The sequence below is a fragment of the Arachis stenosperma genome, chromosome 9 (genome assembly GCF_014773155.1).
Source record: "Arachis stenosperma cultivar V10309 chromosome 9, arast.V10309.gnm1.PFL2, whole genome shotgun sequence".
Classification (NCBI taxonomy): Eukaryota; Viridiplantae; Streptophyta; class Magnoliopsida; order Fabales; family Fabaceae; genus Arachis; species Arachis stenosperma.
Genome location: NC_080385.1, coordinates 156631353 through 156702070, shown reverse-complemented (window position 1 = coordinate 156702070; position 70718 = coordinate 156631353). Strand labels below are relative to the sequence as shown.

At 35.4% G+C, this 70718-nt stretch overlaps 7 protein-coding genes and 1 non-coding gene across 9 annotated transcripts; 3 read left to right on the top strand and 5 right to left on the bottom strand.

Annotated features, from left to right (window-relative positions):
• The first annotated feature begins 314 nt into the window (after positions 1–314).
• LOC130951662 (reticulon-like protein B14) lies at positions 315–2187 on the top strand. Its single transcript, XM_057880359.1, has 5 exons — positions 315–493; positions 905–1085; positions 1178–1307; positions 1398–1467; positions 1551–2187. The coding sequence occupies exons 1-5, from the start codon at positions 403–405 to the stop codon at positions 1715–1717; spliced, it is 639 nt and encodes a 212-aa protein (XP_057736342.1). The 5' UTR covers positions 315–402; the 3' UTR covers positions 1718–2187.
• A 13276-nt stretch (positions 2188–15463) lies between these two features.
• LOC130948764 (alpha,alpha-trehalose-phosphate synthase [UDP-forming] 5-like) lies at positions 15464–19728 on the top strand. 2 transcript variants are annotated; one of them, XM_057877626.1, is made up of 4 exons: positions 15464–15722; positions 16270–18292; positions 18420–18693; positions 19059–19728. In XM_057877626.1, the coding sequence occupies exons 2-4, from the start codon at positions 16308–16310 to the stop codon at positions 19365–19367; spliced, it is 2568 nt and encodes an 855-aa protein (XP_057733609.1). In that variant the 5' UTR covers positions 15464–15722; positions 16270–16307; the 3' UTR covers positions 19368–19728. The 2 variants fall into 2 exon arrangements, with proteins under 2 accessions (XP_057733609.1, XP_057733610.1); XM_057877627.1 differs by lacking the exon at positions 15464–15722 and adding an exon at positions 15763–15948.
• Positions 19729–21972: 2244 nt separating this feature from the next.
• Positions 21973–25902, bottom strand: LOC130949245 (uncharacterized). Its single transcript, XM_057878019.1, has 11 exons — positions 25580–25902; positions 25396–25480; positions 25215–25284; positions 24716–24776; positions 24538–24591; positions 24196–24352; positions 24015–24102; positions 23798–23907; positions 23427–23533; positions 22530–22640; positions 21973–22443 (listed from the first exon to the last, which is right to left on the bottom strand). Exons 1-11 carry the CDS (start codon positions 25787–25789, stop codon positions 22327–22329), a joined length of 1170 nt encoding a protein of 389 aa, XP_057734002.1. The 5' UTR covers positions 25790–25902; the 3' UTR covers positions 21973–22326.
• A 2282-nt stretch (positions 25903–28184) lies between these two features.
• Positions 28185–30876, top strand: LOC130947833 (receptor protein kinase-like protein ZAR1). Its single transcript, XM_057876554.1, has 2 exons — positions 28185–29934; positions 30048–30876. Exons 1-2 carry the CDS (start codon positions 28455–28457, stop codon positions 30701–30703), a joined length of 2136 nt encoding a protein of 711 aa, XP_057732537.1. The 5' UTR covers positions 28185–28454; the 3' UTR covers positions 30704–30876.
• A 945-nt stretch (positions 30877–31821) lies between these two features.
• On the bottom strand, positions 31822–33108 carry LOC130947297 (auxin-responsive protein IAA32-like). Its single transcript, XM_057875959.1, has 4 exons — positions 32928–33108; positions 32544–32756; positions 32352–32460; positions 31822–32252 (listed from the first exon to the last, which is right to left on the bottom strand). The coding sequence occupies exons 1-4, from the start codon at positions 33070–33072 to the stop codon at positions 32171–32173; spliced, it is 549 nt and encodes a 182-aa protein (XP_057731942.1). The 5' UTR covers positions 33073–33108; the 3' UTR covers positions 31822–32170.
• A 1681-nt stretch (positions 33109–34789) lies between these two features.
• Positions 34790–39334, bottom strand: LOC130950615 (uncharacterized). The gene is made up of 9 exons (XM_057879168.1): positions 38779–39334; positions 38619–38696; positions 37191–37997; positions 36920–37022; positions 36629–36729; positions 36349–36523; positions 35788–35958; positions 35568–35668; positions 34790–35294 (listed from the first exon to the last, which is right to left on the bottom strand). The coding sequence occupies exons 1-9, from the start codon at positions 39061–39063 to the stop codon at positions 35238–35240; spliced, it is 1878 nt and encodes a 625-aa protein (XP_057735151.1). The 5' UTR covers positions 39064–39334; the 3' UTR covers positions 34790–35237.
• Positions 39335–42145: 2811 nt separating this feature from the next.
• LOC130950614 (leucine-rich repeat extensin-like protein 5) lies at positions 42146–45028 on the bottom strand. The gene is made up of 2 exons (XM_057879167.1): positions 43547–45028; positions 42146–43303 (listed from the first exon to the last, which is right to left on the bottom strand). Exons 1-2 carry the CDS (start codon positions 44881–44883, stop codon positions 42448–42450), a joined length of 2193 nt encoding a protein of 730 aa, XP_057735150.1. The 5' UTR covers positions 44884–45028; the 3' UTR covers positions 42146–42447.
• Positions 45029–69029: 24001 nt separating this feature from the next.
• On the bottom strand, positions 69030–69137 carry LOC130953017 (small nucleolar RNA R71). Its single transcript, XR_009075191.1, has one exon. It is a non-coding gene; the product is annotated as a small nucleolar RNA R71 (small nucleolar RNA).
• Positions 69138–70718: the final 1581 nt, after the last annotated feature.

Below are 70718 nucleotides of genomic sequence, written 5' to 3'. Positions count from 1 at the left end.
ATGAAAAACAATAAAAAAAAAGTTGGAAAAGCACGGTAGCCCTTCACTGGACTCTAGCAGAGTATATAGATGAGGGTAACCGGGAGACTCCAACAGAATACCTAGGTGGGCACGAGGAAATAAAATTAAACTTGGAGGCTATGCCAAAGCCATACCTTTCCTCCCATCCATGCATGCAAATTCATTGACTACTCTTCATTAATTTCTTCGTTACAAAGCTTAGAACCTTGTTAATTAATAATTAATTGGTCCATGCATTACATATAGTATATATGATCCTCACGGTGCATAAATCATAACAGTACTTGGAAATTGTTTCAAGTGAATACAATATAAACTACAAATAGAAATAATTCAATTCCATTCAATAGTTCAATTATATTGGAAATTATATTGGTAGCTATGCCAACCCATAAAACTCCACAAGCCTCAGGTTTCACTGGCCACCATGAAAGACCACTTCACGGCCACCCACTCCTTGGCAGAGGAAAGCGTAAGATATTTTTTATGTTTCATATATTCAAATATTTTATCAGCTAAATTTCAAAGGAAAAAGGGTTGAATAGCATTTCCGATTCGAGTATTTAGTTATTAGCAATGCTACATGACTAGCAAATAAATATTATTATTTTTTATTGATACTTGACCAACAATAATTTGTATTTATATTTATAGAAATTGTGCACATAAAAAAATTATATAATTTGCAATTATATTTAACAAAATTTTGTACATATGAATTAATACAGTTGCTACTTATATTCTTTTAGAGTTTACACATATAAATTAATAAATTTTATTTGCATAAAAATTTCTCATTTATTTTTCAATATGTATTTTAAGTGAATGATTTTTTTTATATTGATGTAGCATGGTTTTTTAATTCTTGCGTGCAATTTTACAGTTGCGGAAATATTGTTATGGAGAGACAAGAAACTGTCGGCAGCGATTGTGGGTGGTTTCTCGTTCATTTGGTTTCTGTTTGAAGTGGTGGAATACAATCTTGTTCCTCTGCTCTGTCACATTCTCATAGCCATTATGCTTATCCTCTTTGTTTGGTATAATGCTGCTGGACTAATCACTTGGTACGTACGTCATAATTCATCTAATTAAATACTTATTTATTAATTATTTTCATTTAACGCCTTTGTTTTCCGTGGCTAAATGTTTGCATCAGGAACATTCCCGAAATCTATTATTTTGAAATTCCAGAATCCACCTTTGCATACTTGTATAACAAACTCAACTGGTTCTTGATGAAGTTTTATGATATTTCAACCGGGAAAGACTTGACACTCTTCTTTCTGGTATATATATGCATGCATTTAATGAAGTATTGATTATTAAATTTTTGTTAGTTAATTAATTGACATAAAGTGGTTATTGGTGAATTTCAGACAATTTCCGGACTCTGGATCATTTCAGCAATTGGAAATCTTTTCAACACTTTGAATTTGATATACTTATGTGAGATCTCAAACCCAACAATTTTGGATGTAGATTTTATTTAAGGCTTAATATTAATTGTTGATTTTATAAATACTATGCAGTGTTTGTGTGCATGATGAGTCTTCCCGCTATGTATGAGAGATATGAAGAGGAAGTGAATTATCTTGCATTCAGAGGAAACCAAGATGTGAGAAGATTGTTCAGGACTTTAGATTCTAAATTCCTTAACAAAATTCCAAGAGGACCTGTCAAACCAAAGTACAAGTAATTTGGACCAGCCAAATGCGTTTTAAAAAAATAAACTGTATACTTAATTATTTACTGCTTTTACTATATGCGTTCTCTTAATGTTTTCATCAATGTGCTTCAACCATAATTTAATTCTCAATGTAAATGTAAGATCAAATTGAGTTTGATTTGAGCAAGTAGAGTTGAGTTTGCAACAGCAAATCTCTATGAAGATGATACATGGAGTAATTGAAGTTTCACATGATATACCATAAAAGAAAGATTCTTAAACTAGATTAGGCATGTTAAGTTACCTGGTTGGCGGTTGCCTGTATCTATTGTTCAAGTGAGTGAATGCCAAGAAGCAAAGCAAAAATAGATTCTGTATACCTTGCATGTAAACATTGTTGTTGTTGTTTTTTGTGGTAGTTGAATGTGACGTTTGTGGAGCATCTCCTTAGTAACCCATGTGAAGCTATTAATGCTCCTTGCAAATTGCAATTCAGCATTTGACTGCAACTATAACAAATTAATAATAGCTCAACCAAATATCTGATTCCTAGTTATTGTTTGGTTTTTCACGGTATTTTTTGGTTTGGCACACTAAAAATTAATATTTTACTGAGATCTGAGCTTTATTTAAGGGTGTTTTTTTTTTAATTTATGTCAATTTTGTGGGTAAATTACTCTTGCATATATGTCATTTTTTTTTTAAACCCATGTCAATTTTGTGGGTAAATTACCCTTGCATATATGTCATCATCTAAATTATTGATCAAAAAAATTTTCAACATACCTTATTTAAAATATTGGCTAATAAATTATTATGTGCATAACCTTTTAACACTTATTTAGATAAACTAATGAGTTATCTATTAGATCAACCCAATTTAATTTGCTGGACAACAATTTAGTGACAAAAGGAGAATAATACGGCCACTTATGACTTGTCACACCTACCTTTAATCCGGTTTGCTTTTTGGGAGGAGCAACTTTTTTTTCCCTCTTGTACGAAAAGGAAAACTTTTGAGGCCCCTTTTTTCGGGAAACAGCTTAAGAGAGAGAAAAGAGGCCCATGATGAGGCCCAATATCGAACATTGTTTTCGTGCAAAGGCAACCACCCGCATATCACACATTAAAATACTATGCTATATGCAAATAAATAATTAGTCATTAAACTAGTTATTTGTATGCAGCTGATACCTAACTCAAGTGATAAAATTATATGTCTCTTTTAATATACTGTATTCAAATTTAAATCTTGATGAGTGTGTGGTATTATAATATCTATAATTGGGAATTGTCTAATTCATCTTATCTAAAAAAAATAATTATTATTTATATAAAATATATATTAAAATTCATAATTGTTTATACCTTCACTCAAGAACATAAGCCAGGTTTAATAAAGCCAAAAGGCCCAATTAAAAGTGTGATCTTTACCGTACATTTGACCTTCTTGAGGAGGTCGGGTTCAACGTCAACAAGCAGTTTAAACTTATCTCCATAAGTAATTGTCTCCCTGAATCTCTTACCGTCTTTTAGAAAAGAGATCTCAAAAGTTCTAAGGAACGGTTATCTCCCATAAAATATGGAGCTATTTCAACGGTGGTTATTGGCTCATCACATATAAATACCCTGACACATTCAGGTATCTTTAAGTCTTAATAAACTTAAACCTGCTTAACCCCTTACTGACTTAGACATTGGAGTATCTTACAGGTACCACCCCCATCATTTTCAGCACAAACTTGGACAGTGGCTCTCTAACGTAGAACAAGTCGGAGATCAACCTCTTCAAGTGCTTGGGCCTCGTAAATAAGCCCAACCATCATCCGGTTTTAGGTGACCCTCAGAATATTGGCGCCGTTACTGGGGACCTGGGAATCAACGTTTCATGGTGGACGACCAATTTGAAGACGGACACATAGCGTCTGAATCAGACCAAGAATGCCAAGACGTGGCCAACAATGACCAAGTTCTAATAGTACCTCCCCCAAGGACAGAGGGGCCGCATGGCGAAGGCCCTTCAGGCGCTCAAAATCATAGGAGAATACCAAGTCCACCAACTGGAAAGAGAGGAACAACCCCACTCCACTGACTTCATGGGGTTACTACATAGTCACCAAGGTCGACTTGAACAACTAGATCAAGAGCTAGAGCGACAGCGCGAAGCGGAGAGGAGTTTAAGGAGAGAAGTCAGGCGATGAAGAGAGTTGGAGGACAAGCTCTTGAAGTTGGAATCCAATCTTCGGAATAAGGATTCCCACACAGCTCGGGAAGATACCCCCTTGGGGGGAGAAGATCCCTTCACAAAGGACATCATGCGGGCACGAATTTCTAGAAACTTTAAAAGCCAGACATGAACCTCTATGATAGGACCACTGACCCGAAACATCACCTCAACAATTTCAAAAGTCAGATGTACTTGGCTGACGCCTCAAATGCCACCCACTGTAAGGCCTTCCTGACGACCCTGACAAAGGCGGCCATGAAGTGGTTTGATAGCTTGCCCCCTAGGTCGATTACTAGTTTTGACGATCTCTCGCGCAAGTTTCTCACGCGATTATCAATTCAGAAAGACAAAGTCAAATACGCACCCAGTCTACTAGGAGTAAAATAGAAAGACGGAAAACCCTTGAGAGATTATATAGAAAGGTTCAACAAAGCATGTTTGGAAATCCAAGACCTGCCTACCGAGGAGTAATAATGGGACTGGTCAATTGGCTCTGAGAAGGACCTTTCTCCCAGTCTATATAAAAAAGACATCCGACTTCTCAGAATGATGTACAAGAACGAGCTAAAAAGTACATCAATATGGAAGAAAATGTCAGACTATGAGAACCGAGTTGGCAACTAAGGCACCCTCACCAACCAAAGAAAAAAGAGAGGGAGCCCAAGAGAAAAGAAGAAGTTGGACCTGAGAAGTTCAGAAGATACCACAATTATACCCATTACAAGTTTACCTCGTGGATGTTTATAGGAAAATTTGTCACACCGAGAAGCTTCCTCCCCCGCGTCCAATAAAAAACAGAAAGGGTGGAAGCCGTAATGAGTATTGTGAATATCATAAGCTGTACGGACATTCAACAAATGATTGCTACGACCTGAAAAATGTGATAGAAAAGCTGGCCAGGGAAGGTCAGCTGGACAAATATCTCATGGAAAGGTCGGACAATTACGAAAAAATGAAGAGAGACAATGAAAACCTAGAGCAAAGAGGTCCGTCTCCGCAGACTTCAGAACGACATGTTCACATGATATCAGGGGAATTCGTTGGAGGGGGGCTGACCAAGTCGTCTCGAAAGAGACATTTAAAAGAAGTCTATCAAATCAGGAATAATGGACAGGGCATCGTACCCGGGCACGATGACCCGGTAATAATTACCAGGATCCTCGCCAATGCTTAGCCGACATACTGTTCAAGTCGGCATTTGATAAGTTGGGATTGGAAGAGAAGGAACTAAAAGCCTATCCGGATACTCTCTTCGGATTGGGCAATGCTCCTATTAAGCCACTAGGCTTCATCCCTCTATATACAACCTTTGGAAAGGGATTAAGGTCCAAAGTTTTAAATATCAATTTCATTGTCATCGATGTGACGTCAGCTTATAACGCCCTGATTGAGAGGACGACCCTAAACTGATTAGGAGCAGTCGTCTCTACTCCTCATCTTTGCATGAAGTTCCCAACAGAAGAGGGAATTGCCACCATTAGAGGGAGGGGTGTTCAAAACCGATCCAGACCAAACTAAATCGACCAACCGAGCCGAAAAAACCAAAAACCGAATAAACTGAAAACCAAAAAAATCGAAAAAAATGTATTTTGCTGTTTTTGTTGCGGTTCGGTTCGGTTTTCGATTTTGACATTGAAAACCCCAACCGAACCGGGAAGATAAAAAACCCTAAAAAAAACCAAGCCCACCCCACCCCCAAATGCACGTAACCTAGCCTACCCCCCAGCAATCCCCAATCCACACCCCTAGACGAAGAACTAAACCTAGCCGCTCTCTCCCTAGGTCTCAGCACAACCTCGCTCTCTGCACCTCTCAGCGCCGGCGAGGGACCGTTCCTCCCACCACCTCGCCGCGCTGCCGACCTTCCTCGCATCGCCACCCTTCCACTGCTCCCAGGACCTCATCGCGAACAGAGCAGCCCAGCACACAGCCAGCCACAACCAGATCCCAGCGCCCAGATGCCCAGGACCTCCCTCGCATGTCGCAAGTCGCACCCAGTAGTCCAGTACTCTAGTAGCACAGAGAACCCGACACCCAGCAACATCCTCGCAAGTCGGACCCAGCACCACCCACTCACCCAGTGGACACAGAGCACTGTTTCAAGTCAGATATGGAGCCCGAGCCACCGAGTCAGGTATAACTTGACTGGAATTAATGTTCTATTTCTTGTTCATTACTTCATCTCCAATTGCTTCAACTACTTATGGTGTTTATTTTGTGCTGTTGAATTACTGAAACTGCCTCTGTTGTGTTTTGTTTTGCTGTTTTGTTGAGTGTTGAATTATCGAATTACTTTTGAAGTGATTTAGTATGTTTTGGAGCTTCTGGATCTTTATAGGGTTAGATTGAAATCAGTATGGTCAGCTAAATTTGAATAATAAGAACAGGATTTTGATTTTGTACGGTATGAATTACTTTTGTTGGTATTGTTGCTGGTTGTTTAATGAATTTCTAAATTTGTTTACCGTGGATAGATTGTGTGGAGAATAGCATTCTACTCCAAGTTATATGTGTTGTTAGAGTTTATTGTAATAAGTGTTAAGAGTTTTTCTAATAATATATCTATTTTTTCAACTTGGTGATGAGCAAGCTTTCCATGAATTAGTCATGTTGTTGCAGGCTGGTTCTTAAAACATTTTACATAAGTGTGTGTGTTTTATACAAGGCTAAAGAGTCAATGCAGATGTTAAGATTTACATGTATATATGAGAGATTTGATTCTTTATTTGTGCATGCCCTTAATTATTTGGTTGTTTATTTATATATCATGCTAATTATGAGTGTAGATTATGACATGTTAAGATCAACAGTATGTCACTATACTTTCAACTATAATGCAGAAAAATTCAGCTTAAAACATTAAAATACAAAAATTGAAACAGAAGTATTTAAGAAACGCATATTATAAAGCAAGATTTGTTACCTAAAGTTAACTCAAACTCATGCAGCCTATATCAGAAATATCCCTATAGACCCAGACTCTAAATCATCCAACTTGATATAAGGACAGAAAGTTTTATATGAGCTTGCTTGAATTTGATATTTTTTGTGTTGAGCACTTGAATCCTTTTCTGATTGAATGTGCTAACTAAATTTGAAGGTGCATTTGAATAGAGATATTATTAGTTTAAATTTATTCTGCATTATATTTTATCTGCATTATCACTATTAAAAATAATTGTCTTGTTAACAAAGGTACCATTGTAAAAGATAGCATCTCCTCAATCTGTATTAATCACTGGTGCTATATTATTATTATTTGCCTTTTGATTTTGGGTTGATTTGTTTAAAGATGTTTTGCAGTTTTACAGGAGAGAACACCAAAACATGATTGTCTTTTGCTGAAAATTTATTTTTATCTTTTATTGTATAGACTATTAAACTTTTAATAATTTTAATTGTGGTATTATAATTTCTTTTATCGTTGAATTTCATTGTATTAAGACTTTTTTTACTCTTGTGGATGTAGTTTTACTTTTATATATTATGGCTTTGTGAAATAGAATGACATTTTTTTAATCGATTGAAAAACCGAACAAACCGAACCAAATCAAACCGAATTTAATTGGTTTGGTTTGGTTCGGATGATCTCGATAAAAAAACCGAACCAAACCGAATCGCAGTTAAATTAAACGATTGGATCGGATGACTTTTCTCTAAAAAACCGAACCAAACCGCACTGCGAACACCCCTAATTAGAGGAGATTAAAAATTGGCAAGAAAATGTTATAATGAGAGCCTGAAGTCTGAAGAGGTCGGGTCAGCTGTAGTAGTTGAAAGGGTCCGAAGAGTCTCTTCGGCAGGAGCAACCTCGGGTAGAGCTGAATAACTCAAAGGAACTTCCAAGGAGGTAGAAACTTCCCGGGGAGGAGACTCCACCAAGAGTTGTGCAGCAGTTTTTAGCTCCGAGTCAGTAGGCGGACGAGGAAGAAAAACAATCTTCCCCATGATTACGACCTTATCAGGATAAAGAGGAGACAAGACAAGGTCGGGAGCGATAACCTGAACTTGGTCCTTCAACACCCTGAATACCTGCTCCGTCCCTTCCACAACCAACTCCTCCAAGTCTATGTAACTCTCCCTAAGCTGCTCCATCTCCTTCTTCAGCTCCAGATTCTTCCTACAAACCCTGACATGATTCTCTTGGGACTTCTTCAGCAACCCCTCAGCCAAAGCACAAGAATTAGCAGACTCCTTCTCCCTCTCCTGAGCTTTGGAAAGCTCAACCTCCAAACTTACTTTCTCCTCTTCCAGCCCCTTCTCGGTCTCCCTAAGAGTGGCCACCTCGGCCTGAAGGGCCTCCAAAGAATATTGTGTAGCATTCAGAGGAGCCTTTTCGAACTCCTTAAGGAAGGCAGAGCATGCGCCAGTAGTTTAGATTCCCCCTCGGATTACGACCTTGAGATGATTTTTGATAGAAGTATCATCTATAGTAATAAAGCTATGAGGAAGAACATGCCTCTTGCAAAACTTTACCCCATCAAACCCAGCATCATCAATGCTAACGATGCTGGATTTTGAAGTTTTTCTCTTTTTAGAGGCCGGCTCCGAGAAAGGAGGAACTGAAGGAGTAAGAACTAAAGAAGGAGGTGGAAGAGGAGGAGACAGAGGAGGGATTACTGACTTGTTCTGAGAAAAGGATGTCCTTGAATCAGATCTAATCGGGGAGGGTGTATCCAACTTGTTACTCTCTTGAAGTTGTGTAGCTCAAGCACGGGCGTTTCTCTTCGCTTTCTGGACCTTCTAATACGCTTTAAACCCACTTTTTATTTTTTCTACAAAAAAAATTAAAAAATATCAACAGACAAGTTGGAAAAACAATTTAGTTGTCTACAAAATTAAAAAAGGTGGCTACCTAGCTCGGTACGGGCATAGCTTGGAGTTTCGAGAAAAAAATTTTTGGTGTTGAGGTTTGGAGTCCGTCCCAAGCCTTTCGGAGGAACTCAACCACAGCTTCCTCTACCTCGTCCAGATCTACTAAATTGTACTTCTCTACAGGGACCGCTTTTGCCTAGTACAATTGAAATAGGGGTTCATGGTTATCACTCAAAAAAAAGGGTGATGGCCCTCAACGGCTCGAACTTCAAAAAAAATTTTAAAATCATGGAAAAACTCGTCAAAAATGAAAAACACATTTCGACTTTGAATAGCTCGAAAGGAGACCCACTGCTGTTTGCTCTGGGCATTAAAAGGCATTGTCAAATGAAAAAAAAGATAGAAAAATACTTTCAAGGAGATCGGAATCTGAGTTCATGGCTGATATGTTGGTAAATCTTAAGAAAACTCCAAGAATTGGGATGGAGCTGGGAAGGAGCCATTCTATAGTGGGACAACACCTCTATCTCAAAGGCAGAAAAAAGAAAGATAACTCTTAGGCGAGTAAACAAGCAGTCATACATAAAAATAAAGTGGGGTTCTGACTCGGTGACCCTCCCACAACAAACCCGATCCTCAAGGTCAGGGGCTATTATTTCATATTTGGCCTCATCATCAACAGAGCTACAGATTTTGTGATGCTTACGAAGTTCATCCACAAAAACACTATCAACTATCGGGTGAGAAGAAAGTACAGAGGAATTTACCTATTTCAACAAGTCTTCAGAAATCCGAGAAGACATTTTTGAAAAGAAAAAAGGGTGTAAAAGAAGAGATACCTACATTCCACAACAAAAAAAAACAAATGTTACCAACCAATTTTGAAACAAAAGACAGTTTTCTTCCAAAAAAAAAAAAGCGCAACCCACGACCACAAAGGTATAACCTTTTTAAGAAAAAATGAAGGTCCCTAATGCATACAGTACCAAAATAACAACAACATATGAAAGTTACATAGAACATCTCAACAAACACGTAGTCCAACAAGCAGATATCACAATAACAGTAGGAACACTGTAAAAAGTGCAGTAGCAAGAAACTAACCTTTCTTTGAAATAGAACGAAGGGAAGAGGGTCTTTAACAGAGGAGAAGCAAACGTCTTAATACGCCAAACATTGGGAAACGAGGGGGCTGGATGAAGACGAAGAAGGCGCGAAAAGAAAGAAAGAAAGTTTACAGAGGAAGACGAAAAAGAAGAAAGAAGGAAAAGGTCAAAGTATTTATAAGAATACCAGGGGCAAAAGAATGAAAAGTCCCACTCATTTAAAAGGTGCTCCGTTACCAATGTAACTATTCCCCATGTGTTAATGCGAAAAGCCAACAAGATGCGACAGTTGGCAGCCCGAAATCACATCGATTTTCAATTCAAAATCACGTCGGTCTTCTGAGCTAACAGAAGATACTGACTTGAACATCTCCGACTTCAGCTATACTTGAACCCGACTTAATGTAAAGAGATCAGATTCAAGTATGGGCACTTTTCATACCCTAACCTAAAAACATAAGCCAGACCCATTAAAGTCAAAAGGTCCAATTAAGAGAGTGGCCTCTACTGCACATCCAACTTTCTTGAGGAGGTCGGGTTTAACGTCAACAGGCAGTTTAAACTTATCTCCATAAGTAACTGTGTCCTCGAATTTCTCACCTTCTTCTAGAAGAGAGATCTCAACAGCCCTAAGATGAAGGGACAGTTATCTTCCATCAAAAGTAGAACTATTTCAACGGTGGTTATTGGCTCATCACCTATAAATACCCTGACACATTCAGGTATCTTTAAGTCACAATACACTTAAACCTGTTTAAGTCACAATACATTAGAACGTCTTGCAAGTACCACCCCATCCTTTTCAGCACAAGTCGAAGATTAACCTCTTCAAATATTTGGGCTTCGTAAACAAGCCCAACTATCATCTGATTTCAGGTGACCCTTGAGACAATAATAAATATTAAAATATATACGAATAATATATATAAACTTTTATAAATGCATGATAATTGATTTTATTTGATAACTAAATAGATTTTACGCATAACATTTTTAGTTATCGAAACCACGACTAGCCCATAACAAAATTTAAATACTCGAATAAAATTATTCTTAGAAGAAACAAACATACTTATGGTTTCATCTAATAACAAGGTACTTGCGTTTGTTTGAGCGGTATTAAATCCATAAAAAAATTTTTTTTAATAAAAGAAGTTTTTTTTTATTTTTTAGTGTATTTGATAAATTTATAATAATAAAAAGAAAAACACTAAAAAAATAAAAATATTTTTTTTGAGAAACTATAATTTATAAATTTTAAATTAAAAAAAAAAGATATTTTCACATAATAAATAAACAAAAAAAACTTATATTTTATTTTATCTAAACAAAATTAATAAATAAAAAATATTTTTACATAAAATATTTAAATATAAAATAATTTTTATTTTTATAAAAAAATTTAAACAAAATAAAATTTTAAAAAAATAACGTCCAAATAAGTCTTTAATATTTTATAAAATATTGATCTTAAATCTCACTTTAGAAGCCCTCCTTGGATTAAAAAAAACTGGACATATAAAAAAAACTATTCGGTTGATATATCTATTATGCAAATGCACTTGTGCACTAATTGGATACATATTTAATTTCTCACTTACTCAACCAACATCAGTTACAGTGAACCGTACTGTAGAAATAATGAACAACTATGTTTTTATACTATGCTTGGTTGATCATCTTATTATTATTATTATTATTATTATTATTATTATTATTATTATTGTGAGTGGTTGGAGAATGATGTTAGGACAATAATTGGTGGGGCTGGGAGCCTGGGAGAGTTGATTTCCCACTTTTGCCCCTGCCACACCTATTGTTTATTTCTTGATTATTATATACTATATATACACTCTATACTCTACAGTTACATATCGTTTTCAAGGGGGACATAAGCCATGTAAACGCTAACTTTAAAGACTACTTGGGATCGTACACGTCATAACATTTTCAACAACATACGAATTTGATGCCATGTAAATTCTTCCACCGTTGAATCCTTTGGCAATTGGAATGTATTGCATGAGTCATATACAGTATAGCTCTTTTAATATTTTCAATGACCTTGGATTCAGTGACTCTATATATAGTAAAAGTAGTATCAAACAGTAGTTATATATATTGGAACTTGTATATGTTATTTTAATTTCTTCTAATTAAATATTCTTCTCATTTTAACGGAATTAAAAGGAAAAGCATAGATAGAGAAAACGAAGTATCACCATGCATTTTTCTTTTTGAAGTGGACTGCAAATTATGTCATCTCAACATTGTGGGGACTTGGGGAGTTAGCTTAGTTAGTTTCATCACTTTCAATAATATAAATTCTTTGGTCACAACATATATCATATTGAATTGGTTTTGACTTGACAAAGAAAAAGGAAAATTAGCAATAATATAAATAGTTACTTTAATTTGTATATCATCATTAACTTATATATATCTGTAGTAATAACTCTATATATAAATTCTTCTTTTTTATTTATTTTTTCTAAAAGAAAAAATGTCAAAGAAGTATGCTATATTATATGAGATATTTAACACTCGAACTGGACTGGGCCTCACTAGTTTTGTCTTCACTCCATACATTTATTTTCTTTTTAATTAATTTGACTGTAACATAACCTAAAGTCTTACATGTATATTTATTAATTTTATAATAATGTTATTATAGCTATAATCTAGGTGGAATTGAACCAGTACAAACAAAAAGCAATGAAGGAAAATTACACAGCAATATTGATGGCCATAAATAACGAGTAGTGGGTGGAAACTGGAAAGTACATATAGAGTGATAGTGGTAGAATATTTTCCCCTTACGTACGCTCCACTTTTTCTTAAAATTTTGCACCACTCTTTCTTGAAAGAACCTTTTTGTTTCTGGGTTCCTGAAAATCATTATAGTATATTCTTCAACGTTCTTCACACACTAATAATCAATTGGACAATAAGATCACAAAAAATTTAATTAAGCTCAAGAGTATGAACCTAAGAATAATAAGTTGAAAGTGAGAATGAGAAGGCTAATAAACTAATGAATATTAATATAGTGTCGCATCAATATCATGATGATTATGGTTAGCTAAGCTTCCAAATTGGGTGGACACATTCACTCAACGTCACAAAGCAATGCATATTTTAATTAATTTGAGAATAATAATCAATTAATCATGGCGTTGTTATATAACATTGCCCAAAGAAATCATTGAAAACTCTACTTATTTGAAGGTTCTCTCCTTCCAAACAAAAGTTAGTGCTGTGTGGCCCGTATGACTCCATAAACATCTCAATTACGTAATGCTATACCCAATATTTTGAGAGAATGGAACACGAAATGATTAAGGAAAGGAACAATCATCACAAGAGTTGATTTTTTTTTTCACTTTAACAATTTACACATTTTGAACGGTAGAGAGAGCAAGAGCCTAAAATTTATGGGAGATGCTTCCATAAAAACGTGTAAAACGTCTTTTGGTAAAGACGCTTATGTGCCGTATTATTATTGTATATATTAATGAATGATTATCTTTGAATTTTTTAACAAATTAGAATAAAATCAATTTTTTTATAACAATAATAATAAATCCAAATTTTTTTATTGATCTGATTGTATTTTTAAATTTTTAGGGATTTAAATGTATGCAAAACAAAAAATCAAAAATATATTTGTCTTTTTATCAAAAAATCTAAAGATATTCAATTTAGATTGTGTAATTCGACCGGATTAAATCGGGTCTAATAATTATAATGCAGATAATTGAATTTATTATTGTTGGTATAATAAATCGATTTTATTCTGATTTATTAAAAAATAAATTATTAACCGGTTTAATAAAGATGTTCAATAATAACATGATACATATAAACATCTTTAAAAAAGACATTTTTAATGTCTTTATTAAAGTGTTCTCCAAAATTTATTTCACTCTACTTAATTAGGGTAAGCATCAACATAATGACATTAATTTTCCCAAAACAACCAACCATTTCACCTTTTTAAACTCCGGGCCAAGCATGCTAACAAGCTTTTTGTTTTTGTTTTCTAAATTTGTTTGACAAGCAAATTAAGATAAACTAATAAAACTAATTGATTAATTAATGACAATATTTAATAGTACACTATATAATTAAAAGTACATGTTTCAAAATTAGCGGCAACAAGCATGATATGTATGAGATAAGATCTACTAATCGTAACCCTCAAGTAGTTGGCATTGAAATCACAAACTTTCATTATCTTCTTAACTTTTATATATAAAGTGTGTCTCACAATATTATACAAGTCATTGGATCTCACAATCAACTTTGTTTCATTGAAAAATAATAGTTTAACATATATTTATTTAATTTGGTCGAAAATATAGTTTGAAGTAGTCTCCCGATCAAACTAGAGGCTGATAGTAAGAAGAGAATTTTCTTATATAAAAGATTTGTGATACATTAGAAGTAAAGTACAACAAAATAATTTGCCTCAACAAGTTAGTTAATTTGTGTTACACAGTTACAGTTTCAGCATACTTATTTAATTTGATTTTTTGAAGAATTATTTTTAAAACAATAAAATAAAAAATTAACAAATATGACAACAAAATTGATCCTATATTCACTAAAACTTACATTAATTAGATAGTTTCTTACAAACTAATGAAAGAATGGTATGTGATAGATAGTAAACTAATAATGCGGTGGATGCTATTTTGGGATATATATTTTGTTTTGGACACATGCAATTTTGGGATATTAATACTAGTATAGTATTCTGGACATTTTTGAACATGTAAAGGGGTAGATTGATTTAAAAAAAAAAAAAAAACAAGTCAGTCAGAAAGAACACGTGAGTGCATAGGTACATTTTTTTTTGGGACTTTTCATAATCTCATGTCCAGCTAAAAGTGTTTTCCCGAATTTTGAGCACAATTAACATTTGTATGAAATTTTAAATATAATTATTTATCATTAAAATACTATATAAACTGTTTAACAGTAATAACTGTTTCAAATGTGTATTGCCGAATGGGAAGGAATAATTTTATTTTTCAAGATATATTGTAGGATATTTTCACATGGATCATATATGCAATTTGTTATAACAAATTTAGATAATCTATTATCAATTATTTTATCAAAATTAGAATACAGTGCTTTATTCAGAAAATTCTTACAAATTTGACATTAATAAAACCACCACATTAATTAAATAACAAAAATAAAATCTAAGCGTGTGTAACGAGTTCGTTCATAAATATATCAACTTTAGTCAAGGTTAATAAATTTGATAAGTTGAGACTTTGTGAGAGTATATTTTGAGTTGACCCAAAAAAAAAAAAAACTAGATATGAAATCTGTAAAAACAAGGGAATCTATGCAATGCTGGGAATGGAAAACTGAGATGAATGGTGGTGGATTACACGCGCTATTTAACTGTGAAACTTTGAGCCTTGAGGGGTATTAGTAATTATTTAAGATGGAGTTAACTAGTGATTAAGGAAAAGTAACCCTGGTTAAGGGATGTAGATTGTAGAGTGAGTGAGTGAGTGTGTGCGCGTGAAAGAAAGAAAGAAAGAAGAGAAAGAGAATCAAGTTCTTTGTATAAAGACATCTAGTTTGTGTTGGTTCCAAAAGACACATATAAATATCATTGAAATGAATATTAAAAAATAATGAAAAATGAATGAAGTTGGTGTTTGTGTAGAGAAAGAAAAGTGAAGGAAAAGGTATTCCCTACTTGACGCCATTGTTCTCTCACTCTCTCAAGGTTGCGGCCTTGTGTTGTGTTGTGTTGTGTTGTGTTGTGTGGTGTGACTCAGAAGACAAGAGAACAGAGAAAGGAATCTTTGGTGTCTGTCAATCTCATCTACCAACTCTTACTCCACCTTTCACTTTCTAGGTATGATTTTTGTTGTTTTGTTTTGTTTTTTGTTCACCTTGTGCTTCATTGCTGTTTTCAAGAGCTGCTTCTCTGCTCATTCATTTCATTTGCTACTTCAGCTTCTTTTGAGCTTTTACCCCCAATCCTTGAGGATGGTTTAACCTTGCATTTGTATGTCTCTTGCTGTTTGAATCGATCCCCTTTTATGTGTTCAAAGTCATCTACTTACTACATGATTCTCTTGGTAGGTGGAAAACTCATTGTTGTAGTTGGTGTTTTTATCAGATTTAGCTCCTAGGTGAATTTTATCAGCAGATTCATATGCTCTACCTTGGGTTTTCTCAAATTGTTGTTATAGATAGGTTGTTTTTTCTGTTGAAATATAATTTGTCTGCTAGGTACTTACTAATTGACTCACTTTCAAGCCACCTGAGGAGTGAAGAAATCAAGAAAAGCCACTATGTGATATTGATTTTGCTGGACTTTTAGTTAATTAGGGGGATATTATGATAGTTAAGATGTTTGCAGATTTCTGAAATTGCATCCTCCTTGTGGTTGTTTTCAGGATTGTGATAATCAATCTAAAGCTTGGTCATCAACGAAATGGTTTCAAGGTCATATTCTAATTTGTTAGAGCTTACTTCGTGTGACTCGCCGACTTTCAGCCGCGAAAAGAAAAGGCTTCCTCGAGTGGCAACTGTTGCCGGAGTGCTGTCTGAGCTAGACGACGAGGCAAGCAACAGTGCTGGTTCGGACGCTCCATCCTCAATCTCTCAAGATAGGATGATCATTGTAGGTAACCAGCTTCCATTAAAGGCACAAAGAAAAGACGATGGTACGTGGGACTTCACATGGGACGAGGACTCTCTTCTTTTGCAGCTCAAAGATGGTCTTGGTGAAGATGTAGAAACTATTTATATTGGTTGTCTGAAGGAAGAAATCGAGCCGAGCGAGCAAGATGATGTTGCTCAGAACTTGCTTGACACATTCAAATGTGTTCCCACTTTCCTCCCTCCAGAGCTTTTTACCAAATTCTATCACGGATTTTGCAAACAGCATCTGTGGCCTTTGTTTCACTACATGCTTCCGCTCTCGCCTGATCTCGGTGGTCGATTTGATAGGTCCCTTTGGCAAGCTTATGTTTCTGTTAACAAGATATTTGCTGATAAAGTAATGGAAGTCATTAGCCCTGATGATGATTTTGTATGGGTTCATGATTACCATCTCATGGTTCTTCCAACATTTCTGAGAAAGAGGTTCAATAGGGCAAGGCTAGGATTCTTCCTTCACAGTCCATTCCCTTCTTCCGAGATATACCGAACCCTCCCAGTTAGGGATGAGCTTCTTAGAGCTCTTTTGAATTCTGACCTTATTGGATTTCATACTTTCGATTATGCGAGGCATTTCCTTTCTTGCTGCAGTAGAATGCTTGGCCTTTCCTATCAATCCAAGCGGGGCTACATTGGTCTCGAGTACTATGGAAGAACAGTAAGCATTAAGATTCTTCCTGTTGGGATTCACATAGGGCAGCTTCAGTCAGTCATGAATCTTCCTGAGACGGAAAACAAGGTTGAAGAGTTACAAAACAAGTTCAGAGGTCAAACTGTGATGCTTGGGGTTGACGACATGGATATCTTTAAAGGAATCAGCTTAAAACTCTTGGCTATGGAACAGTTGCTTTTACAACATCCTGACAAGAGGGGCAGGGTTGTCTTGGTCCAAATTGCAAACCCTGCAAGAGGCCGTGGGAAAGATGTACAGGAGGTCCAGAGTGAAACTTATGCCACAGTGAAAAGGATCAATAGTACATTTGGAAGGCCTGGATACACACCTGTAATATTGATCGATACGCCACTTCAGTTTTATGAGAGGATAGCTTATTATGTGATAGCTGAATGTTGCCTTGTTACCGCAGTGAGAGATGGTATGAACCTTATACCCTATGAATACATCATTTGTAGACAAGGAAGTGACAAGATAGATAAGATTCTAGGGACAAGCTCATTTACCCAAAAGAAGAGCATGCTGGTGGTGTCTGAGTTCATTGGCTGCTCCCCATCATTAAGTGGGGCAATTAGAGTGAATCCCTGGAATATTGATGCTGTTGCTGAAGCAATGGATTCGGCACTTATCGTCCCAGAGTCCGAAAAACAGATGCGCCACGAGAAGCATTATAGGTATGTCAGTACTCATGATGTTGCATATTGGGCGCGGAGCTTCTTGCAGGATCTGGAAAGGGCATGTAGGGATCATCTGAGAAGGAGATGCTGGGGAATTGGCTTTGGTTTAGGATTTCGGGTTATTGCTTTGGATCCAAACTTTAGAAAGCTATCAGTGGAACATATTGTATCAGCTTATAAGAGGACCAAACACCGAGCCATTCTTTTGGATTATGATGGTACCATGATGCAGCCCGGTTCAATTAGTACAACACCTAGCACTGAGGCTGTTGCCATCTTGAACAGCTTGTGCAAGGACACCAAGAATTGTGTTTTCATTGTAAGTGGAAAGGAGAGAAAAACTCTTACTGACTGGTTTTCCTCTTGTGAAAGGCTTGGAGTTGCAGCAGAGCATGGTTATTTCGTGAGGTATGTCCTTTTTCTTTCTGCATGGTTATGGTGATTGCGGATTGTTGAAGAAGAATAAAATAAGGGCTTTTCCTAGGTGAACCTTGCTCAAATTAAATAGTTTATCTTTTTTTTCTTTTGTTTTCAGGACAAATCATAATGCAGACTGGGAAGAATGTGTTTCTGTGCCGGATTTCGACTGGAAGCAGATTGCCGAGCCAGTAATGCAGTTGTACACGGAAACAACTGATGGTTCTAACATAGAGACCAAAGAAACTGCTCTTGTTTGGAATTATGAGTTTGCAGACCGAGATTTCGGTTCATGCCAGGCTAAGGAGCTTCTGGATCATCTGGAAAGTGTTCTTGCCAATGAGCCTGTTTCTGTTAAAAGTAGTCCTCACATCGTGGAAGTCAAACCTCAGGTCAGTTGTAAAAGCTCCATGTTTCATATCACAATATTAGTAAACATTTGGTCATATTATGTATGCATTTTATTGTTCTGGCTTCTTGGATAATGCTCTGTTATTGTTGTTACTCTTCAAGCTTGTGGCTTGTGAGCCGTATAATGAGAGGAAAGACAAAAAACCTGCTTGTTCTATCATTTGTTATGTCTGTCATGGACACATGATTCCCATTCATTGCTAGTGCTATCATTTCTATGGTTTCTTTGTTTTGGAACTTAAAAAATGCAACATGTTCCAACTTCCAGCATTGAATCTTATTTTTCTAGGCTGTGGTTCACCCTTTTGGGGTTGACTATATTTTTTATGTGCTGTTTATGGGACAGGGAGTGAGCAAGGGTATTGTTGCAGAACGCCTTCTCTTAACAATGCAACAAATGGGAGTGATCCCAGATTTTGTTCTATGCATTGGAGATGACAGGTCAGATGAGGACATGTTTGGTGTCATAATGAATGCAAGGGCATCCCTGTCTCCGGTCGCAGAGGTGTTTCCTTGCACCGTCGGTCAGAAGCCGAGCAAGGCCAAGTATTACTTGGAAGATACAAGTGAGATTCTGAGAATGTTGCAGGGGCTTGCCAATGCTTCAGAGCAGTCTGTTACAAGTTCTCCACAGCCTCCTCATGTAGCATCCTGATTTGTAGCACATATGTCATAGGCCCTAGTGTATTTATCTATACTGAGATAGTGTGGTTCATATTTATTGATATCTATATATATGATTTGCTGGCTGAATTGTCTTCATTTATTGAGATCCTAGTCTCTCCAGGTCGATCCTTGATAAATGTCAAGATTGTAGCAACTTCGATTATCTAGGATGTTTTGCAAGTACATAACAACTTTTTTAGGAGTACGGTGCAAGTAGATAATTGTATTGTTTGTGATTGTTTCTTATGTCAATTATTGGTTCCAGCATGACCATTCTGGTGTATAATGCGATTCTTGATCAGGAACCAATGTTACATTGTGAGAGTTTATCAAGTATACTTTTAGGCAGACATATCAGTAGATTAGTAGTGCTACTTGTATTTGCAAGCTCTTGAATATCTTTATTTTCTCATCCATTAGCTATAACCCGACCTAATTATACTTATAAAGCAGAATTTGAATAAAATAAATAAGACTGAGACCTATTTAGAGAATTTCAGACTATAAGGTAGCGTTTGGTGGAGAGACAGAGACAGAAAGACTGAGATTGAGAGACAAAGACTAAGAGACAGGGATTGAAACAAATCTCAGTATTCTGTTTGGTGCAAAATGAGAGACAGGAATTGAAACAAGAATGAAACTCTAATTTAATTTGTACAAATGGTAAAATTAGAATTAATTAATTGAAATGAAAGTATTATAGGTATAAAATGTTATTAAAGTTTCAATCTCCATCTCTAAAAATTTCAGTCCCCTGCGTCCCTACTTTTTGGAGGTACTGAAATACTGAAATTTTAGAGACAGAGACAGAAATTTTAGTACCAGTCTCTAAACTAACAAACACAATACTGAATCTCAGTCTCTCAGTCTCTGTCTCAGTACCTGGAAACAAACACTACCTAACAAAACTAAATCGAAACAAATTGAGGGTGGTTACCAAAATATCAAAAAAAATATCTCAATCACTCACCCTCGATAAATACAAAACCCTAAGTTTGTAAAAGGTACCTCATTAACTCCGAATTGTATTGTACTTATTTCACTCTTTTTGACCCACAGCCGCCATTCTTTGGAAACCTATACCTCTCTCAAAGCTTGCCGCACGAGAACATTTCCAAAGGCAAGTCCTTTTTTCTCTTATTTTTTCCCTCTTTTAATCTTTTTCAGTTATAGTCCTACCTACGCACAAATTTCCGTACAATTGGTTTTAAGTATAACAGGAATAAATCAGTTAGGTATCTGACCAAACAATTAAACAGTTAGGTTTATAGACAGTTTTTAGATATCTGCGAAACAGGGTTGAGGTTGGCTGTGACCAAATTTTGAAGTGACAAGTGGCAATAAATGAAGGGGATGCTCCTATAAAGACACGATTTTTTTGTAAGGACATTTATTTGTCGCATTATTATTGGACGTATTAATGAACTGGTTATTTTTTAATTTCTTAACAAATTAGAATAAAACCGATTTTTTTATAACAATAACAATAAATTCAATTTTTTTTAGGGATTTAATTGTATTTTGAAATTTTTAGGAATTTAAATATCCAAAAACAAAAAATTAGGATAAAAAGTAAATTATTAACTAATTTAATAAAAATATCCAATAATAACATAACATGTGTGAACATCTTAAAAAAAATATTTTTAATATCTTTATTAAAGTAGTCAATACAAATGAATGTGAAAACTTTGATATTTTAGCAAAGAGAAGGACTTTATTCTATTGGTCGTTCACTTTTTTGTTAGCTATATAGCCCACAGGATAAGATTTAACTGGAGACCCTGCCAGTCTGCCACTGCAAACCAACGTGCACATAATTGGCACACACATGCTGGAAATTAGATACCCTCAACCAAGAAAAAAAAGGTGCAGACATTTTTATTCATGTGAGTCAACTAGGTCAACTGGATAAATCCTATAATCATTCACCTTCTTTTTCCTTTGTGCCATATCCTTAGATCAGAGACTTTTTCTCATCACCTCTTCATAGTTCTCGAAGAACAGCAATTATCCCTTTTATAAGCTGGGTTGCATTTGCACATAGAATCAGGAGATTCATAGAAAGATGGTGAGGCTATGGAAAGAGATGGAATACACAGGATACCAAGGTCAAGGTGATAGTGACAGCTATGGTGAAGAGCTTGGAAGACTGGTTTTTCTGTTGTGGGCTATATTAGCAACCCTGTCTCTTTTTGCAGTTATCATTTTGTTCTGTGCAGATGGAGTACCCAAAAAATCATCCAGAGCCGATGCAGCCAACTATGGGAATGGCTCAGCGTGCACCACTGGGTGCGGTGGGGCCGGCTGTGGCGCAGGCTGTGGTGCAGGCTGTGGTGGTTGAACCTGTCTGTTCCCTCTTCATATGATATCTCAGCCTGAACCGAAGGAGGCATGCAATCATGCATGCTTGTTTATTGTTTTTCATTGTATTTCAAAATTAATATACTATTATACTTAGTATGAGGCACCGTGAATGATTGTACAAGGCCAAGTCTTGTTATTCTCTCTACTGTAATCTTTTTGTTCCAGCAGAAACTGATGAATCTATATAACAATGAATCAATGATTAAAATCTGACTGAAAAATAGACATTTTAAGAAATTTCAATGCAAATTATGCAATGAATATAAGTACATAAGTACATAACAGCAATTTTATTTTTTAAAATTCTTTTAACAATCAAGTACTAACTATAAAAAGAAAACCCCAAAAGATAGATATGTAGTATGTAAAAAGTCATCAACCATTCGAAGACATGGGCAGTGATACAGACACGTCTCTATGACTCTGCTAGATAGGTGTCTTACATGAGAAATAGCCAAATAGGTACTTGTCTGATGCACACAAATAACTTGTAACGTGTAGACTCTGACAGTTTCATGCTTCATTGTGGTAAGTGATTTCATTCTGGACTATACAAAAGTTGATTTTTAGCAATAAGATTTCTACATTCCACTTCGTTTTCTTAGCTCAGTGGAGGATATATCCATGCGGAACTGTTCAGATGGAATGGAAATGAACATGTCTTTCAGTTCCTCTGGAACATCAATATCATCAAGAACCTGTTGCACCACACAATATAATAGCCTCAAAAAAACTTGAAGGTGAAAAAGAAGAATGTCAAGATTAGAGATATATGAAGTGATACCTTGAAAACACCATCTACATTCCGACCAGCCACAACAAAGGTACATCCTGTTTCTTTACAACCTAGGAGTATCTTCAACATCTTGTTGTAGCCTCCATCATAATATTTAGGCTGCAAGGGTAAGTAAGATGAAGAAATTTCAAGAGTTTGGCTAATAAAATATATTGAAGCAACAGAAGAGCACACTTACTCTATAACTAGACATACAAACTGAGTGTTAGGTAAGGGTAACGTCAGTGTTCTTATTTGCCCTTAAGTCATGGAAAATAGCGAATGCCCCGTCTACTGTTCTTTCTTCCTATGTTCATTTGTTTCCTTCTTTGCTACTCATTTGATTCTATGAATACATAATTACATTTGTTAACTGAACTTTAATTATTTTCAAGAGGATATTCACAAGACTTAGGTATCAAAAATAAGTTACAACCAAGTAGGTTAAGCACCCTATCTGCTTCATTGGGTGGTCCTAATCAAAATATGGCTGGAAGAAATACCCCTTTACCTTATCCCATTTAACCTAAACTACTGTAACCTCTGCTACATCTTTGCCAAACCAAATTCTTCATCACTTCACCAATGCCAATGGGGCATATATGTCAACTTTAAAGACTGCCTAGATATATTAAAATTTCGCTCTATATATTTGAAGTCCCACAAAACTTTCACAAAGTCATTCTTCTATCTCAGCTTATACACCTGAAACCTCAAAGTTTATCCAAGGACAAATAGCAATTTCGATGTACACAAAACTCAAGCAACATATGTCGCGAATTTACTTAAAAAAACATACACAATTTGTTTCAAAAAAGTCAGTCAGTTTCAGGAATATCACATGAACCATATATTGCAAGTTGCATTGCGAAGTTTATGTCAGCATTAATGTAATTTCATACATACATTGATAAGTCTCACAGCTGTGTCAGCACCAATTACAAAAGCACTGCCCGGAAAAAGTTCGGCCTTCTTATAAAAAAAAGGCTGATTGGATATAATTACTGTCTTTCCTGCAATGGAAGAAGAGAAATCATTATGGCTTTAAGCAGAACATCAAACAAAGACAAATAAAAAAAGTTCACATATAAGTATGTAACAAGTAAAATAAAATAAGTGGAGAGCATATATGCCATCTTCCAAAACGGAGGTGCATCAGTGATATTAGATTCACAATTTGAGTAGTAGAACTGATTATATAGCAAATAAAAAGGCCAAAGAGCCCATTCCAAAAACTTGTGCACTTCGAACCAATATGAGGGAAAAATTAATCTCACCAACTTTTTCAAATTGTTTGACACGATCTTTGATCTGAGACACTGATAATGGGGGTTTATCTGCATTAACAGCAGATAGTTCAAAGCATGGATAGCCATCACCACAAACGCTGCATATAAGTATTCTTACTACGTCATTTTTTGAATTAGATACCATTATAAGCCCCTAAATTAAAAAAAAATGAGCATTTTTTATGAATAGAAAGAGTGTATCTACCGACTAGCAACTTCCATGAGCTTCAAATGCCCTTCGTGTAATGGATTAAAAGAACCTGGTAGAATTATTTTCCTTTCTGCTGGTATCTCTGAAAGCAAAAGATTAAAAAAATAACCAATAAAAGAGGTGAATATAATCTTAACTGCATTAATGTTGATACACCTGAAACATTTAACCGTACCACTTGAAAATGGATAGATTTTAAAGCCTATTTGACCATTTATAAGTTGTTCTAACTCTTGCTCTTCATTGAATTGCTTTTCACATTCTTCAGTTACAACTGATTCACTGAAATCAGGCATAGAGGTCGCTGGAACTTTGCATGCCTTTGCAATAGCCTAGAAACAAAACAGAAATTCAAAAAACCGAGTAAAAAAAAATTAAGACAAATTTAGACTCCAAGATTCTTATGCATAACCTCAAAAGGTAAGAACAATAATAATGAATAAAAGAAAATAAACAACTCATAACTGCAAATAAACAACAATAAAAATGACAACTTTTCTTCACACCTTTAACACACCTTGAGCAAAAGTTGACTGGAAACTCTGTCCTCTTCTTCTCTAGTATGAAGACCCTAAATTAGAAAGTTTGCAAAGTGGATCAGTCTAAATCAGCACTTGAACCACGTGATTATCACATGTTTATATTATGTTAAGACCCACCATAGAGAACAAAGATGAGGGTATGGGTAACAATACCTTAGTAAGGGTCACTCCTGAAATCCAAAGTCGGTCAGCGGTTCTTGTCGACATATAAAATCTAGAAATGAACATAAAAGAAGTTCAGATGGTACTAGTCCTCCAGCTAGATGATAGCAAGCTAAAGTGGTCTAATAATAAGCCTAATGTGGTAGAACATAAGCTTTGTATCATTGTTCATATGTTAATATCAAACCAAGTTGGTGCTTTATCAACTAATTTCTGTTGTAGTAGATAATAGTATTTTGCATATTGTTGAACTTGTGCAGTCTACTACTGGCTTGAAAAGTGAGAACTAAACTTCAATATTTAATTGCTTCCAAAAGGTTCCAGCAGCTTGTCTTCTGGGTTAGTTTCATTACACTATTACAGTAGGTTGTGTGTTGCATAATTCAGTTTATTGGCATAAACAAGATAAAAGAACCATTCAGGAGGTGCATAAAGATATAGTGATGTTGATCAATCACTTTTGTAGATGGTATATAAAAGTAGATAATACCTGTGTTCTCCAAGTTTAGAACGAGTGGTAGCCAAAGAACCAGTGAATCCCACACCAACAACAGGGGATCCTAATCACCAACAAGTAAATGCATAATACATTAGTTCATAACTGTAAGAAACATTTCATCGAATTCTGCCACAAACACTATAATTATCAGATAAGTGATTTAAAAAAAAACCTGGCTTGGAGAGCTTAAGAGCACGATTGTAAGCCAACAAAGCCATATCTTCAGCAGTCTGTTGACTGCAAAACTGGGATGGAATCTACACAAAAAAAAAATAACAAATTAGATAAGAAAAGTGAAATAGAAAAGTAGGTTAGCGAGAGAAGAAGAAGAATAGGGATGAAATGAAAGAAGGGACCTTCGCAAGTAACTGAATCATGGAGATCCTGGAATAAGGAACCAGAGCTTCAAGGACGGTATTTGAAGCACCTGGAACTGATAGCAGCCAGGCGAGAAGCTGAGAAGCTCCACCAGCGAGGTAAAGGACGGTTTGGTATGGACAAGAATGAATGGCTTCAACTGCACCTCGCACTCGCACGCAAACTTCCGTCATTTTCTCCAGCGCCATCGACCTTCAATTCGTCGCAACTAAACTATCATCTGTCGTTTTTGTCATTTTATTCTCAAAACGACGACGTCCTCCGTTTGCTATGTTGAGAGGTTGACTCTCTCGTCGGGAAACCTATCCAGTTAATTCCATGTTGACTTGACCCTTCCAAATTTAAGGCCATACTCAAAATTAAGATATGGCCAAATAAAATAAAATAAAATAAAAAGAGTGTTAGGAATTAGCAAGTTTTGTGTTTTGTAATAATATTTTTAATAATGTGAAATTAATATTTAATGATAGAAGATTACTTTTTTTGTTTTGATGGCTAAATACTGGCCGTTAAAAAAGTGCTAACTTCCTAAATTTTTCTATAAAATAAAATTCAAATATAGTTAAATTAATAAAATTATTTAATTAATTTTAACTATTAATTTTATGTAAAGTTAATTATATCTAAATTTTTATAAAAAAATAGTCAAAAGTGTTATGAGTATTAATATGTAACTGATTTATCACATATAGTATTTTATATTAAGAGTAATATTATATATCTAAATTTTGTTATAAATTAATTTTAATTAATCTAAATAATAAAATTTAAAATAATATTAATTATAATTAATTATTATTATATTAGACTAATTTAATTAAATTTAATTTATAAAAAATTTAAATATATAGTATTATTCTTAAACTAATAAGGTATTAGAATTAGTTTATTAGGTAAAAGTTAAGTGACTAAATAGTTTGACCCTTCACTTAATTTAGTCTTTGATACTTATATTATATATATATATATACAACAACAACAAAGTCTTGTCCCACTAAGTGGGGTCGGCTACATGAATCAAACGACGCCATTGTGCTCTGTCATGTATCATGTCTACAGAGAGACCGTTTACATGTAGATCTCGTTTGACCACCTCACGGATGGTCTTCTTAGGTCTTCCTCTGCTTTTCGCTCTTTGTCCATCTTCCATCTCATCCACCCTCCTGACTGGATGTTCTATCGGTCTTCTTCCCACATGTCCAAACCACTTGAGACGCGATTCAACTATCTTTTCCACATGTTCAAAAATATTATTTATATACTAAAATTATCTATTATATATTTATATATAAATATATATTATTTAATTTATTTTTAATATATATTTTATATTAATAATTAATTTTAGACTTTTAGTATATATGTAACATGGTGGTATATTTTTTTTTTTTGTTTCCACGGTATTCCCCAACTCGGCAGATCAAGGACTAATCTGCCGCGGTACTGAGCTCCATTTAAGGGTTTGTTGTTGGCCAATGAGTTACTGCATACACAAGGCGGGATTCGAACCCGACACTTGCTTAAGCGGACTAGTGAGCTAACTATTAGACCAACCAAACTTGGTTTAACATGGTGGTATATATAAGTGTACTTTTTAGCTTTTTCGTTTTTTTTTTGGTAAAAACAGCTTTTTCGTTTTTGTTTCCCCACTTTTTTATTTGGACTTTTGGAGTGTAGTGTGTGGTGTTAAGGCACTAGTTTTTTGTTGTTTTGGGATATGGATAGATGACAGTTTACGACAAACAGAAAAGGGCCAAGCCCACAGGAGTAGGGGGTAGGCACTTGTGTTTGAAAAAACATTATCTTGTTAAAAAGAACACAAAGCATTATCTTGTTAAATGTGTCAAGTGTTAACAACTATATTTGATAATTTTAAATAAGTATAAGCTATAACAATGGTGGTAGAGCCTTGTTCGTCTAAAGGGGGGCCATCTTCAGATTTTACATGTAAATTATACATAATTTTTAGTTTGGTCCCCTAAAGTTTTTAAATTTGGCCCCTCTATCGCATCGTTCCACCATATAGATTTTGATGGATCTCTAATTCTGTGTATTTAAGCGATTTTAGTGTAGAACGCAGGCAATAATATTTGTTTATTCTTCTTGTTATAATGACCTTGGGCTGTAAAGGGCAATGAGACGCTTGTTATGATTGACCATAGTGGCGGGCTCACGCTCCCATTCCCATTCCCGTTACTTCTATTCTATCAATCTGTAATATAGAAGGAAAAATACAGTGAGACAATATTAAAAAATATATTTTTTCTAAATATATAATTGTGTAATAAATGTGTAAAAAGTAAAAAGCAGTTATTTAGTAAGTAACGGTTCTGATACGATGTAGGGAAATAAATAGGAATAATAACGTATGTGTGTGTGATGTGGTCTCCATTCCATGCATTGTAACAAGTGCCAAGTCCCCTAACCAGAAGACCACAGACATGTAAAAGCTCAAAACGTGAAGCAATTTTCATACAAATTTGATAGATATATGGAGTAAGAATCCAATTGAATACAAAACTATAAAGATAGAAAGGTATCGCGTGAGTTGTCCGTGCTGGCACTCTAGTGAGTAGTCACCAAACTTAGCAGCTCTCTCTCTCTGCACTCCCCAACCCCAAAAAAGTCTTCTTTTTTTCCATTGCTTTCCCACTCTTCAACACAACACACTGCTTCTTTATTCTCTCTCCTCCGTTGTCGTCTTCCTCCTGCCTTTTTCTTTTCTCTGTAACAAACACACAACACAGAATCAACCCCCCTCAACCAGCTGCTGCTGCTGCTTCTTCTTCTTCTTCCTTGCTTTTTCTTGTGTAAGTTCTTGGATTTGCTCCAACGGTCACTAAGTTGGAGGACATGTCCCCTTTCCTTCTGCTTTTCTTTCTTCTTTGCTGCAACTCTCTTGCACCTCTTGTTAATTCCCTCAATGCCGAAGGCTATGTGCTCTTGACGCTTAAGCAGTCCCTTCAAGACCCACAAGGCTCCATGGTCACTTGGAATTCTTCCCATGACAACCCTTGTTCATGGAATGGGATTACCTGCAAGGACCAAACTGTTGTCTCCATTAGCATCCCAAAAAGGAAACTTTATGGTTCTCTCCCTTCAGCTCTGGGATCTCTCTCCCAGCTCCGCCACCTCAACTTCAGGAACAACAAGCTCTTTGGAACCTTGCCTCCTCAGCTTTTTCAAGCTCGGGGGCTGCAAAGTTTGGTGCTTTATGGCAATTCCTTCTCTGGGTCTGTTCCCAGTGAGATTCAGAATCTCAGGTACCTTCAAACTCTTGACCTGTCACAAAATTCCTTCAATGGGTCATTGCCTGCTACAATTGTCCAATGCAAGAGGCTCAGAACCCTTGTTCTCAGTAGAAACAATTTCACTGGCATTTTGCCTGCTGGATTTGGTACTAGTTTCTCTTCTCTTGAGAAACTTGACCTCTCTTTCAATCAATTCAATGGTTCAATTCCTGCAGACATGGGTAATCTAACTAGCCTTGAAGGAACTGTTGATTTGTCTCATAATCATTTTAGTGGTTTAATACCAGCTAGCCTTGGTAACTTGCCTGAGAAGGTTTACATTGATCTTACTTACAACAATTTGAATGGTCCAATACCACAAAATGGTGCTTTAATGAATAGAGGACCAACTGCTTTTATTGGTAATCCTGGTCTGTGTGGCCCTCCTTTGAAGAATTCATGTGCCCCTGACACTCCAGGTGCTAGTTCACCTTCCTCATTCCCGTTCATGCCTCATAATGACTCATCTCAGGATAATGGTAATGGTTCTGGGAAGAGTGAGAAAAACAAAGGGTTAACTAAGGGTGCTGTGGTTGGCATTGTTGTGGGTGATGTGATTGGAATTTGCCTTTTAGGTCTTCTGTTCTCTTATTGCTATTCAAGGGTTTGTGGTTTTGATCAGGATCAGGATGTTATTGGTGTTAGCAAGGGGAGGAAAGGAAGTAGTAAAGAGTGTTTCTGCTTCCGAAAGGACGAATCTGAGGCCTTGTCTGATCATGTTGAGCAGTATGATCTTGTTCCATTAGATAGCCAAGTGGCCTTTGATTTGGATGAACTTCTTAAGGCATCAGCTTTTGTTCTTGGGAAGAGTGGAATTGGAATTATGTACAAAGTGGTGCTTGAAGACGGGCTTGCATTGGCGGTGAGAAGATTGGGGGAGGGAGGTTCTCAAAGGTTCAAAGAGTTCCAAACCGAAGTAGAGGCAATAGGAAAGTTGAGACATCCAAACATTGTGACTCTCAGAGCTTATTACTGGTCTGTTGATGAGAAGCTTCTCATATATGATTATATACCAAATGGAAGCCTGGCTGCTGCAATTCATGGTAAGTTTCATTATGGACAAACCTTTTTATTATTTTCTTCAATACCAATTTGCAATTACTTATGGTTTGACACATTGTTCATTTGGCTATTTGGTTGCATTTGATTACTTCAGGGAAGCCTGGACTAGTTACATTCAGACCGCTATCTTGGTCTTATCGATTGAAAATCATGAAAGGAACTGCAAAAGGATTGGTCTACCTGCATGAGTTTAGCCCCAAAAAGTATGTTCATGGAGACCTGAAGCCAAGTAACATCCTTCTTGGACATAACATGGAACCCCACATATCTGATTTTGGACTCGGGCGCCTTGCAAATATTGCCGGAGGTTCCCCAACCGTGCAATCCAGCCGAGTGGCCGCTGAGAAGCCGCAAGAGAGACAAAGGAGCTTGTCCATAGAACTTACACCTAATATCTTGGGGAATGGTTACCAGGCTCCAGAAACACTAAAAGTGGTGAAGCCATCACAGAAGTGGGATGTTTATTCATACGGTGTGATCTTGTTGGAGATTATCAGCGGAAGGTTACCAATTGTGCAAGTTGGTAACTCGGAAATGGACCTTGTTCAATGGATTCAGTTCTGCATTGAGGAGAAGAAGCCACTCTCAGATGTGTTGGACCCATATTTAGCTGAGGAGGCAGATAAGGAAGAGGAGATAATTGCAGTGTTGAAGATTGCAATGGCTTGTGTCCAAAGCAGCCCTGAAAAGAGACCTACAATGAGGCATGTGCTTGATGCTTTGGATAGATTATCTGTATCCTCTGATTGAGCTGTGAAATTGTGAATGCATTTCATTTCTTAAGTTTTTGCTTCTCTTTTTAATTTAACACTCTGGTTTCGTTTAAGGTCTTCAATCTGCTAGGATTTTCAATGGTTTGGCTAGAAGTATGAAGAAGCCCTTGTGATTAAAGTACTAGCTAGTAAAGAAATAAAGCAATTTGTTTGAGGAAAAATCATTGATCTCTCTAATATTTTTCTCATTGTTTGTTTATTTATTTATTGATCAATTTGTTTGAGCGAATATCTTCATCGTAAAACCACCTAATTAAACTTTTATTAGGCCAGTGACTAGGTATGTCTCAACCTTTGTTGCACCCAGTATTTTGGTGAAAGATTAGTCTTAGCACGTGATTTGACGGAAAATTATAAACTTGGAATAATGTTTTGTATAACTGTAATTAATTATATAATTGCAACTGATTTGACGTACAAATAAAAGGCAAACATGATCTGTCACAAACTACACTTTACATTGTGTCACTTCTTTTGTACCCAAGTTCTAAGTTCTATCTCAATTTACATTTGGCATAATGTTAAAAAAGAATATTTCGATGAAAGAGTAGCAAAAGACAAAGCAAATGAGTCCTTAAAGTCAAGCTACCTAGTACCTAATCCCTACACTCTGTTCAAAATTAGCTTAGCAAGTTAGCATGGCTCTCTAGGATATGATACTATTTTACAAGAGTTTTGTATTAATTATATTGAGACCATGCTATATAATGCGAATAATAAAACTTAGTGCATCATTCATAAATTTTACTCTATGATTTTACGTTAGTTGTGACTTGTGATGTTGTTGGACTTGGGATACCAAACCATGTGGCGCAAATTTTGGGGAAACAAATTCCATCAATGTAGGAAAAAATCTTAGCTGTCATTTTGGATTTTACTACAAATTGGTGTTATTATTCTTCTGACTTTGATAGGGACAGCAATATCATTTATCCTGTGTGTTTTTGGGTAGTTAATTTGTTGTGAATTCAACGCTCAAAATAAAATTGTGTTTTGATTTATGGTTTAACTGAATTGATTATCTTAGTGAAGAGAAAATGTAAGGAAATGATCAAATAAATATGTGACTGTCATAGTCAACAATTTGTCCCGAGAATCATTGCTGGTTGCTAGGCATTGATTTGTTATAACACTGTGGACACCAGGGTCCATAAAGTGAACTAATTGAAATTTAGAAAACGAAAGGTGTTATATGTAATAGCCCACATGAATGCTAATAATCAATCACCTTGAGAATTTTCCATCAAGTTCTTGCTTTACTCTCTATTCTCTAACATTCCATGTGCTTCTAGTGAAGCTGATTCCATCACATTCTATGTGGAAAGACACCAACTAAACATAAAGTTATCAAGGAACTAAAAAAAGAAAAGAAAAAGAAAAGGTCATCAAGATAGTTTTGGTTTCTTTCTACTGAAGAAACCCAACATGAGGAATGACACAAAATTTAGATGTATCCGGATGAACAGGAAGCAAGGCCTGCATTCCTTTTTGCAATCCTTAATCTCTTCACACATTCTACAAACTCTCTGTAAAGAAAAGGAAGTGAAATCCAAAGTTAGAATTTCCATTAGTATATATGCCATGCACTTTGGAATTTTAGTGTATCTGATGAAGAGAGAACCTACTTCCATGGCACATCACCTACACTCCTCCAATTATCTTCTCTGTCTTTGTAGAATAATGAGTACTCTGAATCAGGTTGGAACAATCTTAGACCTGAGAGGCTTTGGCTTCCTGAGTTGTACAACAAGGTAATTCATGTAAACATAAAAAAGTAAACAAAATCATGCAAGTGCTGCATTATTGAATGTGCCTACCAAACATGTCTTCTAATTGGATAGCTAGACTTGAGTATCCTCCATGATCAAGTATGCAAATTTTCCTACCAATTGTAACCCTATCCATATTCACCTTCACATATGCCCATCTCTCATTGCTCTGGACTCCCTCTATCTCTTCATCAAAGTTCTTGCTTGAGTTCTTCAGGTTGAGATTAGAGTGAGGCCAATCCATAATATCATCATCATACACTAAATCCAAACATAACTTCATTATATCAGCATATGGAAGCATCTCTCACTATAAAATAAAATAAACTCTTAACTGTAAACATTTATTAGTTGGTCAAGTTAATGATGATGAATATGAGAAAAAGAAGGGGAAAGAATTTAAAAAAATATAAGGGGAGGAAAAAAACATACAGTTGGCAGAAGAATGAGAAGCCTCATGTTGAACAGTTTTGAGGCTAAGACCAAGATCAATGATGTCATCACTCTGTTTGTCTTGGTAGAAAACTGAGTGAAAAGTTGAGGAGTTCAAAAGAAAGCTTGATGTGTTTGAATCCATAGTGATGATATCTGCTTCACTTAAAATAGCTAAACAGTAAATGTAGGTGTTGCTGACCAAGGTAGAACTTAACCTATTTATAGTAAAATATCTGAGTGATGAAACTAAGTAACTATCTAAATGACATGTCCAAGAGCACATGGAAGACAAGGAAAGTTTCTCCATTATCAATCATTAAATGCACAAAGCTTATCTTCTGTTACCGCCAACATGGAACACTAAGGTAAAAACAAAACAGCACAAGAACAAGGCATGGCCAAATTGATCCTAACAGTAAGTTTCTCCGGATTCTGCTTCCTCACATTGCTACACTTGCTGAGAGCCTCAGGCTCTTCATGTCAATATGTATTCCATCTTCAAAATATCCCAACAAAAGAAGTGTAAGCTTTTTGTAATAAAAGTAGACTTGATTATTGGTAAATGATTATAAATCCTGGTGCTAATCACCTCGGTATAAGCACCATGACAGTACAATTTTAATATCAACATTAAGTCAAAGAACAACCGAAGCACCTTAAAATACATAGTGAAAATAGGTATAGTCTTAAAGCTCACATTTGAATATTTGTTTTCAGTTATGGCAGGGCTGCCACTTTTCAAGGGAACAACTATGTGGTTGAAACACCGACATCCCACACCGCCCTGTTTTTGGCTACATTCCATTTTTCTTACTTTTTATTAGATACACAATTGCAATGGAAGAATGTTGGGTTATTAATGATACTTAATTACAAATTTATAGTAGATTAAGTTGAATTAGGACAACACCAATGATAGTAAAGCAATGAACTTGTTGTACATGATGATAGATTTGAGAAATAATATAGTTAGTTCAGGCTCATTCCCTGATGGCAATGCCGAAGGAGAGTTCCTGCTGGCCTCTACCGGCGGCCAGGATCTTGATAGCTATGCTGGAGGGGTCTCGGCAGGATAGGATATATTCATGAACTCATTGTATGACAGACTGTTACTAATCTTGAACTTCAAAATTCTAGGTACAACCTATGATTGATTTAGATTATTGTTGAAGATGTCAGGATCAAGAACAGTGGTCAGTGTACACAAATGTGGCTGATGAATAGGATAATTGAGAGGTGTTGATTACGGATTGTATTTGCTTTTTCATTCTATTGCTATTGACTTTTGCTCCTAATGACGACAATGTGTCTACTACTTCAGCTTTCAAGAAACACCTCTTTGGCAAAGGGTGTCTTAAGAATTATAGAACAAACTATGCACTACTACCTAATAGTTGGTGGTATCAATCACCGTTCATTCATAACCCAACATTTAGGCACTTTTCTGTTTCCTCCTTCATGCAAGCTGGATTTATAGGAGATGTAACCATGTAATTTTCTTCTATTATAACACTGATTTTGATGGTGCTTACGAGTTATGCAGTTAAAAGCCACATCTAGAGTTATGTTTTGTATATCTAAATGTTATGATTTAAGTCTATATCTTCGGTAAAAAAATTTAACAATAAGTTTAATATGTTTTTCGGCTAAAAGAAACTGTGGATGTAGTTACAATATACTCTTTCTTCTTGATGGTTGATATGTCTACGAGCATCATTTATTATTTGTTATCAACCAATCAACAGTAATTATATAATTAGAGGCAGGCACTAGTTTACTCATTTTTTAATTTTTATCTTTCTGTTAAAAACAAAATAATAAGTGAACAAATAAAACATTTTCTTTTTTTTATTATTCGAAAAGGAAAAGAATTACATCGATAAGTGAGTCTTATCAAAACCTGACCAGTTGGCTTGGTCCAAATTCATTGAAGAAACTTCAAACTTGAGCAGGGCATGGTATTTACACAACTCTTACAGCACTTCAGATATCAGGGATTATGCCGCAAGCAAATACTATGTTCTTACAGATTCATCTTAAAAGTATATAATTCCTATCACTCTACCCTTGGAAAACTTCAATGCACAAAAGGATCTATAAACTTAAACTCTCAACTTTCTTGTATAGACTATGTACGGTAACATATACATAGTGATGCTGCGAGTAACATCCACACCCACATGTGTAAGCATAAGCTCCAAATGGATGTGCAAAAGGCACATGAGAAAAGATATACTATGCCTCTTTGGGATTTAGTAATCAAGCATGGTCAAAGAACAATGCATTTGATGAAATTGATGGTGTAAATCACTTGTCGTGACTACTCAGAAATTCAATTATGCATGGATAAACCTGCTCCACTGCCTGCGTTCAAAATATGAATAGAATAAACATCACAAAAATTTTAGCAGCAGAAAACAAGAAAGAGAATATGAATACACACACACAAAACAAGGGTGACTCTAGATTTCAACCTCCTAACATTGTATGGTTTGTGGTAATGCACTTCTACTGCCAGTAACCAGGTTAGGCAAATAAATTGCGCTTTGACTATGTTATTGTCTTTTTTTGGAAAAAAAAAATCTCTAGTATCTAAAATATAATTAACAATAACAACCAAACGGGGTAGGTTCATACCATTCTTCCTCCAACCAAGTCATAATGAGCATAATGTGGACCTTCAGGCTCGCCAAAAAGTTTATAGGTAACCAGGTGATCAGGAATCAGCTTAACAGTTTCTAACAATTAAAAAATTAAAAAAAATTAAAAAACAAAACAAAACAAACAAACAAAAGAAGTACCTTCACTTGTTTAAACTAGGGGCAAATAAATAGGCATTTATAAATATAATGTTTACCTTCCACAGCTTCAGGTGGGCAAATCATATCTCGGTCTCCAGCAATAGCTAAGATAGGGACATTGCTTTTGTGTATATGATCCTTGTAGAAAAAGGTCCCATTCCTGTTACATAACCCACGCTCTCTAAATGCTGTTGTGAGTTGCAAGATAAGTTTTGCTGGTATAGTACCTACCAGTTGCAATTATATCATACAACAGTCAGTTACATTGGTCTATTGACAAGTCAATAATAATTTCCTATTTTCCTTAACTCAAGAATACACCCTTTTTGTATACAACATGTACCAAACCTATTCCAGACCAATAAGGTTCTGATCTATATATCTGACTTGCATATAGCAGCTACATCCACAAAGAACATATAGCAGTTCATGGCATTACAAGCCAAATATGAAACCACATGGAGCGCTAGCCCATTTTACCTTGCAGTAAAATTCAACTTAATTATGGAAAATATAGCAACAAGGGTTGAACTTTAAAATCAGAGCCTTTAATACCATCTCAATAACCGACCCTCCTAACAAATTAGGCTATTTGGTGGACGAGTAGAAGCACTTACAGAAGTTATTTAAGACCAGCCTTTTTAACAAATCTGCATCCATCATGTCCTCAGCAGAAATCAAAGTATTTAACCATGACAACACATATGGTGGACGAGATGAGAGAGGATAAGCTGCAGCCAGCATTGCTCCCAAGGGAACAACAGGGACATTCAGAGCCTGTGCAGGATCTGCCTGTTTGATAAGTGACCAAATTCAGTACTGTATCAGTAATTATGCAAAGTTAACCAGTACATCTATGTACAGAGATAAACAGAAACAGCAAAACCATCCACTTACAAGGGGTAAGAGCAACTTTAGAGTTGATTTGGATGACGTGTAGTCTAAAGATGATGCAAGTGTAACCACTGCAGCTAATCTGGATTCTTTTTCTTCACAAGCTAGAATGAAATGATAAAACATGCTAATAACCAATTTGATATCTAATAAGAAACTGAATGAAGGTATTCCCAATCAACCCAGCATTGGGATACAGATAACTTGACAGCCATACATAAACAAAGAATATGTTAACAAAGGAAAGGTAAAAGTTAATGCTCAATTCGTACTACCAAAGACCAGACAACTTACCAAACCGTGACAGCATCGAGTACAGCAAGATACCACCCATGGAGTGTCCAATTGCAAGCAATTTACCATCTTTTGGCTTGCTTTCATTCATTATGTATTCTATCTGTATTGGTTTGAAAAAAATCACATAAGGATGTACAACCAGAGAAAGTTCCTTGCAAATACTAGGCAGAAGAAAGTGATTGCAAAGATATCATTGTTAATAATTGTCAACACAATAAACATGAGCGATCAATATACAGCTTTCAAGCATGATAAGAAGTCACCTCACCGCAGCAGGAACATCTTCTTCCAAGTAATGATCGAAGTCCCAATCATACTTCACCATCAAGTCAAGTTGCCTTTGAAAATCTTCTATGGTAGAAGTAAAGCGTGCTTGTAGATCAAATAACGGGGGAGAAACAGAGAGCTGGCTTTCCTCAATAATTTTAACTAGCTTTTGACTCAGATCAGTTATTTGATTAGTAATACCAGAGTTTTGCCCTGTTTCCAACAAAGCTGAAAGCTTTCCTCTTATCTCATTGAATCGTTCATATAATGGAGAATCAACCAAAAGTTTTGATATTTGATCAAGTAATTTGGTAGACATTATCTTAGATTGGTTATCACTAAGAAACCCAGATACTCTTTCAGACAAACGCATAAAAGTCTCTGTCAACCTTGCAACCAATTTTGATTCATCCCAAACAGTAGCTAACCTAGTAAGTTCTTCACTGACTGCACCATTGCCAGTTTCTACTTCCAGGGAGGAAGAAGTGTCAGATTCAGATATTGCTTCTGAATTGTTATTCAATTCTTTTTCTGAAGCCACAGCACCATTTGACTTCGATGCACTCTTTGAAGCAGATTCCATCTTGTCAGATATTGCATCTAGAATGTTATTCAACTCTTTTTCTGAGGCCACAACTCCATTCGAGTTAGATGCACTTTCTGAAGTAGCTTCCATCCTGTCAGATATTGCTTGGGAAGACTTTTGAATATCTTTGGAATTTGAACCATTGACACTCAAACCAGCTCCTCGTAATTCAAGGATCCAGGTTTCAAAACCCTGACCAGACATGTAGCGTGCAAATGATGACTGCAGTATATATCATGTGTTAGTGGGGGGAGTCCAACATAGTACATGCATACATAAACCAGAAAGAATACATGTATAGAGCAAAGAAAATTCAAGTGACAACCTATCGTTAGGCAGACAGCAACATTGATTACTCAAAACTCAAAAGCATGTTAATTTAATAAGTGAAACATAGTAATATGAAGGGAAAAATGCAACTTCAACCAGAGAAATATGGAAGATGCATCCAGAATTTTGCTACCAAACTTCCTGTTCCTACAAACATAAACATTGTTATGATGCTGTAGGATCTCATTCTAATGCTTAGGGTCACATTCATAACATGAACTCAGAGATGTGATTGATTTGATCCATCACACGTGTCAGTCTTGCTTTTATCAATCATCCAATCAACAAATTACGGACATCAAAAATCAATCATGGTTCTAAATTCTAATTCTAACTAACCTCCACAATTTAGCACTTGGCAAGTTTACCAGCGCAAGAAGATCACACAACAATGACTACAAGCATAGTAGTAATGCATACACATAAAAAGAGGAGGAAAGCTAGAAAATTTAAGATTAAATTAGAATATAAGAAAAATATGTAATAAATAAACAAATGATAAGAGGAAAGTACCCCAGGAGAAAGGTCATATCCAATGGCGTTAGTGCCAACTCCAGACAACAGTAACAGAGGGTGATTCCTTCGAGGTGCCTGCATCAAAATTCAATTTCATTTCCCAGGAAATGAAATCATTATATTCATAGCTCGATTTAAGAGGCATCGAGTGACGTACCTGAGGAGAAGGGTGGTACCGCCACAGTGCCAGCCTCCAATCGGAATTGGACACGGACACATAGTGAAGCTCGTCGGCGGTGCAAATGGAAGGCTTCTCAGGAAGCTTCACGGCGGCAGGAGAAGATGATTCACCGGCGCCGCCGTTGGTAAAAGCCCTGAGGCGGAAGGACGGCCTATGCGGCGAAGATATGAGGCAGCAGAAGACGATGGAGCGTGGGACGGAACGGAAAGTGGAAGAGGCTTTGCAGAAAGCAGAGAGTATATCGGATTGGATGGTTGCCATTTCCGGAAAAAACAAAGAATGAAGAGCGTCGTTGCTTCTGGATTTGATTCCTTACTTCCTTCTGGTGTTTCTTGTTTTTTGTTTTGTTTGTGTGATTTTCAAATATCGATTGCGACGGTCAAATTTTGCAAATTATGTAGCGGCGGATGGTGGTATGCGCACCCTTAACACTTTTCTTTTTCCCACGAGTTTCAGGCGGTTTTCGTATTCAACATTTCTGTCGCGAAAGCCTGACACACTAGCATCACTGTTATCCATTTCCACTAGGACCCATAACGCGATCAAGTTACAAGTTTTACGGAACAAATCCAATTACTTAAAGACATTTTAACCAATAAAAAAAATGCCAAACCAATTATTGTTGTAATAAGTTGTTATTTACCAGTTACCATAGATTCATATATTTAACTCAAGAATTACTTAAATTTGATTCATGATTGATCAAAATTCGTTAACTTGATAGTCGATATCCTCTCATGATTTCGATGTGATGATATTTATAATTATTTAAAATAATATTAAAATCTTATTTAAATATGAAAAATGAGTAATAAGCCTTGTGAGGTTACCTTGTATAGTGGATTGAGTAGTCCTACCTGTCACAGCCTAGCAGATAACCATTACGGCATTACCAATCCATTCAGGATAGGACTAAATTTAATATAAATTAATAATAATAATAATAATAATAATAATAATAATAATAATAATAATATGCTCGAAATTTGAAATGAAATTAAGTAATTAATTGTTTCTTTAGCTGAAGTCTTCAAGAGTCTGCACAATACTCCTATATTCATATTAAGAAAGCAACATTGCTCCTGAATTCTAATCTATCATCTTTCCTATGGTCATTGAATGAATCCATAATTCCATACTGACCTTTTATTTTTTGCCTTTAATTTTCTCTTCGTTGTTCTTTCTTTCTTAATTCAACTTAGGACTTTTTATTGGATCGAATGCCGAGTGCTATTGCATTTTCATTGAACTTTACAATGAGGCCTTAATATTTACAAAATGGGCCATGGTTATTTTATGGGCTTAAAAGCCCATTGAGTCACCATCTGCGAAGGAAGCAAGGCTGAAAAACCAAAATCAAAACTGAAAGCTTTCGCACTCGTCTCTCTCCGTGTGTGAAGTTTCATGGTTGTTTTATGCATGGCAAGTCCAATCTTCAACTGTGGTAGAGATTGTTGAAAGAAATTTCAGCGATGAGGGCCACAGCCCACAGGATCTACTTTCTCTCACATCTATTATTGATTACACGGTTGTTATGAAAAGATAAATATCGAGTTTTATTCTTCCTTTTCCAAATGGCCAAATTTTATATGTTCGAATATCTGCAAATGCTTTACACACACTCGAATATGTCAACGGGGTTCGCTCATTATATAATTACACAACGATTCTTCTTAGTTTTTTGGTGGGGTTAGAGCGTCTAAAACTGAAAGCAGATAGGATTTTTAAAGTTGGGAGCTTGAAGTGGGCCCCTTAGTGGGCTGGCCATTATTTGGTGGCCTACTCAATTTTTTAAGTGTTGGCAGTCCACCAATCCATGAAATGATAGAAGAATAAAATGGTTTGACAAGAGAAGTGACTCTTATCGTTATGGAATTATGTCCTTTGAACCTACAATTATCTCATGGAATTCGGGTTTGCAAGGCAAGGCAAGTTGGATGGAGTAGAGGAGAGTAGTGGGAATCACACATTCACACTCCTCTCTAGTATCTACTCCCTGACCCCTGCCGTTATTTTGACCTTGAACATTGAATAGAGACCAATTATATGCTTCATTGTATCCCAAGCATTTTATGGAATACTGAGGACCCATGAACTCCGTTGACATTAAAACGGGTAAGGAGTAGGGTGTAGGGACCATGAACTCTTTTGACAACTGCTTCGGTGCTTCTTCTTTCAATTTTGTTGTCCATGATAATCTTCAATAATCATATTATGACTCAGAAACCATGCATTAACCAGTCAGCATCAACCACTTATGTCAGCATTTAATTTTCACTTAAGCAGTAGCTAAATTGTTATACAATTATTCAGATTTAACTAGCATTAATCTATTGTTATCATAAGCTAGTACTAGATGCGTTACGCAAACCTAAGTAATAACATTTAAACCTCGTACTGTTAGTTAATTTTTAATTAATCACTAACTAGTAATTAGTGCATTCTAAAATACAATAAAGCATCGAATCAGCTGTACTTTGCCACAGGGGCCACGTGAAATCGAGTAAAAACAACGTATGCAGCAACGTGCACTCCCTGTTATGATGGTTGGATTTGTGAATCTTAAAGTTCACTATACGTCAAAATTTTCCAATCTTTGCTTTAATATTATCATACGGTTGTGTGACATGAGCTGATTCTCCTATGCATCGAATAGAACTTGAATTGCGGTGCCACAACACGTTGTTTTCAGTCTCAATAATGCACGAGATATATGATAGCGTTCTTGCATAATGTGAAGCATGAAAAGTATGCCATTCATTAAGCCAGAGAGATAATTACAAAAGCGGGGTTATGAATTATGATCTTTGAGAGTGTGATCGCCTAAATTTCCTTTTTTATATTACTTCTATGATGAACAAGAACATTTGCATATTCCTTTAGTTACAAAAAATTTTCTTTATATTTCTAAGTTACTTTAAAAACAATTTTTACTTGCTTCAGGAAAAAAAAGAAAGTATGAATTGACTCTTTTCTAAGTTAAAAATTTATTAAGAACTTTATCCAATTAATCTAAAATATTTAAAAGTAATTTTTCATTTTTTAAAAGCTTTGTTCAAACAGAAAATCTTAAAAAACACACTCAAACTTGGCTGCACATTTTTGTTTGGTCATGCGCAGCAAACTGAAAACATGATTTTCCATAGAAAACGAGCAAGAAGGATGAAAGGGCCACATAAACGTGTGATTAAAAAATTCATTTTTCTATGTAAAAGTGCGTAGTTGTGGTCCTTCTAGGCGAAGATGGATATAGCAGAAGAACGACAAAATCATAGTCCAACAACCGAAATGGCCACAATCAATCAAATTTTCCATGAAAAAATAAATCACATACCAAAGAAAGAAAAGAAAACAATGGCAAAATATATTTATATATGACAATCATTTCAGGAATTGATATATGACCTTCACAATAAAATGTTTTAGAGACTTGAACTTTTACAGTATAAACCTTGGACCAATTTCCTTTTACAGGGATGAGAAGAAGATTATCACAGTTTCTTTTCTTATTTTTCTATGCAAATAGATAACCACAAACATGCACCAAACATGACTGACCGACTGGAACTACATATATAAAACTTAAAAAGGGCAAACCAAACCGGTTTTCTTCAAAATTGTTTCACTTTTGTTTTAATGACAAGTTTATAATGGCTGTGAAGTTCTTATCTGTTGCTTCATGTTGTCCGAGGGTTGCTGAGTGGAACCGTCCGGCATTACCATGGCAGCGGCTGTCATGGTCTGGTACTGAGAAGGCATTGAGGGTGCCAGAGGTTGAGAGTAGTATATCTGAGCATGTGCCGGATCCGCATAATCAAAAGCATAATTAGGAGGGGGAGCAGAATTTTGAGCAATAGACTGAGAAGGGTGGTGAATCTGGGAGTAAGCAACATACTGTTGCTGATGCTGACTGGTAGGAACTTGAACCAATTGAGGGGTACCCGCACTCACAGCTCTGTATGCAGCTGCCGTCATTTCAGTCTTGGCCATGGGAGCATTTCTCATGGGGTTGTAAGCTGCAGAAGGTGGAACCAATGTGGTGGGATTTGGCGGAGTCTGGGGACGGCTGGAAGGAATGTTTGAGGCGGATTCAGCCATGTTAGGCTGCTGAACAGGCATGTTGTAAGCCGGGGGCTGTCTCGCAGGAACGTAGTAAACCTGGGGGTGGGACTGTTGCTGGGAAGGATATACTGGATAGTAGGCGGAAATCGGCACGGCCCCAGGAGGAGCATGGTGAATGAAATGAGTACCATGAATGAACTGCTGCTGTTGTTGCTGTTGAGGCTGCTGTGGCGGCGGCTGTTGTTCAAATTGCTGTTGCAACAAGTATCCTGGGTCCTGTACAAGCTGCTGCATCTGGATCCGTCCATGAGGATCGGACACGTTTAGTTTTGGATCAACCGGGTTACTAGGAACCCTTGTAGTCCCAGGCTGAATCTGAACTTGGTCTTGATAGATCACAGCTTTTTGCCGAGAGATTGCATTTGAAAGACTACTATCACTGCAGGATCAAAACAAAAGCACCAACAAGACCCTAATTCAGACAGTACCAAACCAATCCAGCATTCCAGAATTACAATAATCCAAATCCAAATCATAAAAATAAGACGCAGTGATACCAAAGGACAATTCACAAACCATCCAGATGAATGAAACAATTAATGAATGATCCAATTGCGAATTCACATACCCAAAACGACATGCATATAATGAATAACAAAGAGAAGGATGAAACTGAGAATACCTTGAAACTGAATCTGGAGAAGGCAAATCAACGACGCCAGTTGACTTGGGTTGAAATTGAGGCTGTAAAACCTGTTGATGTTGAGGTTGTGACTGTGACTGTGTTTGCTGCGGCTGAGACTGAGGCTGAGGCTGAAGCTGTGGTTGTTGCTGCAACTGTGGCTGAGGTGTCGGTGGTTTTCTGTAACCCACAGGAACGCTATGATCCGATCTCTCATCATCGGAGAAAACCCGGTTCTGGTACTCCCCAGCCACCAGCGCTGAGCTAACAGGCACACCCACCCCAGCGGCAGATAGAGTGACCGGCACAGGCGGAGGCGGAGGCGAAGAAAGCACCACCAGCCCCTCGTCTTGCTTCTGCCCCAATCCACCGGCAACATTCACACCCATCTGCGCAAACTGCTCCTCAATTCCCAAAACCTTGTGATCCTGCACCATCCTAACCCCGCCGCCACCGCTGCCATCTTCCACATGAACCCTAATCGGCGGCAAATTGGCCAGCGACGGCGATGAAGAAGTAGAGCCAAACGAAGAAGTAGTCTCCAGCATAGGCGAATCGGGAACAGAATGAACCTCCTGTTTGGGATTCTTGCCGTTTCCAAAAGATCCAGGCTGAGAAGAAGCCTCGACAGGGTCCCTTGAGCTATGGTCAACATTATTCCCCGAAGCATCGTCGTCGAGACCCAAAAGGCAATTCACAGAGGCAGAGTCAGAGAAACCCCGGTTGAGCAATCCAGAGCCGTTTAGGGCGTTGAGGAACCAATCATCAGACTTGGCGGAACTTTCTAGAATGGGCGGAATACTTTGAACCGATTCAGGCTTTGTTGGGAAAAGGAAGAGCCGAATTCGCGAGGGTTTCACGGAAGGGTTGTTGTTGGTTCGGTCATACTCGTCGATCATGTTGTCGAGGTCCTCGTCGGTGGTAACAGAAATCAAAGAATCCAGGTCTTCGTTCGGGAGCTGGTACTTGAGGCTGAACGGTCTTCCATTCAGGAACGTCTTTGAGAGGCGCGTGGACAGGTCCGCGAGTGAAGTTGTTCGCTCAACCACCACGATTCGCGTGTCGCCGCCGACATAGCAGAGCGACTTGTCGTGAGGCCGGGGAACGATGTGGCCGCCATAGCTGCACATAAGCCGGAGCTTCGATGATGCCGGCGGGAAGGGCTCGTCCCATGAGTCCGTGTTGCGAGAGCGGGGGGACGAGTCCACCGAGTCAGGGTAGTTCAGGTGTGACGGCGGTGGCGGCGCTGGTTGCTGAGGTTGTTGTGGCGGCGGCGCCACCGAAGACAACGGCGGAGGCTGTGCGGTGTGTGGTGGCGTTGGAGGTTGCGCCTCCATGGTTTTGTGTTTGGAAGCAAAAAAATAAAATAAAAAAAAATAAAAGACGAAAAGAAAAAGTTTGGTTGGTGGTGTTGCCGCTGCTGCCTCCTTCGCAGCGCAAAAGAGTGTGTGTGGAAAAGGGGCTCTCTCTGTTTGCCGTTAATGTTCTTATACTTGCTTAACGCAATTATGTTATTTAATCTAAATACTAAAGATATTATATTATCTTATCTAATAAAAAAAAAGAGATGATATGATAATAAAACTAAAAAGATATGATAATATTTGAAAGGGTATTTTGGGGAAAGCGGAGTCGCGGATTGAATACCGTGGGAAAAGGCAACTAGAAAAAGAGAAACAGTGTGATGGGTTCGAGTTTGACAGCTGGTTTACTGGTTGGACCCAGTTGGGTTTTTGGTTACTTGTGTTTCCTCCCTTTACCGCAATAATTTAAAAACAACCAAAATCATGCAAATACAACTAACCTTTTTTACTCTTTCACCCTAATTTGTGAATCTTTTTCCAATAGAGTTAATGGATCATTATTAACTTTAATTATCCGCTTTGGTTTTGCTCTATTTTCTTCTCTCTAGAGGGAAATTTGATTGAATAAAAAGGAAAATGAGTGAATTGCTTTATGCTTTTTGTTAGTATCAACAATGAGTACGCGTTTACGTTTGGAAGCTTATGGATTAATGGTTAAATTAGGATAAAAGTAGGGGAATATGATATTTAGCCGTAAACTGAAAAGCTTAAGCAAAACAGTACATCTAAGTATTTCTTAAATGATTTCTTTAATTAACTTTTTATTATATTAATTTTTTAAAAAAATTAAAATAAATATATTCAATAGATATAATATTTTTTAATTTTGAAATACAGATTAAAAAACTAAAATTCAAAAATTCAGTTTAAAAATTAATTTTAAGAAATTTTGGAATATATTAGTATATTGTACTTGTTTTTCTAAATTAAACTTTAATCTTTTAAAATTTGAAAAGAAATATTATATCTATTAGATATGTTTGTTTTATTTTTTTAAATTAATATAACAGAAGATTGATTAAAAAAATAATTTAAAAGATACCTAACCATGATAATATTATACTTTTCATTTTAATTTTAAGATTTGAGATAATAAAGATAAAGAAAATATAATAAAAAATAAATAAAGATAAACTGATTAATTAAGGGGTAGCAATAGCATACAGTGCGTAACTGCGCAAGTTAAAAGGGGTAGTTATGCTGTTACTATGTACTATGGACTACGCTAGAGTGAGAGATTAGTTTTGCACGCGCTTCAACGCTAGATAGGATTGGATGTAGAAGGCGCGTGGAGCACGCATAAATTGTAGCGCTGTAAAGTAAGACTGACAACTGATAATGTGCTACGTCCATCGTTTTCACCTGGTGTCTGAAGACACACTAGGATTTGCAGTAATTGTAACAATAATGCATAATTAAGGGGGGAATCCATCATTAACAAACATGTTTTGATCTTCTGATTATCATCATTGATATCCAACACACGTTTTATGAAAATTGGTTTTAGGTTTAAATATTTCTAAAAGGACTTCATATCATTTAATTTGGTTTTTAATCAAAATAGTAGAAGAACGAATCATGATAGTTTTATTTAAATTTGACAAAAGTTCAACTTAATCTCTAAAATTAGAAAAGTATTTTACCTTAATTTGAAAATATTTTTTTAAAAAATATTATTTATATACTAAAATCAGTCATTAAAATCAACCACTAATATATTTGTATATAAATACATGTGTGATTTAATTTATTTTCAATGTGCATTTATATTTCAACATGTATTTTATACTAATAATTAACTTTAGTGGCTGATTTTAGTGTACACATAGCATAACTCTATTTTAAAATATTGATCTAGTATCTAAAAGTATATTTTCAAAACGTTTTACTATTTTAGTTCTTAATAGATAAATAGCTAATCAATTTTTTACTGGTTTGTTAAAATGTCATGTTAATAATAAAATTTGTCTTAGTACCATCTTTTTAGTATTAAAAACTTAAATTGAATAAGGTCGCTTGTCTTATACTAACTTATGTCAATTTTTTAAAACTTTGGATTATTTATAAGATGGATTGATCAATCAATCACTATTTATTTATAAATTATTGGATTTAATTTGAAAAAATGACTAATTTGTTTATTGTTTAATGTTTAAATTGTTAATAGTCAATGCGTTGTGTTTTCTGTCACACACAAAAAAATAGTGTTCTATCTTTAATATTGGACCCTGGAGGACACAAATTCATCTTCTTAATTGTAATTGTAAATACATTAGAATTAAAGATGGTTTCTGAAAGATAAATTTTAAAAATTATAATATTTATATTTTGTAAATTAAATTAAAAATAATTTTTAATAATTTAAAGTAATAATAATTATATTTTATAAGATAGTTTTTAAAATTTAAAAGATTATATTTACAAATATAAAAATAAATTTAGATATTATTAACATATAAAATTATATTAGATTTTTAATATTAATAAATATAAATTATATTTAAAAAGTATTTTTTTATATTTTAAAAACTACAAATGTAAATATATACTTTTTTTAATAGGAAGATTGGGAAGACAGTAAAATCGAGTCTATTTCTCTTCTGTTGGTTGGTAAGGATAATATTAAATTATCACACTTTCAGTTTGTTGATGATATTATACTATTATATCTTTCAAAAGAAGAGATTTTCAGAAATTATAAGAGGCTATTGCGGTGTTTTGAGATGATGTCATAGTTAAGTATTAGTTTTGATAACTCTAACTTGATTTCAGTTAATTGTGAGTAGGACTGGACACGACAGATGTGGGAGTGGATCCTCTCTAGTGGAAAAAAAAATTGGATGGTATCCATTGAAAGATCTCACCTTTCATTGCATTCTATTGAGGTGTAACGAGGCATTCTTACTAGTTAAAATATCTTTGTATTTCTCTGGAAGTAAATTCAAGGCTTGTCAACATATGAAAACCAGTAATAAACAAGTTGGAAGAGAAGATGAGCCTATACAAAACAAAAACCCTCAATAAAACTGGTAAGTTGGTTGTTATTATGTTTGTTCTTAATAGTTTGTCTATTTACTATTTCAACTTGTACAAAATACTAAAGTCAATAGCGAAAAAGTTGATATGCTTGCAGAAAAGATTCTTGTGGAGTAAGGAGGATAGGAAGAATATGATACCTTTATGCTATGTTTGTTTGAGAGGAAAATGGAAGGAAAGAAAAGGGAGAAAAAAAATGGGAAGGAAAATGATTATTTTCCATTGTTTGGTTGAGGAAGAAAATTAGAAGGGAAAGAAAATGGATGGAAAAAAACTGGTGGGCCCATCAATTTTTTTCTCTTCAACATTCGAAAGAAAATGGAGAGAAAACTAATTTTTCTCTCTCTACTTCTAATACTACTCCTTCACTTTTTTAATATATATTATAATATAAGAGTAAAATTGTCTTTCTATAACATTTCTTTCCTTCTTATTTTTCTTCCATCCAAACACATCTAAAGAAAATAAAATTCCACTCAATTTTTTTCCTTTCCTTTCTTTCCTTTCTATTTCCTTCCTCTCTATATGGAATACAGCTTTCTTGTTTAAGTGGTAGTGACAATTTTCGAAAGATGAATATTCATTATAGAAGAAGATTGCGTATTCATGTAATAATTTGAATCTATCTGAAATACTTTCTAGTCAGCCCATACCTACCAAAGGAGGCCATAGAAGGATGTTTGTTAGTTACAAATTAAAGAGTCACACGTGAGAAAAAAAATTATCAAAGATTTGTCTATAGAAATAGGAAATAAAAAAAGAGTTCAGTTCAGGGAGGATATATAGTTACAAAGCAGTGCTCTACAAGATACTTTTCTGGGTCTCAAACAAAAGAGAATATGTTATAGGTAATTGTGAATTTTGAGATGAGTTATAGTGGTTATGGAGTTTTCAACGGAGGAGGGAGTTGTTCTAATAGGAGTTGGAACTAGTTAATCAACTCCATAGGACCTTAAAGTCGGTTAAGTTAACGGAAAAGAGAGAGGATTGAGTTGTATAAAAATTTGATAATAAAAAGACAGTTATACTACTAATTCTTTTGTACAAATTTTGTAGTTCTAGAGATTATAACAAACTATAGTTTCACTAACTCTATTTGGGGAGGTTCATTTCACCAAAAGCAGAGTTATTTGTTTAGTTAGTCTTAGTTGACATAGTTAATATAAAGAAAAGAATGTGTAGATTCGACGTTATTGAGCATAATGATAATGTTGTATATTATGTAAAAAAGAGGTTGAGAATATTTTTTACTTGTTTTTTGATTGTAAATTTATTTAGCATGTGTGATGTGTTTGGGTGTTTGTTTCTGGTAGACTATAAACTATTACAAATAATCTAAAATAACACTTTGAAAATTGGACGAAAACACATGAAAAAAAAAAAAGAGCGGAAGAGATGCTAAGTGGTTTCTTTATTGTTTTTTGGAATGTTTAGATATAAAAGAATGATAAAATTTTTAAAAATAAAGACTCAAGCATTAATAGCAGTTATCAACAGGTTGGTTAATAGCTACTAAGACTGAAATAGTGTTGACTTTATAAATGTTGATAATAATATTAAAGATAACTACAGATTAAATTTCATAGTCTATTTGTGTTTTTAGTTTCTTTTACTATTTGTTCTTTATATTTAACCATGTGTTGAGTTCTTTGTCGCAAACAAAATTTTTTTTGTTAATTTAACAAATACATTATAAAATACGGAATTTTTATTTAAATTAATTAATATAAAATTTATTGAAATATGTAATCTATCAAAAATTATGAATTTAAATATGCCTTACACATTCTAAGCATACATCCTTCAAAAAAACAAATTAGATACTATATACTCGAGATATGACACGTTAAAAAAAACTAAAAAAAATTAATTGTATGTAAAATATGACACAACTTCAAAATTATATATAAACTAGGTGCCGAGTACCTGGAACATTGGCATAATTAAATTATGGCAAATGTACCCGTAATACGCGGGTATATATATATATATATATATATATATATATATATATATATATATATATATATATATATAGTGAGCAATGCTAGAGGTCAGTAATTTTAGTATTTTATAACTATCAGTTGGTCATCAATGGTATTTATAATGGTGTGAAATTACATCTAATGATGAAAAATTACCTACTTTTCTTTTGATGGTTAAGTGCTGGCCAGAAAACACAAAAGTTGCTGGCCCTAGACTTTTCCTATATATATATATATATATATATATATGTTACGGCCTGGCCCAGGCCACTTGCGGGTCAACCCGACCCACTGATGACCCGACCCGAGCGGTCGGGCACATACAACTCACTACGTGACCCAGACACGCGTCCCTGACAGCTCTCCACTGCAGCTGTGAGGAAGCTTCGAGGAAGGTGGGCCTGTCCTTGCAGGGCCCACCTCTGACACGGTATAAATGGGGAAGGACCTGCCCTTCCCCCAAGGTACGTCACACTTTTCACCTAACCTATCCCCCGCCTGCACACTAGCTGACTAGAGCGTCGGAGTGTCTTTGCAGGTGGCACCCCCTCTTCCTTCCACAACGAGAGCTCGACTGCTCGACAGATCCGAACCCAGCACGATCGCGATTGAAGCGTTCTCACCCCCTCAAATAACCACCCGAATTGTCCGGTAACCGACGAACGAACAATATATATATATATATATATATATATATATATATATATATATATATATATATGAGGGTCTACACTTTGGATAACTATTTGAAAAAGATCTTATAAAGATTGTTTTGGCTCAACCATTTGTTATACGGCATTCATCTTACTACTATCTATACTTCTTTTTTTTTTTGTTCCCTTATACAAATAGCTAGTATTCAAAATTTTTTTGTTAGTTTATCTCAATAAAATCATAAAAAAACGGTGACAAGATAATGATATTTAACTGCAATTTATTCGTGATATTGTGTACTTATCGTCTTGATTTTTTTAGATGCACTAAGAAATGTCATCTTGAACAACACAAGGTCAATAGGTTCGAAAAAAGTTGGGAGAGTTGCATATAAATTTTTATCATTGCTGTTTAGTCAAAGGTTTTTTAACGGAACATTTTGGGTCGAAGCTAATAAGTATCTGAATATAATATTTGATATACATGTTAGGCTAATGCTACAACTTGTGATGGAGTGGTATGCTATGATCGGTGACGTAGGTGGTAGTATCGAGGAACACCAATTCATTTTTCCAAATCATGTGATAGTATTGAAGAAGATGAGAGTGAGTGTGATTTGGATTATGTTATTGAAACCAAATCGTCTAACGAAGAGTGATTTTTCTGTGGAATTTGTACTAGAGACTCCAATAGGTGTAGTTACTCGATTTCTTCTTCTTTTTTTTGGCCATTCTATGATTATCAGAGGTTTCAAAATATTATCACACTCTTTAACTTGAATGCAATCCAATTATATTATCCTTTCAACTTGGGGAATATTGCAACACAGATGACAGCGTAAAATTTTAATGTGCCCTAGATTTAGAAGTAAAGATGTTGTGATGGTGACCATCTGTGTAAACCAAAATGGTAAGCTACATTTTGAGTGTGATGATGACCTCTTTCCTCTTCATACTGAAGGTGAAAAATATGGGTCTCCACTTCATAAATGTAAAAAGTAAGACATTATCAAAGATAAAATCATTAGTTATACTGCATATATATCCGAACCCAACTTTGCTAATGTAAAATGGTAGCATGTCTGGTGATACAAGAAAACTTGTCTCTCAACAAATTTCCACCGGCAAGTGCACTGGATTGTCGTCAAGTAAAAACTCATAGTAGAGTGAGGTCGAATCCCACAGGGATTGGTTGGTTGATCAACTTTAATTAGAGAACTGTTCTAGTTGAACTGAATTAGAATTTGAATTTAAATTTTCAAAATTTAAATTTGCAGAAAACTTAAAGTGCAAGAAATGTAAATAACTGAATGTAAATAATAGAAATTAAATGACAAAAGGGAAGTTGCAGGGAATTAAAGTGCAGAAGCTTAAATTGCAATAAATTAAATGGGAATGGGGGTTGTTAAGCATAAATGTAACAGCAGAATTAAGAGAATGTGTGAGATCAGAAATGGGAAAGCTCATCGGGGTCAGGAGATGTTATAATCCTCCGGATCAAGTTTATTTTCATCTCTTCCTCAATCAATGCATTCATTAATCTCCTTGGCAATCTTAGGTGATTGGATCCCAATTTCTTGACAATCCAATCTCTCTAAGCATGAACAATTGTCCAATTCCTTGATTTAAGTGCTCATGGGAAGAGATGAAGTTTGGTCACTGATTATACCACGCACATTTATAAATCAAAGTATTGGTAGGATTATGTGTCACTATATCCATCCAACCCCCAACCTAATCCAATGTGAGAAAGATTTCAAGCATGATTCTGTGATTTTTCTTCCAAGCCTATCACAGAACCCAATTACATTCAATTTCTTTCCCTAGACAATTGAATGATTGAATGAAGAACGAAACCTTTCTAGCAGATCAAGAGAAAAGAAAGAAGAAGAGAAATGAAAATTAATATTGATCCATTGAATTACAACAGAGCTCCCTAACCCAATGAAGTAGGTTTAGTTGTTCATAGCTCTCTGAATGGAAATTGAAAATGGAAAGTACATTGCAGTAAACTGAAATTACAGAGAAAAGGAAATTCTGCAGAGTTACAGTACTCAATGTGTGAAAAGTCCCCCTTTCTAACTTAAACTCTAAGCTATTTATACACTTTCTTCCATTGGCCTTCAAGTCTTTGGATTGGGCTTTTGGCTCTTGTTGAAGCATATTGAAGTGGATCTCAATGATGTGGAGGATGGACGTTAACCAATTAACGTTTCTACTTTGCATGGTGCCTGATTTAATTACTGCTGGTAGTAACGTTGGTGATAACGTTGGCATGAAAACGTTGAGCCCAACGTCAATTGGAAAGGGAGTGTTTTGCTTCTAACGTTTGCCCCAACGTTGGTTCACCAACGTTACATCCAACGCTGCCTACTTGTGCGTACGCACGTTGCCTTGTGCGTGCGCAGACTCACCATTTTTCTACTTGTGCGTACGCACACATGGTTGTGCGTACGCACACAAGGCAGTTTTGGGAGCTAAATTTTTGGAAATCATCGCAGACGTTGGACCAAACGTTGGATTGCCAACGTTTCATCCAACGTTGCTCACTTGTGCGTACGTACATTGCCTTGTGCGTGCACATACTTTACAAATTTCTTCTTGTGCGTACGCACACAAGGCAAAATTCCCAGCTCCAGTTTTGAGACTTTGTCGCAGGCGTTGGACCCAACATTGCCTACTTGTGCGTACGCATGCTACCTTGTGCGTGCGCACACGTTGAATTTTTCTTCTCGTGCGTACACACACAAAGTAGTTTTCACAATTTTGAATTTGAAGACGTTGGAGGTAACGTTGGTGAGTCAACGTTCCCTCCATCGTTGGCACCAGCATTAGCAGAACGTTGCAGCCCCCTTTCTTCATCGTTTGAGGCAACGTTGGTGAGCCAACTTTGGACACCAATTTTGTTTCCTCTTCTTCCTTCCATAGTTATTCTTGAGCTTCTTCCATACTTCTTTTCTTGCTTCTTTTCTTCTATCATCAATCAATACGTATACATCAAAGCTTTGCAAAAATCACAAAAGATTGCATCATTCTTAGCACATAAGTAAATAGAGCATAAATCTCATGAAAATGCATCAAATTAACCATGTTTGAATGAATTAAGGCATGCATGAACTTTTCATCCAAACACTTACTTATTACTCAAGAAAGTGCATAAAACCTACTAAAACAAAAGAAAAAAGGCTAGTAAAACTAGTCTAAGATGCCTTGGCATCATCTGGCGATGGAATCGAGAATGTCATGCGACCTGTCAAAAGCAATCGAAGTATTTGTAAGAATACCATTGATAAGTCTTTTTAAACTTATTGCGTATAACAATCCAAACAATTACTTAATTTGTTGTAAAATAAATAAATAAATAAGATATAATAAATATAAAATAAAGAAGTATAAATAGAAGACTCTAGCATTGATATTCACTAATATAATTATCTCACTATAATAATAGAAGTAACTTATCTATTTACTCATATTATATATATTACAACTTAAGAACTTAAAGAGAGAAATAGAAAGAAAGGGAATTGTATATGAAAGAGGGAAGAGTATTTTTATTATTGCTGTGTGTGTTTCTTTTGCATCAGTTCATGCCTATTTATAGGCATACAAAGTTTATGTTTCAAACTTCATTAAGTTTTATTCATCCTAAGAATTTGTTTCTTTCAACATAGGAAAAATGATCCACCCATAAATGGGCATCCATCATCCTTATCCATCTTCGTCACAACACTCCTCTTTGGATGACCATTTAGAATTATGCCTCATTAAAACCTTACTAAAGAAAATCCCAATGAAAAAAAATTTTAGTAAAGAAAAAATAGTACAATATCCTTTGTGATGGGAACTGCCTTGTTAAAAACCTTGTAAAAAAATCCAACCTGACCAAGAAAAAAAGAGTACAGTCCTCCTCTCTTGTCGACATCATTTAATATCTCGAAATCGACGTATCCCAATCTGATATACCAATTTTTCAAAGAAGGATTTTGGAAGTGACTTAGAAAATAAATATGCCAGATTATCACTTGAGCAGATCTGTTGGACATCAATTGTCTCTTGATTGTGAAGATCATGTGTGAAGAAGAATTTGGGAGAAATATGCTTTGTTCTATCACATTTGATGTATCCACCCTTAAGTTGAGCAATGCATGCTGTATAATCTTCAAACAGAATAGTTGGAGTTATCTTATGATCAATCAGTCCACATGATGACAGAATATATTGGATCAAACTTCTGAGCCAAAAACACTCGCGACTTGCTTCATGAATCGCTAGTATTTCAGCACGATTAGAGGATGTTGTTGCAATTTTCTGTTTTGTGGACCTCCATGATATAGTTGTACCACCATATGTGAACATATATCCTGTTTGAAATCTCTCTTTGTGTGGATCAGACAAGTATCCTGCATCTACATAGCCAACTAGTTGTGACTTGGATCCATAGGGATAAAACAATCCCATATCACCCGTTCCATGAAGATATCGAAAAATTTGTTTGATTCCATTCCAATGTCTTCTGGTTGGAGAGGAACTATATCTTGCTAGTAAATTCGCAGCAAATGATATATTGGGTCGTGTATTATTAGCAAGATACATTAGCGCTCCAATAGCACTAAGATATGGTACTTCAGGATAAAGGATATCTTTATTTTCTTCCTTAGGACAGAATTAATCATTTTTCATATCCAAAGACCTTACGATCATTGGGGTACTTAACGAATGTGACTTATCCATATAAAATCTCTTCAAGATCTTTTCTGTGTATGTTGTTTGATGAATAGAGATCCCATTTTTTGTATGCTCGATCTGTAGGCCGAGACAAAATTTAGTCTTTCTAAGATCTTTCAACTCAAAATTTTCTTTTAAGAGTTTTTATAATTGTTGGAATCTCTTCTGGAGTTCTAATGATATTTAAATCATCAACGTACACAGTAACTATAATGAATCTAGATGTAGATTTCTTTATGAAAACACATGGGCAGATATCATCATTCTTGAATCCGTTTTTGGCCAGATACTCAGCAAGACGATTATACCACATTCGTCCAGATTGCTTCAGGCCATATAAAGATCTTTGTAATTTGACTGAGTATAACCCTTTCGAATATTTATTAGATGGTTTAGATATCTTTAATCCTTCAGGGACTTTCATATAGATATCACGATCTAATTATCCGTATAAGTAGGCTGTTACCACATCCATTACATGCATATGTAGTTTATGATATGCGGATAAACTGACCAAATAACGCAATGTTATTGCATCCACTACAGGGGAATATGTTTTTTCATAATCTATATCAGGCCTTTGTGAAAAATCTTGTGCCACAAGTTGAGCTTTGTAGCGTACAATTTCATTTTTCTCATTTTATTTTCTCACAAATATCCATCTGTATCCAACAGGTTTTACATCTTCTAGTATACGGACTATAGGTCCAAAGACTTCATGTTTTGCAAGTGAGTCTAACTCAGCCTTCATGGCTTCTTCCCATTTTGGCCAATCATTCCTTTGTTAACATTATTCTACTGTTCTTGGCTCAAGATCCTTACTTTCATGCATGATATTTAATGTCACATTATATGCAAATATTTCATTGACAAATGTCTTATTTTGGTCCCATTTTTCTCCTGTAAATACATAATTTATCGAGATCTTGTCATTTTCACAATTTTCAGGTACTTGAACGTCTTTTGGCGTTAAAATTATATCAGAATTTTGGACAGCTGCATGTGACTTTACCATGTCTTTTTCAACAGGAATAGAATTTACCTCTTTTCTTTTTCGAGAATTTTTGTCTTTGGAACCAACCGGTCTTCCACGCTTCTGGCGTGAATTTGTTCCATGGCCACTTGTCCTACTGGGACATCAATTCGAATTGGGGTATTTTCTGCTGATATGTAATATTTGGTTATCCTCTTTGTATCAGAAAATGCATCAGGCAATTCATTTGCTATTCTTTGCAAATGTACAATCTTTTGAACTTCTAGTTCCCATTGCCCTGATCGAGGATCTAAAAGAATCAAGGATGATACATTCCAATTAAATTCCTTTTCAGGAAGCTTATTCTCTCCCCTTAATGTTGGAAATTTGATTCATCAAAATGATAATATGCAAATCGAGCTTTAAATATATCTCCAGTTTGTATCTCAAGATACTTCACTATAGAGGGAGAATCATATCCAACATATAACTCCAATTTTTTTGGGGTCCCATTTTGGTGCGAGAAGGTGGTGAAATGGGAACATATGTCGCACACTCGAATATTCTTAAATGGGAAACATTTGGCTGTTCGCCAAAAGCTAATTGCATAGGAGAGAACTGATGGTAACTCGTTGGCCTCAAACAAATAAGTGCTGCGGCATATAAAATAGCATGCCCCCAAACCAAGGTTGGAAAATTTGTTCTCATAAGTAAGGGTCTAGCAATTAATTGGAAGCGTTTAATAAGTGATTCTGCTAACCCATTTTGTGTGTGAACATGAGCTACTGGATGTTCAACACTTATTCCGTTATGCATACAATAAGCATCAAAGACTTGGGAAGTGAATTCACCAGCATTATTAAGACAAATTGCTTTGATTGAATTTTATAGAAATTGTGCTTTTAATCGAATAATTTGAGTAAGTAATATCGCAAATGCCAGGTTGCGAGAAGACAACAAGCACACATGTGACCATCTTGAAAATACGTCTATTAGGACCATAAAATATCTAAAAGATCCACATGGTTGATGAATAGGTCCGCATATATCGTCTTGAATCCTTTCTAGGAATTCAGGGGACTAGAATACAATCTTTACTGGCGATGGCTTTAAAATTAACTTTCCTTGAGAACATGCAGCACAACAAAATTCACTAGATTTAAGAATCTTTTGGTTCTTTAGTGAATGTCCATGGGAGTTTTCAATAATTCTCCGCATCATGGTTGTTCCCGGATGATCCTATCGATCATGCCAAGTTATGAATTTATTTGGGCTAGTAAACTTTTGGTTTACGATGGCATGTGATTCAATTGCACTAATTTTGGTATAATATAACCCAGACAAGAGTGATGATAACTTTTCTAATATAATATTTTTATTTAAATCATGAGTTGTGATACATAAGTACTCATGATTTTGCTCATTCATTGTTTCAATATGATATCCATTTTGGCGAATACCTTTGAAACTCAATAAGTTCCTTAAAGACTTAGTAGACAATAGTGTATTATTTATTATGAAATTTTGTTCATCTAGAAAACAAAATTATAGCTCTTCTGGAGCCTTCTATCACATTGTCTGAGCCAATAACAATATTAATATATTTTTTTTTGGCACAAGATGGGTAAAATATATATCACTTTTGAGAATGGTGTGCAAACTTGCACTATCCGCAAGGCATACATCTTCATTATATATCCTTGTCATTTTCTTCAAAGACAAATAATAATAAAATGAGTAGAAATATTTGCGCAGTAAAATTATTTTCTTGATTGAAAATGTTTTTCTAAGAAGTATAGTATATACTAAGAATTTTATTATTATTATCTTGGCACATTTAGTAATTTTGAAATTCATAAATATTTTATTATACATGATATTTGAAAATCTGATGCATAAAAATAAAACTTAACAATAAATTTCTTATATTTTTTTACATTAATACTTAACAATCTCACATATTAAACTATTCCATCATTAATCAAATGACCAATATTTTCTTTAGGATCCTCAAAGAAATCAGATATATCATAATGAGTGGTGTAATTTTCAGTATCATTTGAAACAAAATTTGAGACATTGCTGAGTTATGTTTATTTATGGATTTAAAATCCTGTCGACGCAAGTGCATCCATTCATATCAGGTTTGAGAAAGTATCACCGTTTTTTATGATTGTACCTTTTTTCAAGGTCTTTCCATAGATTTACAGGATCTTTTAATGTGAGATATTCATTTTTCAATCTTTCATCAATATGACGACGAAGGAAAATCATGGCTTTAGCTTTATCCTTCTGGGATGTATTATTTTCAACCTTAATGGTATCTCCAAGATCCATTGAATCAAGATGGATTTCAGCATCTAGTATCCATGATAAATAGTTATTTCCAGATATATCAAGAGCATTAAATTCAAGATGAGAGAGTTTCAACATAATAAAAATTTATTACCCGAGTCTTCCTAAAATTTGATCAGAGTCTCGTGCTGATAAGGTGTTGTAAAATAAATAAATAAGGAAGATATAATAAATATAAAATAAAGAAGTATAAATAAAAGACTCTAGTATTGGTATTCACTAATATAATTATCTCACTATAATAATAGAAGTAACTTATCTATTTACTCGTAGTATATATATTGTAACTTATTAAGAACTTAAAGAGAGAAATAGAAAGAAAGGGAATTGTATATGAAAGAAGGAAGAGTATTTTTATTGTTGCTGTGTATGTTCCTTTTGCATTAGTTCATGCTTATTTATAGGCATACAAAGTTTAAGTTTCAAACTTCGTTAAGTTTGCTTCATCCTAAGAATTTGTTTCTTTCATCCTTATCCATAAATGATCTATCCATAAATGGAGATCCATCATCCTTATCCATCATCGTCACAACATAATTGAGATTATGTCATAAAATATTATTTATTTAAATTTTAAAATGGACTAATTAAATAATTGAATGTAACTAAATGTTATAAATAAGTAAATAAATAATTTAATTAAAATTTTCAAATTTACAAGATAATAATAAAACACAATTATTTAATTATATCTTACTATAATAAAATTTTTTAGTAAAAAAATATAACTTCATATATAATTAAATAATTAATTTTGTTCTAATATTCACTCCTAACTATTATTCTTTTAGCAAATTGAATCCAAATAAATAAACATATCAATTAATTAAGTATAACAAGTTACCCTATCTAATTGTAAAAAAAAAAATTAAACTAACATATTAATACATACTCTAACTACTGAAGTTCAAATATTTTAATATGACAATTAATTAATTAAAAAAAAAGACAAATCACCAAAATAAAATATTTGAGTTCTAAAATTACCGAAATATAACTTTTGCAGTTTAGATACGAAAATGTAACTTTCTACAAAACTATGTAAACCGCGGGAGGAGTCCCACGGTTTTAAAATACACATAAACTGTTGATGGGGTTCTGCCATTTACGTTGATAACGAATTTGGTTAAAAACCATGGTAGGGGTTCCACGATTTCTATGTGAATGGAAAATAAGCATAAACCGTAGAAGGAATCCAGCAGTTTATGCTTGCACCAAGTTCCACTATATATAATTAACCCAAGTTTAGAAGTTATTCGCCATCATTTGGATATATTATTTGTTGCATTGCAAATATCTATTTAGGTTTATGATTGGCTTCAATTCTTTATTCATCAAGTATGAATGGATTTATAAACATTCAATAACATGAATTTGGGTGTTGGAACTCTAAACTTTAAAGCGTAGCCAAATCTATAGCTATTGGCACGCTTTTAAAGTGTGGGCATATCTCTAGCTACTGGCACACTTTAAAAGCATAGCCATATTTGTTAGGGATGGCAAAACTCCCTGAGACACGGGGATCCCTGCGGGGACTGCCCCGAATGGGATCCGACTATGGGGAATTTTTTCCGTGGGGATGGGAACAGGGGACAAAATTCTCCCGAGGCAGCGCGGAGACCCGAGCGGGGATCCCCGCCCCATCCCCGCTAATCCCCGAAGTTCATAAATTTACTGAATTGTTCTTAATAGTTTATTTCTCATATATGTTTTTTAGTCATTTCACACACACACACACACACACACACACACATAGAAACCCAAAACTCCTAATCCTCATTTGCATAACTTTTCTTCAATTCAGAAATCCCTAACGATGTCCATACTCCATCCAACCTCTCTGCAACCACCCTCTCGCTGCTCTCCCTTCTCACCGCATTGTCACACCTCACCGTGCCATGATCCTCACTGCGTCGTACTCTCTATTTGCGGCGTTCCTTTCCGTAACTTTGTCATCGTGTCCATTCTTCTCTTTGTCGTGTCTCCCATCTTATCCACTTCTCTATCCTCTGGCTCGCCGTTGCGTTCCTCCACTGCGTCATTTCGAAAATAGTCACCATCTTGTCGTTTAGATTTTTTGTATAAAATCTTGTTATTTTTGTATAGAATGGATACTTACATCTCTATTCATATGGAAATTAATAATTAGTTAGAATTATCAGATAGATGGGGAATGGGAATGTGGAGCAATATTCCCCCACGGCGGGGAACGGGGGTGGGGACAGAGAATAAATCTGGGAGCGGGGATGGGGACCAGGGAGGCATCCCTGCCCCCGCCCTGCCCCATTGACATCCCTAATATCTGTAGCTATTGGCACGCTTTAAAAGCATAGTCATATCTCTCGTGACTTTGCCACACTTTAGAAGCGTAGCCGTATCTCTAGCTATTGGCACCCTTTAAAAGCGTAGCCATATCTAGCTACTGGCACGCTTTAAAAGCGTGGTCATATCCTTTCGCATACGGCCATGCTTAAAAGCGTGGCAATAGATAAAAGCGCGGCGACAAAAAAAGCGTGGTCATAGGTCACCAAAAGTGTGACAATAGAACAACCGGCACGCTAGCAATTGTGACCATTTCAAAAGTGTGTCGGTTGTTTTAAAAGCGTGGTGAAAAGCTATCGCTACGCTTTTTTTCCACTTTTTGCCACGCTTTAAAAGCGTAGCAAAATCTTGATTTTCTTGTGGTGTATTTATTACAATGCAAGAAGGTGATTATGAGATGATATATATTGACAGAGCATTTAAAGTGCCCATTGCTCCTTTTCTCTTTCTATGTTTGGAGATTATGATGATAATGATGTTAATACTATTTGAAATAGAGAGCTTGTGATGGATTATTTTGGATTTAGATGCTCTCGAGGAATTAAAGTAAGGTATTTTGTATATAAAGAATCAAATTATCTTCTTGTGAATATCAGCAAATGTAGCATCAAAGTTTTTCCTCTTATAAGTATATAAACATTTATTCCACATTTGAACCTAAAATGTTATCAAGCCATGATAGGCAATTCTAGAGGAAAAAAAAAAAAGAGACAAATGTATTTTATAGTTTTTGGGTTTGGGTGAGGTAACTGAAGGATCATGTGTGAATTATGACTTGTGAGTTAATACTTAATATTCATGAAGTTTTTTCTACTCCAATATTATGATAGATTCATTGACATAGAAATTTGCTTCAAGGAGTGATCATCATCACCATTAACATGATATAGAGAAGTTAATCAATCAAGTTCACGTTTATATAGTTATAAGATTTTGTCACGATGAATGCATACTTGTCACGTCATCACTCATCAGTCACCATGATTTATATGCAAACTTTTCAAAAGAATGCAAACATTCTCATTTCTCTATAGCTTCATGTTATACTTTTAACTAACTCCTCTCTCTGTAGTATATTTATATGCTTCCATTATTATATTGCCATAAAAAATGAAAGATATGTCTTTGATCTCTCCCACATCAAAGTTTATTTATGTAAAAGAGTTAGAGTGTACTTATTCACACAGAAATCGTGGAACCCTACCACAGTTTTTAGCCAAATTCGTTATCAACGTAAATCTTGAAGTTTACATAATTTTGTAAAAAATTGCATTTCGTATTTAAACTATAAAAATTATATTTTCGTAATTTTAGAGTCTAAATATTTTATTTTAGTAATTTGCCTTCAAAAAAAAAGTTAATCTAATATGTTATTATTTTACATTAAATAAATTAAAATTTCTTAACATATCAATTAATTAATTATTTAAAATAAAAGATAAATAAACTAATTTTGAAGTCTGAGTGTTCCCACTACGTGGTTGTTATGTTGAGTTATATATGCTTTTTAAAAGACAATTTACCTATTTAAATTATTTGGAGAATTATATGTTACCAAGATTACTACTTTTGAAAATTACAAACGTAAATGTAACTTTTATAAATTTACAGAAGCTGCGACACTCTCCTGCCGATCAAAGTTGCATATAAACCGTTATATTTTGTCGCGATTTACATTAAACGGCGTGTATACAGAAATTGCTACAGCTTGTGTAGCGGTTTCTGAAAGAATAGGCAACATGAAAAAACTATGATAGTTAGCCTACAGCAATTTCTTCAAAAGTTGGATGAATATAAATCCGATGGAGGTAATAGCAGATTGTTCACTTGAAGATTTTTGAATGGGATCCTAATTTATATTATAAAAAATTATAATATAATTATAAATTTATCGAATCGAGTAAAAAATAAAAAAGTTTTAACCAAAACAAAAATATTAAACATAAAGAACAGTAAATAATAAAAAAAAAGTTAACATGAACAAAGAAATAATAAGAATTGCAAAAAAAATAATATACATGAAAAATTAGAACATTAAAAAAAATAATATAAAAATTATTTATCATTATAAATAAAATAAATACAATAAAAAATAAAAATTTAAAATAGAGTATTATAAATTTTATAATGTCAAATAAAAAAGAAAATATTTTATAATTTTTTTAGTATTATCAGTAATTTAGTATTATTTTAAACTATAAATTTTTATTATTTATGATTCTATTGTTACTTATAATTAGTTTTTCATTTGTTTTGTTCTTTTTGATAGGATCATAATTCATATTATCTAAAATTTTGATAATAAATGTATTAGATAATAATTACAATTACAAATTTTACAAAGTCGAATAAAAAATAAAATTTTTTATACAAAACAAAAATAGAGTACATCAAATAATAGAAAAAAAAACTCATACAGATAAGAAAGAATAAAAATTTCATAAAACTAATAACATATATCATATGAACAAAAAAAATAAACATTAAAATATGAAAACGAGTATTAAATATAATAAAAAAATTAAAATATTCACTTACTAGTGATTGAAACAAATTTAAGAGATTTTGATGGAAAAAAATTGGAACTAAGAACTACTGTAAACTAGAACCTACTGTAAAGCCATAAAAATAATGGTTACTGGTATCCTTAAGATTCGTAAAAAAGAAATAAATTTCTCATTTAATTTTAAGAGATTCAAACGTACTTTTCCTTTTTCTAACGTATTTGTCAAACATACATATGGACATTTTTTAAGTAGTCACATTGTGAAGAAATCGCTGTAGACTGCTGTAGTTCCTCATGTTGTCTATTCTTTCAAAAATCGCTACAGGAGTAGCGGTTTCTGCATGCACACCGTTTAACATAAACCGCGACAAGATGTAACGATTTACATGCAATTCTAATCCGCAAAAGAATGTCGCAATTTCTATAAATTTATAGAAGTTGTATTTGTGTTTGTATTTTTCAAAAGTTGTAATCTAATAACATAATTCTCCAAACATTTCAAAAACTTAAAAAATCTCTCAAATTATAAATATTTTATTATTTACCAGTAAATGATATATTTAATTAATTTAAATAAAAAATCTATAAATATGTCAAATTTTAATAAAAATATTTCTTGTCATTATAAATTCATAGTTTTATATCTGTTTTATTTTTTAGGGTAAATACCCTTTCCGCCCCCTGAACATTTTAAACTAGGACATATCGTACCTTTATCATCCAGAAACCTCTACCGATCCTCAACCAACGACAACAGTGAACGAATCGACCCCTGTGACCGGTTGCTAACAGGTTGCCTGGATGACGTGTCAGGTGGAGGCTGAGGTGTCAATTGAATGTGTCACGTGTAAGTAGAAGTTGTTGCAGGGACTTAAAACCCCCTCCCTGCAACTCAAACGGCGTCGTTGCATTGGGTTAATATTCCCCTTCACTTTCGAAGTACATTTACTGTAATCTCCCTCTTCTTTTCATTCATTCACTAAAAAGCCCTAACACTTCATCTTCCACCATTGTTTTCCTCCAGAACCTTTGCACGACGCTAGAACGGAAGTCTGGTATAATCGAATCTGCGACGAACATGTGCAGGGCATAGACGTTCACTGTGTGAGACGGCAGTGAAAGGTTAGTTCAGTTTTTTTATTTTCACATTGTGTTAGTTAAGAATGTAGTTGTTTTCCTTGCATGTCTATACGGTGTGTGATGTGAGGAACTTTACGTTCGAGATGATTAGTATGATTAATGGATAAAGTGGTTAAGAAGAAACACTATTTTTAATTAGGGTTTGATAATGCTAGGGGTTGATAAACGTAGTTAGTAATCCGGGTAATGAAATTTGTATGTAGTGGTTTTAGTGATGATAATGTTGGTGGCATTGTTGTGCATTACAGTAAAACTGTTTTTAAATGTTACAGATGTCTGTGTTTGTGATCCCTGTATTTAACTATGGCGGAAAGCTTGTTAGAGCTAATGGTAAGCTACAATACTTAGACGGGAAGGTAGAGAAGTTTCCTCCAATGATATTGATTTCGTAAACAAGAAGGACTTGGAGGAACTTTTCAAGGGTTTCGGGTACTTGACATACAAACAAATCTACTGGCACGACCCAACTGTTATTGAGTTCGAGGATGGTCTGCATGTGCTCTATGGTGATAAGGAGTTCAACAACATGTGCGACTTCATGATGAGCGGATAATTTGTATGCTTTTTGGCATTGTTTTTAGTATATTTTTAGTATGATCTAGTTAGTTTTTAGTATATTTTTATTAGTTTTTAGTTAAAATTCACTTTTCTGGACTTTACTATGAGTTTGTGTGTTTTTCTGTGATTTCAGGTATTTTCTGGCTGAAATTGAGGGACCTGAGCAAAAATCTGATCCAGAGACTCAAAAGGACTGCAGATGCTGTTGGATTCTGACCTCCCTGCACTCGAAGTGGATTTTCTGGAGCTACAGAAGCCCAATTGGCGCGCTCTCAACGGCGTTGGAAAGTAGACATCCTGGGCTTTCCAGCAATATATAATAGTCCATACTTTGCCCAAGATTTGATGGCCCAAACCGGCGTTCAAAGTCACCTCAAGAAATTCCAGCGTTAAACGCCGGAACTGGCACCTAATTGGGAGTTAAACGCCCAAACTGGCACTAAAGCTGGCGTTTAACTCCAAGGAGAGTCTCTACACGAAAAAGCTTCATTGCTCAGCCCAAGCACACACCAAGTGGGCCCGGAAGTGGATTTTTATGTCATTTACTCATCTATGTACTAGTTTTCTATAAGTAGGACCTTTTACTATTGTATTAGAGAGACTTTGGTAGCTATCTTCGTTTTATGCTATCCTAGACCTTTGGGAGGCTGGCCATTCGGCCATGCCTAGACCTTGTTCTTATGTATTTTCAACGGTGGAGTTTCTACACACCATAGATTAAGGTGTGGAGCTCTGCTGTACCTCGAGTATTAATGCAATTACTATTGTTCTTCCATTCAATTCCGCTTGTTCTTTATCCAAGATATCACTTGTTCTTCAACATGATGAAGGTGATGATTGACGCCCATCACCATTCTCACTCATGAACAAGGTGACTGACAACCACTCTTGTTCTACAAGCATATGAGGCTTAGTGAATATCTCTTGGATTCTTTAATCGGAATCTTCGTGGTATAGGCAGGACCTGATGGCGGCATTCAAGAGAATCCGGAAGGTCTAAACCTTGTCTGTGGTATTCTGAGTAGGATTCAATGACTGAATGACTGTGACGTGCTTCAAACTCCTAGCAGGCTAGGGCGTTAGTGACAGACGCAAAAGTATCGATGGATATTATTCCGGCCTGACCGAGAACCGACAGCTGAATTCCGCTATGCTGTGACAGGACATATGCAATCGCTTTCACTGAGAGGATGGGAGGTAGCTGCTGACAACAGTGAAACCCTACACGAGCTTGCCATGGAAAGGAGTAAGAAGGATTGGATGAAGACAGTAGGAAAGCAGAGAGACGGAAGGGAAGGAATCTTCATACACTTGTCTGAAGCTCTTACACCAATGATATACATAAGTATCTCTATCTTTATCTTTATGTTATTTTCGTTCATCATCATATACATTTGAGTTTGCCTGACTAAGATTTACAAGATGACCATAGCTTGCTTCAATGCTAACAATCTCCGTGGGATCGACCCTTACTCACGTAAGGTATTACTTGGACGACCCAGTGCACTTGCTGGTTAGTTGTGCGAAGTTGTGTAATGCCATGGAATTGAACCACCAAGTTTTTGGAGTTCATGACCAGGGATTATGAGAGTTGTGAAAAGTATTGTTCACAATTTCGCGCTACCAAGTTTTTGGCGCCGTTGCCGGGGATTGTTCAAGTTTTGAGCAAGCTTTTGGTAACAATGCCTGGGATTGTTCTAGTTTGGACAACTGACGGTTCATCTTGTTGCTTAGATTAGGTATTTATTTTTTTTCGAAATTCTTGAAGATGAATTCTAGAGTTTCATGATGATTTGTTGAAATCTGGCTGGCTGAGAAGCCATGTCTAATCTGATTGGACCGAGGTTTCAACTTATCACCACAAGAGCTTGTTGATTTTCATCAATTTTGCTTTTGGAGCAGTGATCCGCTAAGGCTTGGCTGACCTTTGGTCATGTCTAGTGTTTTGGACCGAAGCTTTCTTTGAAAGCTTGGCTGGCTGTGAAGCCATGTCTAATTCCTGGACCGGAGTCTTAGACTAGCATTGCACTGATTCCTGGAATTCTCATTAAGAATTTTGATACCTTTTTCCACTTAATTTTCGAAAAACACAAAAAAATTACAAAATCATAAAAACCAAAAAAATATTTGCTGTTTCTTGCTTAAGTCTAGTGTCTCATCTTAAGTTTGGTGTCAATTACATGCATTCATTCATGTGTCTTAAGGATCTTCAAGTAATTCTTGATGATTTCTTGCTCTGATCTTTGAATTCTTTTGGCTTGAGTATTTATGTGTCTCATATAGTGTCAGTAGTACACAAACTGCTAAGTTTGGTGTCTTGCATGCATTGTTATTTGATTCTTGTTGCATTTTGATTATTAAAAATCCAAAAATATTTTTAATTTGTGTCTTTTCAAGTCAATAATACAAAGAATTGAAGATTCAGAACATACTGCAGAGGAATTATACAAGAAAAAGCTGAGTATTCAAAAATGCCCAGTGAAGAAGGCAGACTGGCGTTTAAACGCCAGCCAGGGTACCTGGTTGGGCGTTTAACGCCCAAAAAGGTAGCATTTTGGGCGTTAAACGCCAGAATGTATACCATTCTGGGCGTTTAACGCCAGGATGGTGCTAGGGGAAGATTTTGTTTTTCAAATCAATTTTTTTTTCAAGTTTTCAAAGTTTTTCAAAACCAAATCTTTTTCAAATCATATCTTTTCAATCAAATGTTTTCAAAATCAATTTCTTTCCTTTTTCAAAGATACTTACTAACAATTAATGATTTGATTGAACATTTTTTGCCTTTTCTATTAGGGAAGGTTTTATGTTTGAATCATATCTTTTCTTGTTAGGCAAGTCATCAATTTTTTTAAAATCACATCTTTTCAAATTGTTTTCAAATCATATCCTTTAAAATTGTTTTCAAATCATATCTTCTCAATCACATCTTTTTAAAACCATAACTTTTCAATCAAATCTTTTTAACCTCATCTTTTTTAAAATAGTTTTCAATCAAATCTTTTTAATTTCTAATTTCAAAATCTTTTTCAAAAATCACTTGATTTCTTTTTCACTTTTAATTTTCGAAAATTATCAATCAAATTTTCAAAATGTTTTCAAAATCTTTTAATTGAATTTTCGAAAATTCTCTTCCCTCCTTCCCACATCCTTCTATTTATGGAGTACCACTCCTTCTAAATGCACAATTCGAACCTTATCTAATTAAAGTTCGAATTCTTCTTCTCCTTCTTCTTACTATTTCTCTTTTCCTCTGACACTTCAAGGAATCTCTATACTGTGACATAGAGGATTCCACATTTTCTTTTTCTCTCCTATTTCATATGAGCAGGAGCAGAGACAAAGGCATTCTTGTTGAAGCTGATCCTGAACCTGAAAGGACCTTGAAGAGAAAGCTAAGAGAAGCTAAATCACAACTCTCTTTAGAGGACCTGACCGAATTCTTCAAGGAAGAAGAACACATGGCAGCCGAAAACAACAACAATGCCAACAATGCAAGGAAGGTGCTGGGTGACTTCACTGCACCTACTCCTGATTTTTATGGGAGAAGCATCTCTATCCCTGCCATTGGAGCAAACAACTTTGAGCTTAAGCCTCAATTAGTTTCTCTCATGCAACAGAATTGCAAGTTCCATGGACTTCCAATGGAAGATCCTCATCAGTTCTTAGCTGAATTCTTGCAAATCTGTGACACAGTCAAGACTAATGGGGTTAACCCTGAGGTCTACAGACTGATGCTATTCCCTTTTGCTGTAAGAGACAGAGCTAGAATATGGTTGGATTCTCAACCTAAAGAAAGCCTGGACTCTTGGGAAAAGCTAGTCAATGCCTTCTTGGCAAAGTTCTTTCCACCACAAAGATGGAGTAAGCTTAGAGTGGAAGTCCAAACCTTCAGACAGAAGGATGGAGAATCCCTCTATGAAGCTTGGGAAAGATACAAACAATTAATCAGAAGATGTCCTTCAGACATGCTTTCTGAATGGAGCATCATAGGTATTTTCTATGATGGTCTCTCTGAACTATCCAAGATGTCTTTGGATAGCTCTGCTGGAGGATCTCTTCATCTGAAGAAGACACCTGCAGAAGCTCAAGAATTGATTGAAATGGTTGCAAATAACCAATTCATGTACACTTCTGAAAGGAATCCTGTGAACAATGGGACTAGTCAGAAGAAAGGAGTTCTTGAGATTGACACTCTGAATGCCATATTGGCTCAGAACAAGATATTGACTCAACAAGTCAATTTGATTTCTCAAAGTCTGTCTGGAATGCAAAATGCACCAAACAGTACTAAGGATGCTTCATCTGAGGAAGAAGCTTATGATCCTGAGAACCCTTCAATGGAAGAGGTGAATTACCTAGGAGAACCCTATGGAAACACCTATAATTCTTCATGGAGAAATCACCCAAATTTCTCATGGAAGAATCAAGAGAGACCTCAACAAGGTTTCAATAACAATAATGGTGGAAGAAACAGGTTTAGCAATAGCAAGCCTTTTCCATCATCTTCTCAGCAACAGACAGAGAGTTCTAAGCAGAGTACTTCTGACTTAGCAACAATGGTCTCTGATCTAATAAAGACCACTCAAAGTTTTATGAATGAAACAAGGTCCTCCATCAGAAATTTGGAAGGACAAGTGGGACAGCTGAGCAAGAAAATTACTGAACTCCCTCCTAGTACTCTTCCAAGTAATACAGAAGAAAATCCAAAAGGAGAGTGCAAAGCCATAGACATGGCCGAATATGGAGAGGAAAGAGAGGAGGAGGACGCCACTGAGGAAGACCTCAGTGGGCGTGTACCAATCTCCTCTGAGTTCCTCAATGAGGAACCATGGGAATCTGAGGCTCAAATTGAGACCATAGAGATTCCATTGGACTTACTTCTGCCATTCATGAGCTCTGATGAGTATTCTTCCTCTGAAGAGGATGAGTATGTCACTGAAGAGCAAGTTGCTAAATACCTTGGAGCAATCATGAAGCTAAATGACAAGTTATTTGGAAATGAGACTTGGGAGGAAGAACCACCTTTGCTCACCAAAGAACTGGATGACTTGTCTAGGCAGAAACTGCCTCTAAAGAGGCAAGATCCTGGGAAGTTTTCTATACCTTGTACCATAGGCACCATGACCTTCAAGAAGGCCTTGTGTGACTTAGGGTCAAGTGTAAACCTCATGCCCCTCTCTGTAATGGAGAAATTAGGGATCTTTGAGGTGCAAGCTGCAAGAATCTCATTAGAGATGGCAGACAATTCAAGAAAACAAGCTCATGGACTTGTAGAGAATGTTTTGGTAAAGATTGAAGACCATTACATCCCTACTGATTTCATAGTCCTAGAGACTGGGAAGTGCATGGATGAATCCATCATCCTTGGCAGACCCTTCCTAGCCACAGCAAAGGCTGTGATTGATGTTGATAGAGGAGAGTTGATCATTCAAGTGAATGAAAAATCCTTGGTGTTTAAGGCCCAAGGACATCCCTCTATCATCATGGAGAGGAAGCATGAAGAGCTTCTCTCAAAACAGAGCCAAGCAGAGCCCCCACAGTCAAACTCTAAG

What these genes read in the sequence shown, in the direction of transcription:
- LOC130947833 (XM_057876554.1), top strand. Translation starts at nt 28,455, where the DNA reads ATGTCCCCTTTCCTTCTGCTTTTCTTTCTTCTTTGCTGCAACTCTCTT. An exon ending in CCTGGCTGCTGCAATTCATG is followed by an intron (nt 29,935 to 30,047) that starts GTAAGTTTCATT and finishes TGATTACTTCAG; the next exon opens with GGAAGCCTGGACTAGTTACA.
- LOC130950615 (XM_057879168.1), bottom strand. Translation starts at nt 39,063, where the DNA reads ATGGCAACCATCCAATCCGATATACTCTCTGCTTTCTGCAAAGCCTCT. An exon ending in AAGAAGATGTTCCTGCTGCG is followed by an intron (nt 37,023 to 37,190) that starts GTGAGGTGACTT and finishes AAACCAATACAG; the next exon opens with ATAGAATACATAATGAATGA. An exon ending in CCCACCTGAAGCTGTGGAAG is followed by an intron (nt 35,669 to 35,787) that starts GTAAACATTATA and finishes TTTAATTGTTAG; the next exon opens with AAACTGTTAAGCTGATTCCT.
- LOC130951662 (XM_057880359.1), top strand. Translation starts at nt 403, where the DNA reads ATGCCAACCCATAAAACTCCACAAGCCTCAGGTTTCACTGGCCACCAT. An exon ending in GCTGCTGGACTAATCACTTG is followed by an intron (nt 1,086 to 1,177) that starts GTACGTACGTCA and finishes TGTTTGCATCAG; the next exon opens with GAACATTCCCGAAATCTATT. An exon ending in TTTGAATTTGATATACTTAT is followed by an intron (nt 1,468 to 1,550) that starts GTGAGATCTCAA and finishes AATACTATGCAG; the next exon opens with TGTTTGTGTGCATGATGAGT.
- LOC130947297 (XM_057875959.1), bottom strand. Translation starts at nt 33,072, where the DNA reads ATGGATTCAAACACATCAAGCTTTCTTTTGAACTCCTCAACTTTTCAC. An exon ending in TTCTCATTCTTCTGCCAACT is followed by an intron (nt 32,757 to 32,927) that starts GTATGTTTTTTT and finishes GTTTGGATTTAG; the next exon opens with TGTATGATGATGATATTATG. An exon ending in CCAATTAGAAGACATGTTTG is followed by an intron (nt 32,461 to 32,543) that starts GTAGGCACATTC and finishes TGTACAACTCAG; the next exon opens with GAAGCCAAAGCCTCTCAGGT.
- LOC130950614 (XM_057879167.1), bottom strand. Translation starts at nt 44,883, where the DNA reads ATGGAGGCGCAACCTCCAACGCCACCACACACCGCACAGCCTCCGCCG. An exon ending in TCTCCAGATTCAGTTTCAAG is followed by an intron (nt 43,304 to 43,546) that starts GTATTCTCAGTT and finishes TTGATCCTGCAG; the next exon opens with TGATAGTAGTCTTTCAAATG.
- LOC130948764 (XM_057877626.1), top strand. Translation starts at nt 16,308, where the DNA reads ATGGTTTCAAGGTCATATTCTAATTTGTTAGAGCTTACTTCGTGTGAC. An exon ending in GAGCATGGTTATTTCGTGAG is followed by an intron (nt 18,293 to 18,419) that starts GTATGTCCTTTT and finishes TTTTGTTTTCAG; the next exon opens with GACAAATCATAATGCAGACT. An exon ending in TCGTGGAAGTCAAACCTCAG is followed by an intron (nt 18,694 to 19,058) that starts GTCAGTTGTAAA and finishes TTTATGGGACAG; the next exon opens with GGAGTGAGCAAGGGTATTGT.
- LOC130949245 (XM_057878019.1), bottom strand. Translation starts at nt 25,789, where the DNA reads ATGGCGCTGGAGAAAATGACGGAAGTTTGCGTGCGAGTGCGAGGTGCA. An exon ending in TCTAAACTTGGAGAACACAG is followed by an intron (nt 24,777 to 25,214) that starts GTATTATCTACT and finishes GTTCATTTCTAG; the next exon opens with ATTTTATATGTCGACAAGAA. An exon ending in CCAGTCAACTTTTGCTCAAG is followed by an intron (nt 24,353 to 24,537) that starts GTGTGTTAAAGG and finishes TTTTGTTTCTAG; the next exon opens with GCTATTGCAAAGGCATGCAA.